The sequence below is a fragment of the Rhineura floridana genome, chromosome 13, assembly GCF_030035675.1.
Source record: "Rhineura floridana isolate rRhiFlo1 chromosome 13, rRhiFlo1.hap2, whole genome shotgun sequence".
Classification (NCBI taxonomy): Eukaryota; Metazoa; Chordata; class Lepidosauria; order Squamata; family Rhineuridae; genus Rhineura; species Rhineura floridana.
The window spans coordinates 22,874,087-22,946,175 of NC_084492.1; the positions used below are offsets into that span (position 1 = coordinate 22,874,087).

Consider the following 72,089-nt stretch of genomic DNA (forward strand, 5'->3'; position numbering starts at 1 on the left):
CTTTCATTCCTAAGGATGCAGTTCCCACTTTCATTGATTAAATCAGGTGTGCAGAACCTTTGGTCCTCCAAATGTTGCTGAACTACAACTTTCATCATCCCAGGCCATTGGCAATGCTTGCTGGGGTTGATGGGAGTTGCAGTTCAGCAAGAAATGGGGCCTCCACCCCTGGATTAAATCAATCAGTTCATCTTTGCTGATGCAGTGTAATCTACATCACCATCATTCTCAATGTTCTGTTAGTGCCGTATGAGATAAGGACATTTCCCTCAATTTTTAATAATTAAAACAATGTTGCTACAGACCCACAATTACACTGGAGTTTCAACAAGCTCCTGCTCATTTAAATGCCAGGTTGGCCACCAACGATTCGCCAAATTAAATTGTGGCAACTGTAGTTGAATGCAAAGCTGTAAGGATTAAAATAATGTTGCTTTTTCCACATTGGTTATGGGACAATTTGGGGGGAGAGACTGCATGGTCAGACCACTTGGGGAGCGCATTTATGAAGTGCAAGTATTGTTACTACATTTTTGTGTGGAACAGGCAGAAACCAATAATTGCATCCGTCTTGAATTCTTGCCTTGTCATTCTGCAGCTCATAAAGATACAGGAGCCCTGCTACAAAATGGAGGCAACCCTAACACGGCAGGAAAAGCTGCAGTATCAAGGATCACTTAAGTGGTTGGCCAGCTACAGGCATGCCTGGAGGAAGCAGATTATCTAGATCCATTCCAGTCTGGTTTCTGGGTTAGTTTCAGCACAGAGACAGCTTTGATGACCCTGATTGATGACCTTTGTCGGGAGAGAGATGGAGGCAATGCGACCGTTTGTTGTCTTTGATCTTTCAGTGGCTTTTGACAACATTGAGCATGGTGCCCTTCTGCAGGGACTGAAGAAGTTGGAGGTATTGTATTGCTGTGGTTCTGCACCTACCTGCAAGGCCACTATCAGAAAATAGTACAGTACTATAAGATGGTTGTTTGGCTCCATGGCTCTTGGGTCCATTCTGTCTCCTATGCTATTTAACATCTATATGTCACCTGAGGATTTGGCGCATGGTGTCATTGGTAACTGATGACATGCAGCTTTATCTCTCCATTTCATCTGAATCAGGAGAGGCTGTGAAGGTGTTGGACAAGTGTCTGGAGGCAGTGGTGGGCTGGATGGGGGCCAGCAAACAGACTGAATCCTGATAAGACAGATGTGCTGTGGGTAGGTGGTTCCCTTGTCTGGGAATTAGGTTTCCAACCTATTCTGAGAGGGGTTGTACTCCCCCTGAAAGAACAGGACTGTAGTCTTGGAGTACTCCTGGAGTCCAACTTGTCATTAAAGTCCCAAGTGGCTTCTGTAGCTGGGAGTGCTTATGCCCAGCTCAGGCTGATTTGCTAGCTATGGCCATTCCTGGACTGGGATAGCCTGGCTTCAGTTGTCCATGCTCTGGCGACTTTCTGTCTGGGCTACTGTAATGTGCTATATGTGGGGCTGCCTTTGAAGACGATCCAGAGGCTGCAGCTAGTGCAGAATGAGGCTGCTAGGCTGGTAAGTGGGGCAGCCTGATGGGACTATGCGTCACCAGCCCTGAAAGCTCTGCACTGGCTGCCAGTAAACTATTGGGCCCAATTCAAGGTGTTTTTACTAGCATACAAAGCCCTAAATGGCTTGGAACCCAAGTATCTTAAAAAGCACCTTCCCCAGTATCAACCATCTTGGACCCTACTATCAGCAGGTGAGGTCTTGCTGGTAGTGCTGCCCTTACCCCTTATATACCCAGTCAATCACTGCACTCTGCAGGTGAGGGCCTCCTGCAGATACCATCTCATCATAGGAAGCGGACCTTTAGTGTTGTGGCACCTACCCTTTGGAATTCCCTGTACTTAAACATTAGACAGGCATCATCTCTGTTATCTTTTTGGCATCTACTGAAGACCTTCCTCTTGCAATAAGCCTTTCAAGTAGATAACAATATCCCAGTCTACATTTATGTTGGAATTGCTTTTAGGCTTTTAAAAAAATGTTTTAAAGATGTATTTTTGAAGATGTTTTAATGTTTTTGTTTGCCACCCTAGGCTCCTTCTGGGAAGGGTGGGATATAAATGCAATAAATAAGTAAATGAATAAAAAAGTGCTGTCCCATTGGCACTGACCTGTGACAGGGCCTTTTCAGTAACGACTCCCATTTTGTGGGATGACCTCTCCAGTGAGGTGCATCTCTCTCTCATCACTATTCACTTTCAGGAGGAATTTGAAAGATTCTCGTTTATCCAGGCATTTGATGGCAACCTGAAGAATGTTTTTAACTCTGCTTTAGAATGTTTTTCATTGTTATTGTGTGTTGGAATGTTTTTAACTGCTTTTAGTATGCTTTTCTTTTTAAATTTGTTTTCCACCCTGGGCTTCTTTGGGAGAAAGGGCAGGATATAAATGTAGAACTATTAGATCAGAATTAGGCCTGTAAATGTATAGTGGTAAGTAGCAGAGTATTGCTAGGACTTAAAAACTTAATTGCCTGAAATTCTCCTATGTTTTACTACCATTCTTTATTCATTGGATTTCTAATATTCTTCAGAGATTAGCTTGGTGGCTACCAGAGGATTGTCTCCAAGAGGTATCCTGGCTCTGGAATTTGCTGCCAAGGAGATTAGCCTGGCTCTGCCATTAATAGCTTTTGGATGCCAGGTCAAGTTTATTTCATTCGTCCAGGTTCCTTAAAATAGGAATTCACATAAACCATTTTGATTGTTTTAGACTGCTTATTTTGTTTTGTTATAGTTTTTAATTTGTGTGTGTGTATGGGGGGGGGAGAGGCAGGATATACCTTTTCCAATGAAATAGAACTGTATCACACCAGTTTTTGCCAAATGTTCTATTTGTCAGAGCTTGACCCAAGACACGGAAATACTGATCAGAGGATCCGGCTTGCTTGGTATTCTCATTCTCCGTGACCAATCTAGTTTTTCTTGGTAGACTGCCTTATATGTAGGGAAAAACTGAAAAGTTAGTATGGTAGGTAGACAGTAGTGATGTGTTCTTATAAATATTGCAAAGCTTTTATACATGCCCCAATTAAGGTTTTTTTTTTTAAAAAAAGTTAGCTAAACAAATCCTGTAATAGGACAACTATAATTCAGCTCATAGGCTGTTAAAAGTTGACTATTTTACATGAAAGTAAAGCATTAAATTAGATTAGAATCACTAGAGAAACATATCCTTTAGCTTAGGCAACGTAATGACCCATAGCTGAACACAGCTCACAAAACCCATACTATCTTCAATATGTTCCTTGGCTTTTGTTGTCCCATGCAGGCAAATAAAAACAGGTGGTTTATTAAAGATGTGTGTGTGGGGGGGACACCATACATGGGTAGTATATGGCTTTTAGGAGAGGGTGCAAGTTATGCAAGACTATCATACTGATGAGAAGGTCGGTAACGTAGCATTTATATAGTGCTTTGGTGTTTAAAATTTTTATTATGTATTATCTCAGCTATACTTTAGAACCACCTTCTAAAATTGGTTACTCGTATTGGGAAGATGGTGGGGGGAGCGTTAGGGAAATATAGACAAGCAATTCAGACCACTTAGGGAGTTTATACACTAAGATTTATAAATTCCCTGATTTACAACTCAGGTTTTTATCCAATACATTAGGTCTGAGAGAGAGAAAACAATCTTTAGATACTATGGGTGCATTTTTAAACACATAGCAAAGCTACACTGACAAGCAAGCTAACATTGTTGTGTTCAGTTCTGCAATTTATACAATCAAGAGCATAGTATTGATGTGTTTAACAAAGGAGTTTATTACCAAAATACAATTAGTCAATACATGACAAAAACTTCTGTAAAGCAAAATAAATTATTCCAACAATGTACAGTATTTCAAAAGGTAGTCAAAGTAGTACTACAAAGTTTCCAAACAAGACAATCCTAGAGAGAACTTAAGGCATGCAGCTTAATGTGCGGGAAAAGGTCTTATAAAATAAGTCACCCTGTCAATAAGAGACAGCAAGAGAGATATCTGCAGTATTTTACATGTCAGTTTTCTAAAAGTTTTATACTTTGGCTATAAAAAGCAGTGCCACAGTATTACTATTCCTTTTCTTAAAAAAATATATGTACCCATGCCCATGAATATCAAATGCCATTTTCTATTAAATATATTTTAACATTACTTTGAGCACCAACTGTACATTTTTGTTTTAAATGATTAAATAAGTGCTTTAAAATGCAATAACTGGCTGAATCTCAGTCTGTCTTTCTAGCCTAGAACTGCAAGAAAGCCAGCTTCTACTGGCGAAGCTGTAGAAGCCACACTTAATTAGAAGCAATTCCCATTGATTCCAATAGCACGGTTCCAACTAAGTTGCTTATGTTATAGTCAAAGGGCTGGTTAAGACAAATGAAATATGGTTTAGTCTACCAGGATGGAGGACAAGAATGGGGAGATCACCTCGTCCCACATACCATAAGTGCTTACTTTACCTCTAAAGCTGCTGAGATGTCCATCCACTGGACACAATGTTTGCATACAGCCCAAATACATAAAAGCCCAAACCACACAGGTTGACATTTCCTAGATTAACACGCTCATAATTTGGACCTGCATTCATTGAATTGTGTGTTTGCAAGTCCTATGTAAGTATTATCTTTTAATGTTTCGATGCTCAGTCGATCCCAAAAGTGGGATGGGTCTAATCCCATTGCCCTTGTGCCTTCCCACCTACTAGCCTGTATCACATTAATCTAAACCAGCCCAAAGAAGTGAATGCTGATCCATTAGTTTCCCCACTAAGTACAACTGTATGAACACTGCATTGTAAGGATGTAATTTGCAGCACATCTCTTTGGGAATTATTTTAGCTGATCTCAATGCAATCTGCTCCCAAGCAAGGGTATATTGGAATTATATCCAGAAGTATAAATGGAAGCTTTATGCCCATAAATGGAACCATAAGAGCCAAAAGAAAAGACTGAATTGAAATTCAAATAACTGAATCCGCTTCTACATAAATTAAATGGCTATATACAGCCACTATAGCCAGCAGTATGTGTCCTAGCATTTATCTTACTAAAGTCCTAAAACAGAGAGGGAAGACTTGCTATGTCTGAAAAAGTGCTCTTATACAAAAAGCAAAATATCCTGAAATCCAAACAGATCACATCCCAGCACTTTCCAAGATAGATAACATGATCAATAAACTGGTTTCTGCCTTAAGTCTTCAACCTGACAAGTGTTTAAATTTGAGGAGTGAACTGATGAGAACTCGTGGACTCTAAAATGAAAAAAGTGTCAGTATGAAGGATGTTTTTCCTGTGCAAATGAAGATATCGGACTTTTAGTATTGAGGCTATAGTTAGGTTTTGTTTTTTAAAAAATACTCCACTTTAACAGTAATGGAAAATTACATGTACAAAACGGTAGGAAAAGAACGTGCTGAATACACATATCTTGTCTAGCCTTGCCAATTCATTTTAATTGTTCTTCACATATTTTATTCTTACAAAAAGCTTTACATGCCTAAAAACCGATGGTTAACTTCGATAAGATATCTTTAGTTTTATAAGCATGTAGTTTCACAATTTTCTTGTAGTGTAACAGACAGGCATGATCCATCATGGGAAAAAAACAAAATAAAGGTTCATGGCAAAGAGCCATCACTGGTTTTGAAATGATAAATTAGAAATGAATGGAGTAATTTGGTAATTTTCACCAAGCTTTCAACTAATTGCAGGAAATAGATAGGAGGTGGAATGCTGATATACTTTGTATAATCTCAGCTATTAAATAGTTGCCCAATAATTTCCTATTCCTAGCACATCAGAAGTCCATGCTGACGATACAATACCGATCCAGGGACTGAATACAAAAGGTAATAGTAGCCAGAAGATCATGACTGATTTAATTCTAATCAAATCTTAAAAGAGTTAATAGCAAGAAAGTGAATTATAATACCTTGAATATTAAACATTCCCTCTCATTTCCCCCCTATACGTTCTATTCTTAAGGAACATAAAAACATCCACATTTTCAATCCCATATTTGAAATATTCTTGTAAACGATAGGTTATACAGTGAATTTATACACTCACTTCTAAAAAAGAATGTACTGATGCATCTAACTTCGAAACAAATAATAAAATAATCCAAGATGGAGAAAAAATCTAGTTTGGGTTGTTTACAACATGCCTTGAAATATTTCTGCATTTCACAGCATTTAAAGTTTCTTGAAAGATGAAACACAATTTTCCCCATTTGTCCAGCTTCACAGTCCAGAAAGGTTGGGAGGGGGGAGGGAGATACCCAAACTCAAGTAGCACCATGAAAACGGTGAGCTTCTAAGCTTATTTCTGCTTTTTAATATATATCTATATCTATATCTATATATATATCTATATATATATGTATGTATATATGTATGTATATATGTATGTATGTATAAATAGATAATAAATACATAAGCTCTCAGAAAATAATTCCTACTTGCATACAATCTATTTGTAAGCCATGAACTACTAGAGTAAAGGGAAATGCAATGACATGGCAGGAACTAGGAGAGGGTTCCACCCAAATGAAACATAACACTAATTTCAAGACCAAAAATAACATTGGAGACTGCAGTTCTGAAGAGAGGCTTCTTTAACTTCCATGGAAGTCAATGGTAATTAAGCAGCCTCTCTTCAGAATTGCAACCAAAAGAGAAAAAAAGCTTAAGATGTTTTATCAAGGTGTGAAAAGAGCTCCTTTTGGTGAGCAAGTACATCAAGCAAATGCAGCACTTTTAGCCGCCAGTTTATAACAATGTCACAACAAGAGTAGCTTGTTTATGGTAACTTCCATCAGATTTCAGTGCACCTAAGTAATTGGATTTTGAAATGTTAAATGTTATTTGATGAAGGAGACAGGCCTTTCTTTTCATTGGTCCAAAGTTTATCAAAGACCATTTGTTCCTACCCTCTCTGCTACTCTCAGTTATGGCACTTGTAGCATACTGAAATGAAATACCATTAGTTAAATGACTGCTTTTATATATAAAGTTTTGGTGAATGATTCGGGTCTAACAAGACAAATTTAGACATCTCTTTATTGTAGCATCTCATACTGAAAGGGGGAAAAATCCAGCCAAATAATTAGCAACTTATATTATGCTGCATGTAGCAGCAGAACAGACAGAACCTGTGATCTTCGCTAAAAAGAAAAAGCAGCAATTGAACTAGGAACTATAAGACCTAAGAAGGTGCTCAATCTCCCCCTCTCTGGAAATTGTTGCTTTGTAAACTAGATGCTCATATGTAGAAGTCAGTCATGCAATTTGTTTTATTTTAGTTTACCTGAAATGAATCTGACACCCTAGTTTCAAGGCAGGAAGATTGAACCCCTTAAAGTAATGCCTTAGTGTGAATTTCCTATTATATGACCAGGCTTTGGATTAGTAATAGGCATTGAAAACGGCTGTGTTGGCAGGGGATAATGGTTTCAGTGGACCTTTACCCTAAATGGAGCATTTACTGTTTAGTTACTCCAAGAGCTTGTGAAATAATTCATTTTCTTATGGATACAAAGATTTCAACATCTAGACATTTCACTGTATTTTTTACTTACGGTTTTTCGCTCTTTAGCAAGTAGTTCAGGTAATGTTTAGAGAGCACAAGAAAATAGCACTTTAAGAAATCCTTCAAAGCAGCAGCGTCATCTATCTTACACTCTGAGCTGCTGTGTGGTCCTTGTTTAGAATTATGTTTATGATTTCACCTTCATGTTCCTTCATATGGTCCAACAAGTTCTCTTTGTTGGTGGACTCAAATCCACAGATACAACAACAGAAGAGCAGGACGCAGTATTCTGTGCCAGGATGGTGCAGGCTAACCGTTTTGTCTGAATTGCATGAGGTATTAGTTGTGGAAGTAGGATTCTGATTTTCATCAGAACTCGCAGTTCTGTTAGCAGCTTGGTTAGAGGAGTCTGAAAAGGACAAGCCCTCTGAGTTGCTTGACAAAGGAAATGAATTGTCTTCAGAGCTTTCGGTTATCACCTTCCCAGATAGCTGACCTGGGAACCTAAGGAAGGAAGAAAGTGGTTTACCTTTTTATATATACTTATTCTGAGTAAACGGCAATTCTACTGTGCCAAGCTGTAATACTACACAAAATTTAAACATTATTTTGAAGGATATGTTTGCAGAGGTCAATATATGCAAACATTAGTATTTGCATTTCCCTCACAAAATCTCTCACTTGGACGCCACCCTTTCCCTCCCCTTCACCACTGCAGCAAAGCTCTAAGTCCTCTCAACTGTAAAGAGAAGGTTGGAGGTTTGGCACAAGAGCTTCCAGCTGGGAAACTACATTCAGTGTCCCTGGCATCAACCTTCTGTATCAGTACATTGGTTCACCAAACTATCTGGGGAGCTGCCAATAGGGAAACATTCGAAAGTAATTATATTTTGTGAAATAACTGATATGTTGTGCAAATTGATGGATTGTGCCCTGTATTACAGATGTGAATAATCAGTCTAAAATACACACACACCTGCCACTTTGTGAAATTGCATCATTAATAGCCTTGTTCACTTGTTCATAGTTATAGTTTTGGTCACTTGCGTGCTTCCACATATGAGACTTTAGAGAAGGAGGATGGCTACACACATATCCACAAAGGGAACATCTGTGGGGGAAAAAGAGGACGAGGCAGCAGAAGTGATTACAAGTGAAAAACAATATGTCTTGCCCAAAATCTTGTCAAGTTATAAATGTTCAAAACAACCTCCAGTTCCTATCCCCATTTGGTTTAGCTGGTACTACATTTTTAGGTGATATGTTTAAGTACTAGACCTCTATCCCAAAAAGTATCTAAAGCTAAAAAATAAATTTTGTCAAACATGGAGAACTAATCCAAGTTTTATTAGGCAACATTAATGTAATATTAGCAATTAAAATGAACACCGAAGGAATAAAGAGAGAAGTTGTACATGTGAAAGAAATGTATGTCAAAACATTCTCAGGATCTAACATATGGTTAGAAGCACTAGAACAACAGCCACCTCCAGACTGGATTTAGAATTCAGCAGAATGGGTACACTCATCTTCCAGCTTATCTAGATTCTAGATGAGTTGGAAGAGTATACCATTCTGCTGAATTACTAGATATCTAAATGTATACACATTTATCCTTAGCCCTTCCTAATTAGATTTCTCAGAGGAGCTGAGAAAGGGACCATAGCTCAGCACATGATTTGCATGCAGAAGGCCTCAGGTTCAATCTGTAGCATCTCCAGTTAAAAAGGATCTGGTAGCAGGTGCTTGGAAGGACCTCTGCTGGATATCCTGGGAGACATTGCTAGTCAAAGAGTAGACAGTACTAGGATAGATGGGCATATTTGACCTGATATGAGGGTGGTCTCTATGTTCAATAACAGCTTAGTTCTACAAAATAATCAAGTTGTCCAAAAATAATAATTAAGTACAGATCAACTTCCAACTTTTCTTCTCTAAGCCCTACTTAGTTTGGAGTTAATTGGAACCACACCCAGAATGTTTAAAGTACATTTAAAGATTCAGCCTTGGAATGTACCAGTAAGAATGTGCACTAAGCTGGTACATAGCACACCTTCCTCACCACTTAGTGACTGCAGTCGCATACATTCAGGGAGACACCTATGGTTTTCAAAGCTCTAGAACATGTATTTAGGTTATCTGCTGCCTGGAGCCTCCAGAATACCAGGCTCAAATGGCAGTAAGGTACAAAGACATACTGTGTCTTGCAAAAGTAATCAGACCCCTGACCAATGCCCTCATATTACTGAATTACAAATGGTACATTGTAATTTCGTTCTGTATATTTTATTTTGAAACACTGAAACTCAAAATCAATTATCGTTAAGGTGACATTGGTTTTATGTTGGGTAATGTTTGTAAGAAACATAAAAAACTGAAACCTGTTGCTTGCTTAAGTATTCAACCCCTGTGCTGTAAAAGCTCCCAGTTTACACAGATGAAAGAAATTGCCCTGTTCATTGGCCTCCACCTGTGAACCATTAAAGTTGCTGTCACGTTGTCAGGATAAAAACCCCACTGTTAAAGGATCATTGGTCAGGTTGTGGATCTGAAGGAAAATAAAGAGCAAAGAGCATTCTACAGAAGTGAGGGATAATGTAATACAAATGCATAGATTAGGAAAAGGGTACAAAATAATATGCAAGTGTTTGGATATCCCAGTGAGCACAGTTGGATCAACCACCGAGGCACTGCCAAGAAAAGGCCGTCCCTCAGAACTCAGCGTTCGAACAAGGAGAGCTGTGAGAGAAGCCACAAAGAGGCCAACAATCACTTTGAAGGAGCTACAGAGTTCAGTGGCTGGGAGTGGAGTAATGGTGCACCAGTCAACCATATCAAGAGCTCTGCATAATGATGGCCTGTATGGGAGGGTGGTAAGAAAGAAGCCGTTACTCAAAAAGTACCATCTGAAAGCACATCTGGAGTTTGCCAGAAAGCATGAGAGTGCCCCAGCTGCGATGTATGAAAAGGTTTTGTGGTCAGATGAGACCAAGATAGCGCTTTAATTTTTTGCCAAAAAGCTCTATGTGTGGCGCAAACCTAACACTGCCCATTCCTCAAGACACCATCCCTACAGTGAAGTATGGTGGTGGCAGTATCGTGCTGTAGGGATGGTTCTCATCAGCAGGGACTGGCATCTTGTTAAAATCAAAGGAAGAATGGATGGAGCAAATACAGGGAAATACTGCAAGAGAACCTGCTTCACTCCACTAAAAAACTGAAGCTTGGGAGGACATTCACTTTTCAGCAGGACAATGATCCCAAGCACAAGGCCAAAGCAATATTGGAGTGGCTCAAGAACAAGAAGGTGAATGTCCTATAGTGGCCCAGTCAAAGTCCTGATCTCAATCCCATTGAGAATCTGTGGCACACTTTGAAAAGTGCAGTCCACAAGTGACATCCAGCCAACCTGAACGACTTGGAGCAAATCTGCTAAGAACAATGGGCCAAAATCCCTCTGACACTGTGTGCAGCTGGCACATACCTACCCCAAAAGACTTAAAGCTGTTATTGCAGCAAAAGGTGGCTCTACCAAATATTAATGTGTGGGGGTTAAGTAATTATGCAAGCAACAGGTTTCAGTTTTTTATGTTTCTTACAAACATTTCCCAACATAAAATCAATGTCACTTTACAGTAATTGATTTTGAGTTTCAGTGTTCCAGATAAAATATCGTACAGAATGAAATTACAATGTACCGTTTGTAATTCAGTAATATGAGAGCATTGGTCAGGGGACTTATGCAAGGCACTATAGACAGGCCCTCCCTTAGCCTGTGCGGGGCCCGGGCAAAAGCATAGTTGGGGCCCCCCACATTCTTTCTCTCTTTCAAACCTCCCACCCAGAATAAGCCGGCAAGCGCTGCCTGTAAATGCGCTGCACAGCTCATGAGCGGGCGGCAGGCAGCACAAGGAAGCAACTCAGGCAGGGGATTCAAACCTCCTGCCTAAAAGCCTCACGCACACCCGCTTCACAGCTGATGAGCGGAGAGGGGAAAAACTGCTCAGGCACGCAGTCGAAGAGCGGGAGATTCCCCAAGAGCGGGAGGTGGCTGGCGAGACTGCATGACTTAAAAGAAAAAGCCCCGCCGCATCCCAGCTTCTCATCGCCAAGTGCGGGGCCCCCTGGAGCGCGGGGCATGGGTCAACTGCCCCCCTTCCCAGTGCCTAGGGACGGTGCTGACTATAGATGATACCTTTACCGAGCAATTTGTGAGAGATCTATAGAGAAAGCTCAAGAACTCCCAACTATTCGTCCATGGAACAAGACCACAGCTGCTTCCGTGTTGCCAAGCTGTTAGTTACCTACTTGAACTGCTCCATTAGCTGCATTGCCTGATGCTCCTGTGGATGGCGTCTCATATGGCACTTCAAACTATTCATATTTGTTGTGGCAAAGTCACACACTCGACACCTGAAGAAAGACAAAGTAACATCCCCAGCAACCTTAGCTTCTTGCTAATACAATCTCTAAGATAGGCAGGATGCCGAGGAAGTTTGGCCAATTATAATCCATTCTGGAATCCTATTGGTGCAATTGTCAAGTAAATGGAAGTTGGCTGCTATTCAGGTGAAAATGCCAACAGTTTCAGCTGACTGCTTAAAAACATGTGTTTCCATCAATACAGCTCAATCCATATGAAAGTTCAGAACATGAAACTTTCACAAGTATCATGCAAACGTGGCATTTTCTGAAAAATCTGAGATTTTTTTAAAAAGTTATTGATTAAATAAATGGGTTTACTATTTATTTTGAAGATTTATACCTCGCTTTTCAGACAAATTCTCTAGGCTGCTTACAAAAAAAGATTTTTTTAAAAAAAAATCCCAACATTCTCATATCACAACACAGCAGCTGTTAGTTCTCTAGTTGATGGTTGAGGCCACAGCATGCTCTCCTTCAGTTCTGCTGTTACTTCTTTTAATAACTTTCCTACCAGGTATTTCAATAAAAATGGGTATGTATGACTTGTAGATGCTTATGTAATGATGTGCAGAAGGTCAGTGAATTCTAAAAAGACTGTCAGAGTGAACTGATAAATGATGCACTTCTTCAAAATTAGGTTATTTCAAATCACCCACAGTATTCTATCTTTAGAACTGACAACTGCAAGAAAACCCATTAAAAAAAAACACAAGAAAACTCTCAAGCAAAAAATCCCAACTGTGAGCAACTGGAAAAAGCTGATACTAACCTGTATGGCTTATCAGAGTTGTGAATCCGTCTATGATTCCGCACACCAACATACATTGTGCTTGTGTAATCACAAATGTCGCATCTGTAAAGTTTCTGGACTGAAATCCTATCCCCTATAAGATACACAATGTGATTTTTAGAAATAACTTCCTTCAACAGAGAGATTCTATTTCAGTATAATCTAGTTTATCCTGATTAAGTTGTAGCCTCTCAATACTAACAAAAACAGTTGTGGAGACTTTGGTTCATGCATTTTGAGCTAGTCTGCTGCTTTTATTTTGGAAGGGATTTAATTTAGGATTATTTTTTACATTTTCATATAAAGCACCAGATCCAGGCCATCCACACAAGCAACCGCTCCTTGGGGTGGTATTATTGTTAGGGGCACCTAATACAGCCTGCAATCTGAGAGGTGCTTCTCAAGATCCTAACAGCTGCATCCCAGCATCCTCTAGAACAGGGCTTTCCAAACTGTGTTCCGTGGACCACCAGTGGTCCACAGCATGTCTGTAAAAATACAGTTAAAAATCACACAGCACCTAACATAGGGCATTATAATTGCTAGAGTCAGAAAAATCATGAAGTGGTCTGCCAAGGCCTTCAGCAATTTTCAAGTGGTCTGTGGAAAAAATGTTTGTGGACCACTGCTCTAGAACATTACAAGGGATCCTGGGATTCGCTCCTGGATCACACAGGATCCAGGATGGCTTAGGATGCCAAGTTGGCTTGGACCAACCCGGCAAGTAATTAAGCCTTTTCTTAACTAAACTGAATAATTTGTGGGTAAATAAAAATATATTGTCTAGTGGTAAGTGTCTAGTCACTACCACCACATTTTACACACAATTGTATCACTAACTTAGATTTGTTCTTTTACAAAACACAATTCTCTATCTCCATTTCAGGACATTGGATTTAGGAACTGCTTTTATCTTTTGTGTGTTCTGCGTGTGTGCTCTTGCGGGGGCGGGTGAGGTAGTGAAGGAAGAGCAAACCCTGTGGTGTACAACAGATTTCAATCTAACAGCAAAAGCAGGTGTTCCTGCAATGCATGTTATGACAATCGTCCTACATTATTAGACATTTAGAATTCAATCACATGTGGCAAGATCCCTTTAACATTATAGCACAGCCGTGATGAACAGGGGCGCTGATCATTTCATAAACATGAAACAAATGTTTCCGCTCAGATTAACTCATATATAAACAGATGCTATGCCATAAACTTCTTGGGTTTGGGCTGTTTTATAGAGATGACATCTGTTTGACAAGAGGGCTTCCTTCTTGCAATCATGTCATAATTTGATTGCAAAGAGTTTCCAAAATACTTTAGAAAGCTTAAATTTTCATTTAATGAATGCTATTAAAAAGAGAACATTCTCAGTCAAGTCATACTTTTAATTCCAGGTTTTAAAATAAAAGCCCACATTAAGAGTTCAGGCAGGGCTTAGGTGTTCTATTTATTTTTTGTTGAGGAATGCATCATCAAGAAAAATTGGTATCATTTCCCTTTGATTCAGAGGTTCTTCAGGAAGAATACCAGCTTCTGTGTGAGCAGTAGCAACGGGAGGAACAAGCTTCTTTTCATACCTTATTTGCCTCATTTTAAAGCCTTACACCACCCTTCTCCAACCTTGTGCCCTCTGGATGTTTTGGACTACAATACCCATCTGCCCCAGCCAGCATGGCCAATGATGATGGAGGTTGTAGTAAAACAACAACAACAAACTAAAGGGCAATAGGGTGGGGAAGGCTGCCTTACACTATCAAGTGATCAAAAGCCCTACAGGGACACTACTGAAAAGCTTTCCCCTCTTGTGATTCTCCACGGAGTGGGTGCTACATGTAACAGCTCCTTACCATATCTGTTGCCTGAACTTTCTATATGATTATTTGCATACCAATGCTGCATATTCCTGGTGGTGCTGTTGCTCAAATACTAGATGCGATTGGGAAAATTTAAAAGCCGTTGCTATCTTCAAGTCACTGTATGGAGCACTATCACAGACTCCCGGTAACCTCCAGGATGCGGACTGCATCTTTTAAAATTACCCCAACGCTATCACTAAGTGAGTGAAAAAGACAGACAGTACCGACTCTTTCATCCACTTTGCTACACGTTATTAGGCTGTCAGATGAGGGTGTTGAGTACGGATCTGGAAGGCTGTGTTGCTCTCTCTCGTGGGTTCGCAGCTGACTCTGGAATACAAAAAAGCACACCATCTTAAAAAAGGTATAAAGATGGAGCAGTCAATTCTCCGTACCAAACTCTGTAGTTATTCTCCTGTCAAGCATTGTCTGTAATTACTTATGTGTCAAGAGGCCAAAACAAAATGACAATACAATCAAGACAGAGTTAAAAAGAGTTTAAGATATGTGATCTCTAACCCACCAGTGTAAGTCCCTCAGCCTGGCTCAGCTGGTCCAAGCTAGTTCAGCCCAGACTGGTGTGAGTGAAGCTGGCTTAAGTCCTGAAAATGGGGTGTTTCAGGAGCGGGAACTTAGTCTACATCCAACTAACGTTCAGAGTGCTGCTGCAGGTCCCAATTCAGGCAAAAGTTACACTGGGAAAACGGTCGCCTAAGAAAATAAATACAGTATCAGTCAATGGAGAGGGCTTACTCCCCGGCAGAGGTATTTGAGACAGCAGGCCTTTTCTTTCTGGTCCCTGCACATGGCTTCCAGCTGAGCTGATGTTTAGCCAACCCAGAAGCTCCTGAATGGCAACTGGATGCGGCAGAACTTTATGCCGGCTTCTCTTGTGCCGACACCATTTACGCCAGTTTCCCCTGAGCTGGATTGCTCCGCAAATCTCTGTGAGATCTGCAGAATCAGAGAAATGCAACAGACTAAATTTACAAGTTATTTGGTCTAATAGAGGCAAGTGTTGCACGGTTCCACCCACCAAAATCTGCGGCAAGACTTGTGTTTTGCATCCCCCACATGGCAGAACAGTTATATAAAGCAGTGAGGGGGAAGGACCTTTTCATTATGTCCATGATTTCCTCTCTGAAATAGTCACACCCAACCTTGTTCATATTTAGATGGCAAGTTGAAAAGTTTTTTCTCAAGAAAAAAATACCCATCTCACATATCCCTTGCACTACAAGAAGTGTTCATTTTTAGGCTTTAACCTGATTGTTAACTTTGTTATTGTATTTGGTATTGTTCTATTTATATGGTTTATTATACAGCACTTAAGCCATTATAAGAAAAAAGGTATAAAAATAAATATAATCATTACGTCCTTCAGACACAGGAATGATTAGATATGCAAGATGATTAGATGCTCAAATGTTAAAGGGCATGCCCCTTGGGTTAAGAGGGGGATTTCACTGAAGTGAAACACTGAACTGTTTTTATTTTTTGAATGCATGTGTCTATAGGCCAAAATCAAAGATCTACCTGTCTTATTGCCACAGGGCTAACTCTAGCTTTGAAGAGGCAGAAATAAAGTTCTGACCATGATGCTTCCTTGATCCATTTCTGGATTAATTTTATGGGTTTTGACAAACAATCCAGTCATGGATTCCAAGGCCATTGCAGGGGTACTGAGCATTATCAGAAGCTCCACTGCTGGCATTCTCAGTGGGGCCTCTCTGGCAACTGACCATAGACTGTTTGCAACGCCACCCCAGATAGTTTGTTATGACAAGTTACACCTCCTGGTTCACTTAAGCCATCCAGATTTCTATGTGCTTAGTCAGAATGGCAAACACAATGCCAAAATACGTCACCTTATAATGAAAGGATTCTTCACATTGTTTACACTGGTACATTCGGGTTTTGCAGTGGTTGATCATATGGCTTTCTAAATCCTTACTGTTTTCTGCTATATGATCACAGATTGGACACTGGTAGGGCTGTCTCTGGCGATGAACCCGCAAGTGTTGCTTGATGTACCCCTTGTTGCCACTGCTGTAGTGGCACAAGCGACACCGGAAAGGGCGATCCACATTAGGGATGTATTCCACCAGGTTACTCCCCAGCACACTGGCATCCATTGCAGGTTGGCATTGTACATTGTCTTGCAACTCCTTCAGAATGTCATCGTCGGAGGCATTCTGGTCTGTCCTCTCTTTCAGTTTTTCAATTACAGTGAGCAGCGACATGCTAATGCCCATTTTAATGGGACCTTCAGTTAACTCTGGTTTATCCTTCTGTATTTCCACAAAAGCACAGTCAGTTTGGTTTAAGCTTGTCAATTCCTCTGTTTTAAGGGAGGTTACCAGCTTAGAATGAGCTACATAGCTGCTATCAGTTTGCCTTTGCCCAGTGTTCTCCGAACCTATAGAATTTACTTCGGCAAAGGCTCTGAGGCTTGACCGGGTCAGCTCTGCAGCTCTGATAGGCATCGTAACAAGAGCTTCAGCTGCTAGCGAGTGCAGTCTCAAGGACTCAGAATTTGTTCTTCTTCTAGTTGGAGGTGCATTTTCATCGACGGCTTTGGCTCTGCCAGGATTTAAGTCGCCATCTTTCTTCTCCGTGCTGCTCCATCCAATTACTACTTCTTCAAGTTCAACAGAATTTTTATCCATATGATAAACGTCCCCTGGTCCATCATGTGCAATTCGACTCTGTTCAGAGATTATTTTCTTTTCAGCCTCGAGGTCAGTGTCTATCAAGTAAGGCTTCTGCAAGACAGGTTCTTCAGCACTTGGCAAACGTTCCACTATGACATTAACATGACCTTTTTTATTTGGACTGCAGTTAATGATTTTCTGGGCAGAGGAAAGCAAGCTATCAGTTATCAAATTATCTTGTTCCAGATCTGCATCCGACAGAGTCTCCTCTAACAGTTTGCCTGTGGGCAAAAGTGCAGTTGACTGATTTAAGATTGCCTCCTCTTTTATAGGTGTTTCTGCTGGCGAAGGTTTGTACATCATTTGGTCAGAGCTACAAATATGGAGTTGGACAGCCTGGTCACTACAGAGACCAAGTTCGCTATTTTCTAGCGAAAGGACAACAGCCTCCACATTGCGAGGAACACCCGATATAGCAGGATCCAGCAATGTAGCTTGCTCATTTTCTTCCTCAAATATGGGATATGAGCAATCGACTTCACCTGCATGCTTCCAGGCATGCGTTTTCAACATTCTTTGCTGACCACAAGTGTAGCTACAAATTAAGCATCGGTACATGCCATATTGCTCATAAGTGTACCATTTTTTCCTCCCCTTCTCAGTCAGACAGGGAGACTGGAGCTGTGCCACTTGATCAGTGCCTGCTTTGACAAAACTTTCCACTGGGTTATGCAAAGTGGTACTAGGAACACTTATGCACTGCGGCTCCTTTGACAGAGTTTGGGTTTTGTCACTGTTCGCTGGGTGATGCCTGACATGAGCTTCAAACTCTTCCAGGCGTCTACTGGCAAAATTACATACTGAACACATAAGTATTACTTCCTTCTGCTGGCCATGTTGTTTCACATGTTCTTTTAATAGAGGAAGAGTGGGAGACAGCGATTTACAGAGACTGCACTGGTAGCAAACTACCTTCCTTTTACTTTGCGGAGGACAGTCTGTCACATAATAATCATCTATATTTATTGTGCCCAGGGCAGGCAGTTCAATGGGTTTAGCTGGGCTCTCTGGGAGGTTTTGCGAGTCAAGTGACAGCAGAGACACATCAGGATGCAAGCGTTTTTTCCCTATTAAAAGGCACTTTTGTGACTTCTCACTCTCAACAATCTTGCTTAGCTTTTGGATAACCTGGATTAGTGGATCAGGATTACACTTTCTGTGGTCTTCACCATTTTCTGAGGTTGCTTCAGAGATCAATACAGTGGACTGTTCCCCAATATTTGAGACTACTGCTGCAATATTGCTTTCTTCCATAATATCTAAAATTTAAAATATATAAAATTGTTGTTACAACTATTAGGGAACATAAAGACATAAATGTGACAATCAAACAGATTTATGATGAAGAGTCATAACTTAGCCCTCTCAAGTACCTATGAAATTAATTCCAGGCTACGAATACAAAATGGATTGCCTCCTCAGTGATCACTAATAAGTACATGCACTTTTAACAATGATACATACGCAGAAGCTATCCATCCCCTTTTAAAAATTGCTATGCATCTTAACACATGAATAGGGCATTCCTATGCAATAAGGAAGTGATATTCCACATAAAGTACCTATCATTCTTACCAGACTTCTGTCTGTCCAAAGTGGTTGTTCAGGAGGAAAAAGGACCTGAACTAGTCCTCCCCCTTGCCAACCCCAACACTTGTCCCAGCAGTGCTTGTGCTCTGTTAGCAGAGGCTATTAGGGATGAAGTCATCCCTATGCACCGAAGCAAAGCTTCCTTGTTCTGAACATCTGTCTGTTGATCTCTTGCAAGTGCCCTGGGAATTCCCTCTCCATAGCTAATTGAAAATGTTCATGGCTGTAAACTGTGAAAAGAGAACATTAATTTGAGACAGACTGAAGTTATGAGAATGAGTCCACCATTGAGCAGACGACAGTTTAAAGCTCTGTACAAATGATTAACATCTATCAAATCTGCAAGAACATTACATATGCTACTTCATTTTAACTTTGACTGATTTTCAGACAGTTTTGTTTATGGTGAAAAGGTTGTTCTGTGTTCAAACCACATAATGCAAGTTTGCATTTTAGAAACAGAAGCTGATCAAAAACATGACTGCAAGACTGAAAAAGTTCTCTTGACTATTCCAAACTAAGCTAAATAAAATTTGCTGCGTATTTCACACTTTAAAAATCTCTAAGCAATTCAGTTTGGCACGGAATGCTTTTCATTTGCGCAATGATTTACTACCCAATCAAACAAGCTCAAATAATTACCCATACACACACCACCACCACCAATAGTGTGAAAACCATAAAGAAGTCTTCAGCTACATGTGCCTTCACTTAGTTAAAACTGCAATGACAACAGAATGGCAACCTGGGAATAAGATGACATTACAGTTGACAGATCTTTCTTGAGATTCAGGCAGATTTAAAATGACAAAGGTTTGGGTCTATAAAGGAAGAGAAAGCAGCATTTTTAAAAACAACAACACCACACTTCAGTAGAATATTTTAATAATAAAATCAACAAGTGCTGTGCTGATCAAATATTCTCTCATGTGTTAGAACAGTGTTCAAGTTTCAAAATGTGCATCCTTACGTAAGGCATTTATTGTTACATGATGACGCAGAGCTTTGCCAATAAAAGTGCAAGATACAGTAACCCCTAAAGTGTAATCCTTCACATACTTACAAGAGAGAAAATCTGCTGGGTTATATCCAATGTTAGTTCTACTCAGAGTAGACCCACTGAAATTAATGGACATGACCAGCATAGATACATCAATTTCAGTGGGACTACTCTAAGTAGAACTTAGTTGGATAAAAGCCATTGACCTCACTGGGACTTGTTTTAGAGTAAACATGCTCAGGGTAATGCTCTTAGGCTGCAATTCTATACCCAGTTGTTGGGAACTAAGCCCTGTTGAACTCAATGGGATTTAATTTTAAGTAGGCATATATAGTAGTGCATTTTTAGTCTCTTACAGTGCCACGCAATACTTTGGTCTCTAAAAGTGTTGCATTTTTTGGTCTCTAAAAATGCTGCATTTTTTTGCACAGAACAATCCCTTCTCTGGTGATTATCAACATTTGCCAAACTAGAAAGAGGTGATAAAACCAACATTGACAATCTCTTGTCTAACACAGGGTGCAATACTTTTTAAGTGAAGTTCTAAAAAATTTTTTTCGCCCTGACGGCTTTTTAAAAAAAATCAGGTAAAGTGACCAAGATGAGTAGAGGACTGGTGGTTGAGGGAGGGGGACCTTTCCTTTCCAGTCTTTCATGCACTCAAAATCAGAGCTCCCCCAAACTGCTTTTCTTCACAAGAGATGAAAGATACGAGGGTCTTATATCGTTTATGTGTTTGGGAGAAAAATGGGAGTGGGGATGGAAGGAAAGGAGGTAGGCAGAGTTATGGATAAATGTCTGGGAAATAAAGAGTTAAACAGCCTCTTCCCCATTGTCTGCTCAACCCAAATCTTCTTGTAGCCACTTTACCTGATAAAAGGAAGGGGGGGGGAAACTATTAGAGAACTACATATGATGTACTTATAATTGTTGTTATGTGCCTTCAAGTCGATCAAGATTTATGGCAACCTTATGAATCAGCGACCTCCAATAGCATCTGTCGTGAACCACCCTGTTCAGATCTTGTAAGTTCAGATCTGTGGCTTCCTTTATGGAATCAACCCATCTCTTGTTTGGCCTTCCTCTTTTTCTACTCCCTTCTGTTTTTCCCAGCATTATTGTCTTTTCTAGTGAATCATGTCTTCTCATTGTGTCCAAAATTTCAGAGGCAATTAAGAAAACTATGTGGTAGCTAATGGCCACTGTTAAAAAGGATCCAAGGAAAGGCCATGGTTCCGCAGCAGAGCATATGTTTAGCATGCAGAAGTTCCCAGGGTCAATTCCTGGGGACTCCAGTTAAAGGATTTCAGATAACACAGCTGGGAAAGACCTTTAGCCAAAGCACTGGAGAACTACTGCTAGTCAGGGCAAGGTGGATCTAAAGCCGGATTCCCTTCAAGGTAAATGCATGGGTTGCATATCCTGAAGACAGACCCATATATTTCACCACTATGCCTACAGTCACTATACCAGCAGTTCCCTCATCCAGCCTTAACAGCAAGAGCATCCTAAAAGAAATATCTTGCAAGTAAAAGCAGCTACAGTAGCAGATTAAAAAGCATTCCCTTCGAGCAATTTACCATATCTTTTATTTCAAAAAACATATCTAGCAGTAATCAGGCACACTTTTTCTGAATGCTTACAGCAGAAAAGAAAGCCATACAGTTTTATGACACTATGCTTGTAAAATGAATCTTTATCAGCAATATTTCACTTTCCACAAAAGAAAGAGAACTTTTTTGTTTAATCTAGAGATACATACTATTGATGCTGTAATGAAAAGGGCCGAGACTGATAAGATGTTCACTTGTTGCAACCTCTAGTGTCAAGAATACACTTGCAACCCTTTTGAAAGCAGAGCACCAGATATAGGGTTTCCAATTCTATTAGCATTTTATAGCTTCAATGAGATACACAAATCTTCACTGAGGTACAGCCCTGCGCATGTGACAGTTCAACTGAGGCTAACCATGGGGTTGTTTTTACCCTTAAGGTGGGCAGTGAACTGTAATGTTCAGCATGCCGGTTGTGGGGCGGAGATCAGAAAACTGACAGGAAAGCAGAATCATATTCTGAGCTTTATGACTCAGGAGGGCTGTGTGGGATGGGTGTGGGAAACAAATAGACTGAAATTAGAAGATTAGGGGAAAGAAGAGCAAATAAAATCTTCACCTTGACATTATGGCTCTGAAGGAACATGCTTGTGCACACTTCACAGCCATGGCCTTCAGTCTTTTCAGACATGGAATCCACCTTTAGCCTTAAAATGCACTTGAGGAAACACTTCTTGATTTTTTTTACCATACTTCTATATGATGTTAGCACTGCTGTCATAACTCACCTTAGGTCAGACTGTGAGCCAATAGAGGGTCCCAACCCATCAGGCGAAGACCGATGCTCTAAAGGGAGAGTGAAAAGAGATCAATGGAATGAACAGAGAGGACTGGAATAGGACAAGGGAATTCTAAAATTCCAGTTTAGCCAGGGAGCAGCCTTCGGCTACATCCCCTACATTGTAACCTGCTGTGAGAATCCAGTTAAGAACGACGAAACACTTATACTAAAAAGTACTACAGAAAGTATATTCTATAGCTGGTAATGATAATGAACAGTAGCTGAAGCTTGAAAGATCAAGGAACTTGGAGAGCCTCAGGGTGGCTTTCAACTCATTGGCTGAAAGGAAGGTTGAAGACAGTAACTACGCATATAAACAGCTGGATCTGAGAAGCAGAGAAAAGCAAAATCCTCTTCTGCATTTCAGGGGCAGTAATAGCACTAAAGAGGGACACTACGGATGCTCCAACACTCTTAAGGATGTGTGTAAAAATTCTAGACTGCAGAGCAGGGACCTGGCTCTTTGGGGAACCCATATAAAGCACACACACACTGAAGCAAGAAATGAATTCCCCAAAGAACGGCACAGGGAACTTGGGGACTGATATCCCAGTGGGACCAAGAGAAGAGGAACTTCACCTCTTCACACGATGCCACAATGTTGCCAAGGAAGCTTTCCCCAGCAAACCCTACAACCAGGGCAAATTCCAGAAGGGGGGCTAGTTGTGGGGAAGAGATCAGAAATCTGCTAGGAAAGCATAATCATCTTCCCAGCAGCAAAAAGGAGAGAGAAAAATCTAGTGGCACCTTCAGTACTACCAGATTCGCTGTGGCATAAGCTGTCATGCACTCCATGCATGAAACGTTATCCTTATATGGCAGATTTCATATTCCTTACCCATACCGGCACAAAGAGGGAGGGGAAGTCCCATTTGTAACGAGGGCGAAAGACCGCAAAATATTCTGTTCTTACCTTTTGGCCCACTGCCTACATATCCCCTCACCCCAGAGAACCCATGTGTGTGAAACAGATAGATGGATCCGCCAAGTGCAGATAAAGCTTCAAGCATCTGACAGGGGGGCTCCGACCCACACAAACGTCACTCGCCGAAAATCTGTAAGCCTCTTCTTCTTGATTGCTGCTAAGGAGGGGCTAAGAGAAAAGCCTTGGGAAGGGAGACCCCGATCAAGTAGATGCTCTCCTGCCCGGGGGACCCCTTGGAAAGCAGCGCCTTCCCCGCAGCGCCTCTCGCTCAAGCTCCAACCGAAGCCGCCGCCTCGTCTTTCATCCTCATCCCTGCCTACTTTTAACCCCCTCTCCCCCCCCAACGGGCCACACCTCACCGCGCTGCCCTCTCACCCACCTTTCCCAAAGGGATTTTAATGCATTTCTTTTTTTTCCCCACTCCCTCCTTTTCCACCTTCTCCTTCTCCTGCTTCTTTAGGGATCACCGCTTCAAAATGGCGACGCTGGAAACGGGATCACGTGGCCCGCAGAGCCTGGTCAGGTGACCAGAGAGTGAAAGTTCCGTCCTACTTTCTCCTCCTCTCGCCCTCCCTCTTGTTACCATGGAGACCAAGGATAACGGGACTCCGGCGCTGAGCGAGGAAAGCAGGAGTCTGAGCGAAGGCCTGGGCAAAAAATACACGTGGCCAGCCGGCCTCTTTCTCTCTCTCCTCTCTCATTCACACCAGACGTTTATTCAAATATTATTCTACTAAACAGGCATGGCTTTCCCCAGAGAATCCTGGGATGGGTAGTTTGTGAAGGGTGCTGAGGGTTATGAGGAGACACACACATATTTACCTCACAGAGACACAATTTTCAGAGTGGTTTAACAGGCAATCCTCCCCAGAGAACTTTGGCAACTTTAGAGGGGAATGGGGTTTTCTAACATTGGTTGGCCACCTGCATTGGAGAAGTCAAATAAGTGCAAATTTCGAAGGATGGACAAGTTTTGGTTCTCATTTTGTTTCGGAAAGTGTGGATTTGATAGATTTGTCTTGAAATGAAAACGCGCTGAATTTCTCCCCCATTCCTGCATGAGTCATCGTAAGTTTCATGATGGCTATCATGAAACCTTGCTGACTCCTACAACCAGAGAAGGGACAAAGAAGCCACAATGCCAGGTTCCTTCTTGTGTAGGTGATGACATCTAGCCAACAGTCGGAATTCTTGGAGCACTGATTTTGAAGTGGCTGAAGCATCTCAGCACCATGCACTCAACAGCTGCAGTCACATCATGACAGCATGCTATATAATATGCCATGCAGCAAATTTACGATTGTTGGGACCCCAATTAGGTGTTACATTTATAATAAAGTGCCGGTTATAAAGTATTTGAAGGAGTTCCGGTACACTCACGTTCCCAAGTGCAGAAAATGCATGTGCTAGGTAAATTTATGACCCCAAACCATACATAAAATATAATACATCCTCTAATCTTACGTTTGAGGAACTCACTGCTACTTAACTCATTAACAACATTAAGGCATCCCATTCATCTTAATGACTGAAAAATGCGTTGAACCTGGGACACAAAGAATAAGTAGATGTTTCAGAAGAAAGCTTGACTGCAATGAGGTCAAAAGCAGGACTACAATTGACTTAAATGGGTACGTGGGTGTCTCAGGATTTCACTGTTTATCACCAAAGCACTTTGCATAGTCTTCTGTTACGGAAAGATTTACAGAAGTCTTTATGTCAATGTATTCTTTCTGCATGAAAAAAAATCAGATGAATATTTTTTTTAAAAAAAGAGACAATTACTCCTTAATTCATTTTAAGATCTTTAAAATATACTTGGGACCCAGTTCAATTGATGGTTTTGCATTTAAACCAATTTACAGCTTAATATTTCCATAACAGTCTTATCTGCAATGGCTGCTCAAAATTTTTATGATGCTGATACAGGCCTATTCCAGACATTGTTTTTATTGTACTTTCATGATGATTTGTCCTCATGAAGCTACCGGGGTGGTCATGCGCAATCCCACTTTCAATACTATTTGTGCCTGCAAAAGTTTTGGGGTGTTGATACTGCTTCATTTCCAACCAGTCCTATAACTTCCTGCTGAAATCCTCTAACTTTTCATACCAAAAATGTTTTGTTCCCCCTCCCCTCTGCCCTGCTTTTGTTGTGCTATAACCACTCCAGACAGCGATAATGTGGTTTTATTGGGGAAGCATCACAGAACAAGTAATAAAGCAGAATAAATCCACAACTAACGCACTATTATTAGACCATGCTGCTGAATACACCCTATTATAACACCAGCCTGGAGGGTCCCGTAAGTAACATAGTTCTGTTGTGACAGTAACATCTTGTGGCCCTATTATCTGTAGGGTAACGGCAAATTATGAAGTGCAGGGTCCCTTCATGACTGTGCCCCCTCACAGTCATGCCCCCTTTCCACTTTCCCTCTGCACCCTTGCTCTCTGTGATGTCTCAGGAGTCCACACTCCACTACAACAGATGTCCCTAGGAGCAAATCAGCATGAAAGGGGAGGCTGTGTGTTAGCTACTGAGAAGAGTCTTCTCAGCAGCTCTCACTCCTTTCACTCTGATTGGCTCCAATCAGCATGAAAGGATAAGCACACTTCTTAGTTGCCAACACATGCCCCTTTTAAGATGATTGGCTCATACACAGGGACCTGGCTAAGACCCTGGAGGACTACGCCCCTGCCTATTAGTCATGTGATATTTCAGCACTGTAGGAACTAAGCTGATATGGACCTGTCCACTAGTACCACAAAACGTGCTTTGGTTGGGATACTGGTAGCAACAACAATTCCAAAATGGAGTGGCATAAATAAACAGACAACAACAAGCAACTGCAGTTGTTGATATGAGTTAACACAGCAGTTTGTTTAGCATGCCTCCAGACTGTCAATATTTTGCAGGAGGGATTAACGTGCATACTGGAAATGGAGATTTGCACTATTAAAGTGGGTTAAAGGTCTCTGTTGCCCTAGTGCAACAAATCCACTTTAAAAAAGAATCAGACCTTTTGCAGCTTGAAAGGTGATGAGGAAATGCACTGAAAAGTGTGGGATGCACGAATGATGAACAGGAAGATATGTAAACACTCCCCAGGCAAATCAAGACAAATGCTGGATGAATGCTTAATTGTCCTATAACTGCCCTGTAAACAAATCAGAATGAATGCTCAACAAAGACCAGACATAGTCTAGCCTACACATAAGCTTTGAGCAAGCAAATCGGGATGAATGCTCAACCAACAGGTCATCTGGAGGAGTCCCTAATCACTCCTTTAAGAAGGGACCATGGTTCAGTTCATTCCCTCGTTGCCAGCCCTCTAAGAGCCAGTTGTGGGCAGGGCCAAAAGGAGAGCGGAGGACCAAAGGTGGCAGTAGATGGGAAAACTTCTTTGCATAATACCTTCATATACAGATACATGCACCATACACACATGCTGGCATACAAGCAAACAGGAATGTGGACACATGCACACAGGCATTCATACAGACAGACAGACACGCACCAACCACATGCAGACTTTCACTTCCCCCTCCCCTCAGCAATTGCCTAATTCTGCTGCATTTTGTGTACTTTTTTGGGGGGGAGGGCTGTTTTTGTGCATAAATGCACAATCAGTCAGAGTTATAACAAAGAAGCAACACATTGTCATGCCCTTGTCAGTGTACACATTATCATCAGTGGTGTAGTGAAGGGGAGCACAGCTATGGGACTTTTTGCCGAGCAGGAGAGATGATGTCATCTGCTGGAGCACAAGGATGGATACCCCTTGCTTTGGCAAGTGAATGAGGTGATAATGAGGACTTTAGTTGTGAATTATTAGCATTGAGGAGTTGGGGGAATGAAGAAAATAATCAAGCAGGGGCTTGGCACGCATTTCCTTTTCTTTGATGGGGTTCTTACTCCACATTATCAATTTAAATGGTAGCACTTCTTTGTCAGATAGTTGTGCTCCTAACTAAAAGCCAAAGGCTGCATTTCAGCTGGCTGGAGATCTGTTGTTAAAGCTTAGTTGTATGCAAGTTGGAAGAATGCAGCATGATCCCAGAGACCTATGCATAGTATCGCACTTGTGTTCATCCTAATGAAATTGGGTATTATGTTACATACTGTTGCTCTTTGGTTGTGCATGCATAATAATCAATCAATACAGCAGCCTGCATTTTTCTGCTCTCCTTGGGGGACACAGCTATGGGGACTATCAAAATGAACTCCTGCACTTCAGAATTTACCATTGTACCACTGATCATCATATCAATAAAGCCACACAGGATAGAAGCAGACTGAAATGAACCATCACATTTTTCCTCTGAGACCTTGAGGTGGCAGCAACACTACGTTCAACTTCTGCTGTGTGGTCGAAATGTGAATTTTTTACACACGAAGAAGAAGAAATGCACTAAATCAAAATGATCCCGTTTGTTATCATTTTATGGCCCAAGCATTAAGTCAATAAAACTTATCTGGAATGTCATTTGCATTGTATACAATTTTTACTAGTTTATCAACTATGTTTTTAAAGCAGGTTTAAAATGGCTAAATGAAGAAATCAGTGATAAATGGCTGGGAAGCTGGGAACTTGTCTAATGCTATAGTAAGACTAAAAGTCTCATTTGGAGAGCCGCTCCTCTAAAATATGTTTTCTGAGAGGATTTGATAGCGCAAAAACGTTTCATGTCTTGACTAACTGTAGTTAATGTCCTAATGCCTGATTTAATATTTCCCTGTTTCTTGTCAGACTCTTTTTATTCATGATTATATGCGGGAAGGTCATCTAATTATATGACTTCCTTTCAGCAAAGGAAAATGTGTTTGTTTCTTTTAATAATGAGGAATAATGGAACTTATTTATGCAGAAGTCAGGGAAATTTATTGAAGAATTACCACATGACTAATATGAAAATTAATAATAAAAAACTTTTAATAGCATATTCATTACTATAAAGCTTGCTAGTAATGAAACAGCTGTAAGAAAACCTAAATCCAATGCGATGCAATAATGCTTATGTGGGGTTCAGTTCTTGATTAGTAGGCATTTCTTGCTTGTCAATTATTATTGGATTAGCAGATTATAATTAGATAATTATTTAAGATGGAGGGTACTATTAAAGAGTGTTAAAAGGCAGTTTTAAAAAAACTGTAGAGTTTTTGTGTGGGGAGGTGAGGTTATAATTTCTTGCTGACATGACATTAATATGTCAGGAAGACACACAATTAAATGTGCCCATCATGCTACTTTACAATTCAGTAATTTGGATCAAAGGACAAATCATGACAGTTTGGCTCAAGTCATTGCAGGCGTACCGAGGAGACTGAACAATAGATTATTACAAAGCGTGAAAAAATATTACTGCTTGCATACTGTTATTAACCTCTCTGAGGACTGAAAAGAGACCTGGCAGAGGAGATCCGTCATGATTGGGTTTCCTGATGTTTTAATTTTAATTTTATTTCAAAAGCAGCCATGTGTGCACCTAATTTGGATTAGAACAGTGGCAACGTGTGTGTATGTGTGAATCCGTTGCCCCATGCCATTTTCCAGATCAAAATTCCTCCAAAGCTTCTATGAGCCCCTGGCAGGAAAAAAAAAGCCTGCATTCTACTTCCACCTCTCATGGAGCTTATAGATCTGGGGTGGGGGGCAGAAGAAGGATTTAGGCTGGGAAAATGCACAGTGGGGGAGGTTACAACCCTCCTCTTCTAGTACAGCCGCACAAATCAAAACTATTATTAATTAATTAATTCATTTTATATCCCACTCTTTCTCCCAGTAGGAGCCCAGGGTGGCAAACTAGAGTCCACCATAGCAGCTTCCAAGGGACTGACTAGATGTCACACTAAGCCTGTGAGCACACTAGTCACCTACAGCAAAGCGTTTCCATTGGCCACACCTGGAAGGGCAACGGGTTGATCTGCTGATCAGCTGAGAAATCTCAGCGAATGAAAAAAACCAAAACACTTGAGCTGATCCCACCAGGTTTTAACAGTAAAAAGGGGTGAGATTAGACTAGCGTCACGTACCCCCATTTTCAGGAGAGGTGGAGATGCACTGGAAGCGGCAGAACAATGAGTGTGTCTCTACCTTAACATCGTGATTAGCAACACACATCTGTCATTTTTAAAAATTAAATACCAGGCATGCGGGGGGGGGAGTAGTATCAGGAGCACAATGTGGGGAGGGGAGGTTTAAGCCTCCCTTTCCCAGCCGTGACCTGAGGAAGAAATCCCACCTCCACCCCTCCCATGGCAATTAGCATTTTAACAACAATACCCTCCCAGTAGTGCCAATAGGAGTCCTCCTCCATGCTAATTGCTGCACGGAGAGGCATTTTTACTGAGATTGCGGCTGGGGAGGGAAAGCTTAAAGCCCCCCCCCCTCACCACGCACTGCAGAGCTGATGACTATCATCCCTCTGTGCCTGGTATTTAATTAAACAACAACAACAATGTGATTACTAATCATGTCATTAGCTTCGTATGTAATTAGCCCCTAAGTGAAACATCACAGGTCTGTTTCAGCCCTGAATCTGTAGGTTGCTTTCTTCTCACAACAAATATGCGGCTAGCTAGGGTGGCCATGGATTACAGAGGACAGTCCTCTGTTTGAAGGTGTCTTCTGCTTGAAGGGCTGTCCAGTCCAAGGCCTGATTAAAGATCAAGAACCAAAGGCAGGGAGATCCGGGGCCTTGAGGTTATTGGTCTTTGTCAACTATATAGTGGCAGCTGGTAGCTCCATGTCAGCGGGGCAGTAGAATCTGCTCCGGGTTTTAGTCTGAACTTTCAGGAAACTGGCCAAGAAGCTGAACCTATTTTGGGAATAAGTTCCAGCACCTTGAACAGCTCCTTGAAAGTTCAGACTAAAACTGGGAGTTGATCCCACTGCCCCACTGACATGGAGTCACCAGCTTCTACTGCAGCTATATCTATATCTAACCAATCTCTCTCTATAAAAACAGGGTTTTCATGGTAAGCGGTATTCAGAGGTGGTTTACCATTGCCTCCCTCTGAGGCTGAGAGGCAGTGCCTGGCCCGAGGTCACCCAGTGAGCTTCATGGTTGTGTGGGGATTCAAGCCCTGGTTTTTAGTTTTAGAAAGTTTGTTTTAGAAAACACTACAGAGAGCAAAGGTGCCTGCCTATTAATAGTCCTATTAATATTAACATTAATCTTAGAGGAGAGCCTATCAGAAAGTGAAGCCAACACAGTGTGGACTGTGCTTGTTGTCTTTTCAGGGCTGTAGTTGTCAGAGTCTCAGGGGCTCTTAGATCCCTTACATTTTTTGGGAGCCAGGTTCCAGCAGGGTCCCTTTGTCTCCAGTGTCCTAGGAGCCAATCAGCATGAAAGGGGCGTGTGTTAGCCACTGAGAAGAGTCTTCTCATTTGCTTCCTTGTCATTTCCTGCCAACCGGAGCCAATGTGAGTGAGAGGAGTTCCTACTAGATCCTACCTCAAAAAGCCAAGTTGTGGAGAGTAAGAATTCTGTAAGACAGTGAATCCTGATGATAGCATCCCACCTATATCATCAAGCAGTTTGGAAGCTGCAGGAGACAAACGTGCAGACACTGAATTGAGTAATTCGAGCAATCTCCCTGACAGTTAGAAAGGACAGACAAATGGTGACAGTGATAGAGAAGCAGAAAGCAGGAGTCAAACCTGGACAGATTATTCTGTAATCTTAGAAGGTTGTATAATTTTGGATGGGGGGTGGCTGTGAAGGGGCGTGACTATGACTATCATGAAGGGACCATGTACTTCTGAATTTGCCACTACAGTACTGCTTTTCCTTACCCCAGTCCTTCCATCAAAGCTTACCAAGCAGTCTAACAGGGAATCTATTTGGGCGGTAACAAGTGCAGGATTGCATGCACCATTAGAGCTGCATCTTTCCCCCTTTCCTTTTTGTAAATTGGGTGAAAGCCAACAACAATTTGCCATCACCATCAATGGCTATGTCTCCTGCTTACAATGCTGTGTTACGCTGAAATACGGGGAGCAAGCTTTCTGACACTGCAGTCATTCAAAAATATTCAGTGGAGAGGATTTGTATATTTGAGCTCAAGTTTGCTTATGATGTCGAAATACACATATTGCTTTATTTCTATTAACTTTTGCACAGATTCAAATGCATATAAAAATAAAATCCTAGTAATAACCCAAACCCGTAAAAAATGTCAGAGTGATACAATGTAATATAGAAGAGAACATTCAGGACAACTTTTCCTTTTTGTTTTTGAATAACATTGGGTAAATGAGCATGCGTACTGAGCTGCTAGTGCAGAGTGCTAAAGAGAATGTGCTGTGAACCAAGAAACCTGGTGGGATCAGCTTGAGTGCTCTTTTTTTTTTAATTGCTGCAAAGAGATTTTGCAACTGATGGGCAGGCCAACCTATTCCCCCTTCCATGTGGCCAATGGAAACACTTGTGGGAACACTGGTGTGCTCACAGCCTTGTTCTCCTAAACAGATCAGTAAGCTCATCTAATGGCAGCCCTCTTTTTTGGCTGCAGAGCAAGGTAAAATGCTTTAAATAAGTTAAATAAAGAAATAATATATTTGAAATGCTTTCAACTGAAGAATGTGAGTCAGGTGTAACCAGTAGTTCAGTTTCGTTGCTTACTTGAGACACACCTATTTATTTATTTATTACATTTATACCCCACCTTTCCTCCAAGGAAAAATGGTGTACCTGATTCTCCCCTCCCCATTTTATCTTCACAACAACCCAGTGAGGTAGCTTAGGCTGAGAGACAGTGAGTGGCCCAAGGTCACCCAGTGAGCTTTGTGGCTAAGTGGAGATTCAAACCCTAGTCTCCCAGGTCATAGTTCAGTACCTCAACCATTATACCACTTGGACCTTTGGGATGTCTTCACGCTCCATTAAGACATTTATAATAGTGCATCTGTTGCTGTAGAATGATTATGAAAGGTGTTGCTGTTTTGGAGATTATGGGTTGGTTGGGTTTGAATGAATTGTTTATGTTGTTTAGATTGTGTTTGTATTTTGTCATTTTATTTTGTAAACTGCTCTTTTTTAAATGAAGAGTGATATAAATAATAGTGATTATGCTAAGTTCAGCACTTTTGGTCCAACTTGCTTGATATTGTGTTCTCCAAACATTTGGATACCCAGGCGAGGCACAGTTGTATTTTCTCTGGATTAATACTGGATTAATATCATCATGATGCATTTAATTATGCTCTGCTCACAACAGCCAATTTTAGGAGCTGTTGACACCAGTGGCTTGGGGAGAAGCCAAGGTTCTGCTATGGATTTCAGACTGGAATCCTCAGAGTCTGAGGAAGACAATGTTAAAGTGGTATAAATGTGCTTTAAATTAAATTTAAATTAGGGATGGGCAAGAATTTCAATTCGGATTGCATATCGAATTCACACTTTCTGAAACAGCTTGAGAACCAAAACACAGCCATCCTTAAAAATTCACACTTGTGATGCAGTTTCCCAACCAAATAATGTTTACAAAAATGCATGTATTAGGGGAAAGAGTGCATAAAAATGAATATGAGTGAAAAACATGCAAAAATGCATTATATGACAATAAATGGCTTGCAGAAATGTGTACATTAGTCTAAAGTGTCTACAAAAATGTGTTTATTATAGGGATGGAATCCTCTTCTTTTTTACTTCTTGTTTTTAAATGTGGCCCCCTAGTGGTCATTAACAATCTGAATCCTTTTTCCTCTGATATCTTTTCATTTTTCCAATCTCCTCCGATATTTGTTTTTTGTTTCCTTGCCGAGAATAATTGATATTATAATCTCTATTTATTCATAAGTCTCTAGTGGTATTATCAATCTTTATTCTGAGGTCTGTAATTATTGCCTGTTTACATTCCTTTTCAAGTGCATTGCAGAGTAGATTAAGGCAGATAAGCAAGTCACTGTCTTTCCCCCTGCTGCTTACAATCAACACCTCATTCACCTTTGCTGCTTTCTGTCAGTTACAATTAACACCTCATTGACATCAGCACATTTGAAGAGCTCACATAGAAAGTACATAGATAAAAATATTGCTCATACTGTCAATGATTTCAAAGCGAATTTTAAAAAGCAAATCAGAATAGAAGAATCAATCGGCAACCAGGCACAGAGAGTTGCCACTTCAAAATTCTCTCTGCAAAGATAGAGAATATCAGAAATAATAATTAACCTGATGGGAAATCCGATTATTGCAGAGACAGAGCCCATCACTAGTTTATTAGAAGAAATTCGCTCTAAAATTGAAGAATTTTCATGAGGATTCCTTTTTTTAAAAAGAAATTGCAAATTGTTGCAGAAATGTGGAGAACTGATTTTAAGATTGGAAAAATGAGAAATGGAGAGAACCAAAACTGACAGATATTTCCACCCCTGCTTTAAATGTATGGTGTCGATGTGGCCCAAGTCTGGGTCTGGGCTGACCCTGACACCATTGGTACTTCCCTATTCAATGAGCCTCTCAAGAGACAAAACCTTAGAATCATAGAATAGTAGAGTTGGAAGGGGCTTACAAGGCCATCGAGTCTAACCCCCTGCTCAACCCCCTTAATGTAATGGCAGGGAAAAAATGCCAAACCTTTCCCTACCTGCCTCCTTATTTAACTACACGTAGACAAAGGCTAGAAGCGATTACCATATTTTTTGTATTAAGATTGTTTCTGTTTTCTATTCCATCTGTACCAAAACAGTGAAGTGATCCTCATCCAATGCCGCAATACTGGATGCTTGGCTTTTCTTTTCTTTTTTCTCTCCCTCCTTCTGAAAAGAAGAGCAGGGGGAGGAAAGTACAAAGCTCAGCATTTTGGGCTGTTGAGTTTTTGAAGCCCACACACATGCTGAGCATAAGGAGAAGAATGCATTATTACACGACATTCTTAATTGCACCTCTCTCTGTTGGGTTCCATCGGAAACTCCACATGTTGTGTCTTTATAAGAAATATTAGCTTGAGAGGAGGTTAAAAAAAAAGAAAGAAAAGCACATGGTATGCTGGTAAACAAATTGCCATTGTACAGACACTATCTGTTGTGATTTCTATAATCCATAACCTTTTCAGGAGATAGTCAGGGTTTATTCCCCCCCCCCCCAGTGTTAAGCAGTTGCTTTGCTCACATATGGTACATGGACGAGCAGACAGGGTGTGGGGAGTGCTATCATCTAAACCTTATATACACATAATGCTACAGAACATTGTCCAAACGGTGACACATTAGGCTTAGTTTTCCATGAGGTGGCAACCCTCTCTGTGAACTGTAACACTTCAGTTTGAATGTGGCGTGATGGTGGTTTCACATGACTGAATGCTCCTGCAGAAACAAACATTCCCTACTCACAGAAAACTAGCATATCAGAGAGAAGGGCTCTAGCCTCACTTTCCCCACTGACATGCTAGTTTTCTGTGTCCAAGACTTTTTTTTTTCATGGAACAGTGACACAGAAGGTGCTAATGGCATTGTGTAGGTGTACTTATCGGGGTCACTTTAAGCAGAAGTTCTGGGAGAATTACCCAGGGTTAACCACAGAGTCTTGTTGCTGTTGTTGCTTTTGGAGGGGGAGAACAATGAAAACAAGCCCACAGGAAACTGAAGTCTGGGACGAATGCAATTGGAGCTAGTAATCTCCTTTACTCAGTCCCAACCACCTAATACTCTCTACCACACCGAGGGACAGGGGAGAAATTCAGTTCAGTTTGCATTACAAGCCAAATCTATCAAATCTGCACTTTCCAAAATAATACGAGCACCAGAACACAACCATTCTTCAAAATGTGCACTTATTCAAATTTTGCAATGAAGTTTGCCAATCAATGTTTACAAAAATGCATATGTTAGGGGAAAGTGTACATCAAAATGAATTTATGCATGAAAATAACATACAAAATGCATTATATGGTGAGAAATTGCTTGCAAAAATGTGTGCATTCATCAAAATTGCTTACAAAATGTGTTTATTAGGAGAAATTCACACTAAAATGCTGGAGACGTTTCATGAGGATTTTTTTAAAAAAAATTGCAAATTAGTGCAGAAATGTGGAGAACCAAACTGAAGAGTGGAAAAAATAAGAAAAAGGCAAATTCCATGCTAGCAATAATTAGGAAAGGTATTGAAAATAAAACAGCCGATATCATAATGCCGTTGTATAAATCTATGGTGCAGCCGCATTTGGAATATTGTGTACAGTTCTGGTCGCCTCATCTCAAAAAGGATATTATAGAGTTGGAAAAGGTTCAGAAGAGGGCAACCAGAATGATCAAGGGGATGGAGCGACTCCCTTACGAGGAAAGGTTGCAGCATTTGGGGCTTTTTAGTTTAGAGAAAAGGCAGGTCAGAGGAGACATGATAGAAGTGTATAAAATTATGCATGGCATTGAGAAAGTGGATAGAGAAAAGTTCTTCTCCCTCTCTCATAATACTAGAACTCGTGGACATTCAAAGAAGCTGAATGTTGGAAGATTCAGGACAGACAAAGGAAGTACTTCTTTACTCAGCGCATAGTTAAACTGTGGAATTTGCTCCCACAAGATGCAGTAATGGCCACCAGCTTGGATGGCTTTAAAAGAAGATTAGACAAATTCATGGAGGACAAGGCTATCAATGGCTACTAGCCATGATGGCTGTGCTGTGCCACCCTAGTCAGAGGCAGCATGCTTCTGAAAACCAGTTGCCGGAAGCCTCAGGAGGGGAGAGTGTTCTTGCACTCGGGTCCTGCTTGCGGGCTTCCCCCAGGCACCTGGTTGGCCACTGTGAGAACAGGATGCTGGACTAGATGGGCCACTGGCCTGATCCAGCAGGCTCTTCTTATGTTCTTATGTTCTTATGGACAGATCTTTGCAACCCTAACCTAACCATGGGTAACCAGCTTGGTGCTTCCAGAGGTTGCTGCACTACAGCTCAAATCATCCCTGACCACTGACCATACTCCCAGGGACTGATGGGAGTTGTAGTCCAGCAGCATCTGAAGGACCCTGTATTGGCTACTCCTGTTATTTATTTATTTATTTATTTATTTATTTAACCAACCAGCCAACCAACCAACCAACCAACCAACCAACCAGCTTATATACCACTTCTTGTCACAAGTGACCTCACAGTAGTTGACATAAAAATAAATATATTGTGTTCATGCAAATTGCAGAACACAATTAGGATAACAGTAAAATATCAGCAACATTGATATCAATAATAAAACCACAAACTCTCCTCTGTCTCCATACTCATCCTGCCTGGATCAACACTCCATTAACGTCCTCTCCATTTTGCGCTACAACTGCTCACCCTTGGCTTGTGCTAAGGGGCTGTGTCCTTGCCAGGCACCAGCTTTATATAGTACTTGGGGAGGTACTATATACCTCCCCTCTCCTCACTCTCCCTCTTCTAAACCTCAATTGCTCAAAGTCCATATTCTATTCAACTGTCCCCTTCCACTTATCTCGGGACCCCGTATCCCAGGGCAATCTCCCAACAACATCTGGAGCATTACAAGTTCCCCAGCCCTGGCTTAAACCAAGTCAAAACACAAAATAAAATCAAGGTAACACTAGCCAGCAGAGGAAGTCTACCTTTCTGTTTGCAGTCCTCCACTCATCCCTTTCCGTCCTCCTCTATTCCAGATAGGCTAGCAGATCACAAAAACAAAAGTCTGAAATTGGAGAGAAAAGACTGAATCAAGCATGGATTAACAACTGCCCATCTAGGTCATACACAAATTTGTATACCCTCACCTTTTAAAAACAATTATTATATACATGCCTTGCACACGCACACACGCACACACACCAATTTTCCTATCAAAAGGATTGAATTGACCCCCCCATACTTTGTTAATGCCATTTCTGATTGGCTAGTCTTTTTCATGCACTGTATTTGTGCAGCAACTGTGATATTGATCCGAAGAACCACACAAACTCTGCACATGCACACACACACACACACACACACACACACACACACACATATTTCAGCAAAATGGGTCTTCTGAAATTACTCCTGCTATCAAGGAGAGATTAATTCCCCCTTTGATTCTCTCCTTTCAGCAACTCTCCCCTGATTCATTGATATCACAGGACAAATTAGTGCTGTACATAACCAAACAGTATGATCTTTCAGTTGGGCATCGTGCTGCCTCTGTTATCTGAAAACAGAGTAGCAGATGGCTTTTTAATTCCCCCCCTTTCTTTTCTTTTCTTTTCTTTTTATGAAATGCCTGTTTGGCTTGACTTGAAAGTCAACACAAATCCAAGTCATCTCTTTGCTGAAATAGTGCACTTAGTTTTATAGCCGGACCAAAGAAAAATATATTTGATGTAACATGATATCGCTACATGCAAGACAAGCTAAAGAATTTTTAGAGGGGAGAGGGAAATCCTGTTCTTTCTCACTAATAGAATTTGTGTTTTTCTTCAGGGCAATCATGCAAAGACCCACCACCTCATTGTGTGTATGTGGGGGACCCTTTGGCTCAGCATACAATGAAGCTGATAGTAGCTGGGGATGGAAGGATCTGTCATTTTCGGTTCTCTTCGTTTTTCATTTTTCCGGTTTTAAATTCGGGTCTCCACTTTTCTGCAGCAATCTGCAGATTATTATTGCTGTTAAGGCCTCATGAAAATTCCTCAGCATTTTAGTGCAGATTTTGCCCAATAAACACATTTTTGTATGCAGTTTTGACCACTGTACACATTTTCACATGCAGTGTTGACTAATGTATACAATTTGGCAAGCAATTTCTCCTAATATAACATCTTTTAAATTTTATTTTCACCCTAATGCATTTTTGTAAACATTGTTTGGTTGAAGAACTGCATCACAAAGTGTAGATAAGTGTGAATTTTGAAGGATGTCTGTGTTTCAGTTCTCATGCCATTTCAGAAAAGTGTGAATTTGAAAGTCAGCTTTAAATGCAAACTGAATTAAATGTCTTCCCCACTTGTCAGGCAGCTCACCCAGATGGATCACATATCTCAGGGGGTAGCCAATGCCATCTCCTCCAGATGCTGTTGGACTACAACTCCCAACCTTTGCCAGCATGGTTGATAGTTAGGAATAATGGACGTTGTCATCCAACAACATTTGGAAGACACCACTCTGGCTACCCCTGCCATAATCTGTTCATGGGGCCCTAATCCAATATTTAGGAATGTTAGGCAGTGAGGTGGCTGCCTCACATTGAAGGTGCTGGGGGCAGGGGGTGGTCAGTGAGGTGTTGGAGGATAAATCTGTGAGTGCCACATGGCCTGGCCTGTTTTCTCTAAGCCAGCCTGCTGCCCTCCAGTGTGGTGAAGGATGCTGTTCTATCAGCCGTGCTGAGGTCACATCCACACCATACCTTTAAAGCACATTTAAAGCACATGGCTTTCCTTCATGACTGGGAACTGCTGGGCATCGGAGCTCTGTGAGGGTAAACTACAGTTCCCAAGACATTTGGCGGAAGACATGTATTTTGAATGTATGGTGTGGATGTGATTTCACTGACAGTCTGGTCAGCTTCTGTACATGTGGGAGAGGGCACCATCTTGTTCTTTGCCTCAGGTACCAAAGTGTCTTAGGCCAGCATTAGCCTTTGACTCTAAGACGTTTATATTCGGTGCCATCCACTGGTAGCTGGCCAGAGAAATGTAGGCATTTTAATCCAGCAAAAAACAAAAAAACAAAACAAAACTGCTCAAGGATGGGTAACATATGGTAGACCAGATATTGTTGGGCTACAATGCATGGCTGTAGAGAGCATGCATTTGGGATGCTGAATATGTGATTTTGGCATCTTCAGCTTGGGTATGTGTGGGTGTGACAAGGCTACCCAAGAAGGCATCCACGCTCATGACAGTGTGCACCATGCTGCATAACACTGGCCTTGAGGCAAAGGTAGCCACTGTGCATGCAGGCTAGGAATGGATGCTCCCAAAATCTCACTAGTCATTTAGGAGGGACAAGCACTGCACAAGGGCCAGGATCTATGAGGCACCTTGGTCTGGGAGATTGAGGGTCAGCATGCAGTAACTGCTGGAGAGGTCAGAGGTAGAAATCACAGGCATGAGGTTACTGGGTCAAGGCAAGTGGCTTGGGTTGGGGGATCCTGTGCCATGCCAATTAGGAATGTGTGCCTGGAGTCATAGGCACCAGGAGATAGGCATCTGGCCATTCTGCCATGGGGCATTTCAGAGCTGTTGGGGACAGGAGCCACACCAAGCACTTGCTTCTGATGTCACCAGGTGAGGCTTGAATGGATGAATGATCACAGGGGGCAGTCCTAACCTCTCTCCATGTGTTTGCTGATCATGTGTAAATGGCCTATCAAACAAGTACCATCACTTTGGAAACAAGTATCATCACTTTGTCGAGACCACAAAATATATTTTCTACACTTTTAACATTTATTTTATTATTTATTTATTTTATTATTTGATTTATATCCCGCCCTTCCTACCAGCAGGAGCCCAACATGACTTTCTCCCTCTCATCTTCATGTTCTCCAGCTTTGCAATTAGAAAACTAGCACACCAAGGAAGGAAAGTTATACCCATGTCCTCCCCCTGGCATGCTAGTTTTTTAAAAAAATATGTATTTGGAATGAGTTTTCTTTTTTTTATTTAACACAGGGGAACATTAAAAAATGGCATTAACTACCTGCCATCTGAAGTGATACAAAACACTCTACCATCTCGGGTTGCTACCGCCTGATTATTCTGCATGGGAAGAGCAAGCCAGAGTCACACTCTGAGGGAGATCTGGAATCCTGTTGTCTCTGCGCCCTGCATCCTATATATACGTGCCTCTTTATTGTACTTTGTAACCAGAGTGTACAGTTGGATAAACAGTTTAACTATTCATGAGTCTTTTTATGGAATGGAGAACGGAACATAAGTGCATCCAAATGGATAATGCATCTTGCTCCTCCTGTGCTCAGGGGCTGGGGGGCTGGGTGGGCAAGGGGGCGCACGGAAGGAAGAGCTCTGACAGGGACTAGCCCTTCAAGGCTATCAGTGAGTCAGTGATGTTCTAGGGTGTGAAGGAGCGCATGAATCAAAAGTGTAGCATGCTTCACCTGCTTTGTTGCTAGCTTTATGATTTCATGCTGCCTTAAGCATTATGATTTTGTGATTGAACTGTCTGTTTTCTGCCTGTACACTGTAATAAGATGACAGTGGGAAAGGCCCTCCCCTCTTCTCTCTCTCTGGCCCCCCTGGCTAAGAGCAGATTTTGAACATATCAACATTTAGTCTAGAGCCTTGCAATGAAGGATGACATACCACCTCTGGCTCTTACGCAAACAATGGCCTCATCTCAGGAACAGAGGAAGCTGCCTTATGCCAAGTCCATCTAGCGTAATATCATCTGCACTGACTGGCAGCAGTTTTCCAGGATTTCAGACAGGAGAAATTCCCATCTGGAGATGCCCTCCAGGTGGAAGAATCCTATCTTGGTGGTAGGGCGTCTGTGTTGCATGCCAGTGGTCCCAGTTTCGAACCGTGGTGTCTCCTGGTGGAGGTAAAAAAACAACAACTCCTGCCTGAAATCCTGGGGAGCCACCACCAGTCTGTGTAGACCGTGCTGAGCAAGATGGACCAATGGTCTGACTTGATATAAGGCAGCTTCCCATGTTCCTAGATGCTAGTGGACTCCAACTCCCATCAGCCCCTGCTAGCACGGTCAATGGACAGAGAGTCGTCCAAAAACATATGGAGGGTACTACATTAGTAATCCCTGTCCCAGAGGCCTCCTCACCCAGCACCTCTGAGTAGAAGGCCATATGGAACTAGACCTGCTTTCCCCAACACAGTGCTCTCCAGATGTCCTGGACTACAATTCCCATCAGTCCCAGCATCATACTGAAGTGCTGGCTGGGGCTGATGGGAGTTGTAGGCCAGGTCATCTGGAGGGCACTAAGTTGAGGAAGGTTTGGTTAGATGGACCAATGGTCTGACAGTGGATAGCTGCTTATCAAACCAGCTTAATAGGTGTTTTGAGATAAGGAACGGAACAGGAAATGGGGATGAAAGATGACAAGCCTTTTTGTAAGGTCCACCATGGGATAATTACATTTCCTCCTCCTCCTCCTCCAATTCACTGCTTATATTTTGACCTGGTCTCGGACCAAGGCTTTATAGTCATTTAAGTCACCCAGATTCATGTGATGACGATGGCTTTCTCTAGAGTGCAAATCCTCGAGCAATAGAAGTACTGATGTAATAATTATACTTTGATCTAAGCAACTACCTCTATGCAGCTACTCTTCTGTATGATTGAAACAGAAATGGGGAAGTGAGGGTGGTGGAGATGGGGTGAGGGTGGGGGGATGACGGAGAGAAGAGAAAGAATGCAAGACAAAAGAAAGGAGCTGCTTACAGCAATCTGAAAGAAAGATGATCTCTTATCCATGCTGCTTTTCACGGAATAAAACTTGATGTGATCAGGTCACTGCATGGCAAGTGCTGTAAGAATGTGATGTGCTCTTCATCATCATGAAACTCAAACATTCTTGAACCTTTTTATTCCACCCTGTTCATATTTATCTTCTCGGCCCTCCCTTCAACGGGTACCACATTTGTATTGATAAATTGCAGGGATCAGGAGATGTATTGATGGGAAGGAGACAGTTCAAAATGTAGAAAGCTGTGGCTTTGCATATCATTACACCTAGCTTGCTCTTTTGCCTCTTGAATGCTGTCGATTCGGGCATTATTGCTATTCAGGCTGATAAATGACAGTAATTGTTCTTAAGTTGAAGAGCTGCCTTTAATGTGCTGATTTGCTTGGGAATTCTGAGCACCAGGGTTAAACTAGTGCTTGGCTGGTTCTAACAAAATGGTCTTTTCCAGCTCAGAATAGATACTTAATTAAATTACTTTTCATGCATTTCATAGCCAGGCACTTGAGGGGGAGGGGGAGGAAGGGTAAAAATCATAACAAGATCAGGGAATTCAAAGCGGTTCATGAGAAGGCTATGCTCAGCCTTCCCTCCCACATCTAAACTCCTCCCCAATATGGTGCAACCAGAATCTCTCTCTGTGTGTGTTGTGTGTATGTGTGTGCTTTAATTTAACAGCTTCATAGTGAAATAAACAAACACATAAAAATGATTGACAATAAATTCTTTGCTGCCATTTTCTTCTCAGAAGCTGCCTCTCTGTCTAAAGAGCTATTCCCACATTCAGAAATGCAGGCAAAAAGGACGTGCAGCAAAGTTGCGGGATCATACTCCCTCCCCGACTCTTTGAAGAGTTTGCCATAACAGCTACATGGATGCATGCATCTTGTGTAGCTGTTATGGATGCATGCATGCAGTGGTGGCTGGTGCCCCTGGGGACTGGTGGGGTGGAAAACAGGGAGCCCAATGCAAGGTGGAGCCAGAGCCAATGACAGGCAGAGCCAACTCATGCTAGTTTGCTCCCATCCTCTTTCCAGCTGACTTCAAAAAAGGAGGCCCGGACTAAGGAGGAGGAAGCTGACAGCCGGTAAGAAGGCAGGCAAGTAAGAAGGCAAGACTGAGCCTTCCTTCTTACTTCCATCCAGTCCAGAGGGTGGCACTGCTTGTCTGTTTCCTTCTTCTAAGTCTCATCGATAGAACCTGGAGGAGGATGGGGGCAAAATTAGAATGACTTTGCTTGTCATTGGCTCTGGCTCCACCTACTGTGGGCCTCTCTGCCTTCTGCCCTACCAACTCAATAGACACCAGCCACCATTGTGTTGTAGATCAAGCTGCTTTGCAAAGCTAAGTGAGCAGGCCAGGTTGTCCCCCCTGCCTTTCCCCTTCCTGAGTTTGCAGCCCCGGAGTCTACATACAAAGAAGGACGGCACTCCTGAGCTGTGGTTAGAAGTAGGAATTTCCGTAGGTACAGCTCCAAGTAAATATGCATGGGATCAGGCTGCAAGCATTAGGTGATGGGTCATGAAAAGTTTCCCTAACGCAAGGGTGGGCATCCTTTTTTCTGTTGAGGGCTGCATGCCCTTGAGCAAATCTGTCAATTCTACTCTCATTTTCTTATTTTTCCAGTCTTAAGTTCAGTTCTCCACATTTCCACAGTAGTCTGAGAATTTTTTAAAAAGCGCTCATGAAAACTTGTCATGATTTAAGTGCACAGTACTACAGACATTTTTGTATGCAATTCTGCCAAACATGCATTTTTGCAAGCACTTTCCCCTAATGTAATGCCTTTTATGTTATTGTCAAGCATACATGCATTTTATTGCACTCTTTCCCCCACTAGGTGCCTTTTTATACACTTTTGTTGGGTGGAGAGTTGCACCCCCAAATTCAGAGATGTGTGAACTTCAAAGTATAGCCTTGTTTTGGTTAGTGCATCGTTTCATGACATTACATGTGAACTGAACCAAATTTATCCCCCATTTCTCCTCAGGGATCACCCGTCAAGAGTTAAATGGTAGCAGTGGGCAGGGCCCGAGCCCCAAATAGTGGTGTCATCCCTTACCTCTCTCTTTCTAACACCCCTCTCTTTCTCTCATCCCCTCCCCCACCTAGCAGGCTGTTAAGAGAGGGAGAGGCAACTCTGTCAATTTTGGTTTCTCTCAATTTTTCATTTTTCCAGTCTTAAGTTCAGCTCTCCACATTCACCTCAAATGTCATCTCAAAATTCATCAGGATTTTAGTGCAAATTTCTCCGCATATATTCATTTTGTATGCAATTTTGCCTAAGGTAGACATTTTTGCAAAGCAATCAACCCTAATGCAATGCATTTTTGTAAGTTATTTTCACTGATATGTGTATATTTGTATATGTTATTTGGCTGGAGAACTGCATTGCAAAATTTGAAGAATTAAGAATTATGTAGCATGGCTGTATTTTGGTTTGCTTATTATTTTGGAAAGTGCAAGTTAGGTAAGTTCACATTTACTGAGTTTCACCCCCATCCCTAAAGAGGGATAGAGTGCTCTTGTCAGAGATCTGAACTGATCACTTGCTGAACACATTTCAAATTATGCCAAGAGCCACAGGCTGCCTACTCCTGCCTTAAAGAAAGATTTCTTTTGTTCCTCATTCCTGTTCCTGGTTCCCTCTTGGCAGACACCATGGTGTCAATGGGAACTGGTCCATTGCTTCCACCAATTCACCCTTAAAAAAGTTGCAAGCCTGCTTTGTTCCCATAGTGAAAAAAAGTGCTGGAGCTGATGATTTGGTTTCTGGATGGTTTGGTCTGGGTGTTTTAATGGTCCTAGGAGAATGGCTAGCTCTTGAAGGGGACAGGCGGCTCTAAATAATAAAGAGAAAACAGATGGAAGTTGCTGCCTCACAAAACTTTCTGGTAAGGAAGTGTGGAATAATGTCTGTATGTCACCTTTGGTGGGCCCTGTAGTGTGTCAAGAAAGATGCTGTAGTCTAGGCGATACATTTGCAAACCATCTAGTTCCCACCGCCCTTTCTTTTCAGGCTAAATTACCTAAATCAGCTTTCAGTTGGGGGCGACAAGCCCCCCTTTGCCTTTAGAAGTAAGGTTGCTGGCTCCTGACCACATATGGTACAGTCAAGATAAGAAGGAATTGCAGTGCTCAAGTAGCTCATCTGGTTGGGGAGGGACCTTAGCTTGTTGATAGGCTGCCTGTGTTGCACGCAGAAGGTCCCAGGTTCAGTCCTCTGCGTCTCCAGTTCAGAGCTTGGAAAAGTTACTTTTTTGAACTATAACTCCCATCAGCCCAATCCAGTGGCCATGCTGGCTGGGGCTGATGGAAGTTGTAGTTTAAAAAAGTAACTTTTCCAAGCTCTGCTCCAGTTGTAATGGGAATTCCCATTTGGGAATGGGAAAGATGAGATTTTTTTCCCCTGAGACCCTGGAAAATTGCTGACGCTCAGAGCAGATAATACTCAATATGTCCCAGAGGAATTGCTCCTACTCTCTGGAACTCCTTGCCCATTAATAAAAGGCAGGAGCCTTTGCATTATTATTATTATTATTATTGGCTTAAAAACTTGTTTTTGCCTAAGCAAACCTATATGTAATTTTAACACGTACTTTTATGGGATGGTATCCATTGTAGGGATGGTGGAGAAATTGGGATTCAGTTCGCCTTTAAAGCTGAATCTATCAAATTCATGCTTTCCAAAATAATGAGAATCAAAACAAAACTATCCTTTGAAATGCACACTTATTTGAATTTTGCAATACAAGTCTCCAATCAATGGTTACAAAAATGCACATAGGGGAAAGTGTGCAGAAAAATCAATGTATTAGTGACAATAACATTAAAAATGCATTATATTAGTTAACACTGCCTGCAAAAATGTGCTTAATAGGAGAAATTCACACTGAAATGCTGAGGATTTTTTTTTTAAATTGCAAATTGCTGCAGAATTGTGGCGAACTGAATTTAAGATTAGAAAATGAGAAACTGAGAGAATTGAAACTGACAGATCCTTCCATCTCTAATCCAGTGCTATTCCTACTCAGAGTAGACCCATTGAAGTTAATGGGACATGACTAAATTAGGATCATTAATTTTAATGGGTATACTTTGAGCAGGACTTAGCTGGATGCAACCTATTATGAATATTTTAAAGTTGCTGAAATTATTTATATTTTAATAAATTTTATCTCAACTTGTATTTTAACATTTGATGCTTTTTATCTGTATTTTTAAAATAAATACTTGATATTGTGTTATGTGAACTGCTTAGAGGTTTTTGCTCAATAACTGGTATATAAGTCTTGTTTAATAATAACAACAATAACAATAACAACTTGATCTTTATCTTTATATCATTACTAATGTTATACAGAGTTAAAAGCCCTGTTCCAAAATGATGTAAATATTCTAACTTTTGCTGTGTGCATCCAAATGTCAGCTCCAGGGGTTGGATTCAACTGAGTCCTACTTAAAGTAGACCCATTAAAATTAATGAACCTAAGTTAGTCATACATATTAATGCTAATGGGTTAACTCTGAGTAGCACTAGGATTGAATACTGCCTTCTGGATTCCAGCTCTTACTACTCTTGACTAGGGATGGGGGAGAAATTAGATTCAGTTTGCGTTTAAAGGCAAATTTACCAAATCCATGCTTTCTGAAACAATCAGAAACACAGCCATCCTTTGAAATTTGCACACTTCCAAATTTTGTCATGCAGTTCTCCAGCCAAGTCATGTGTACAACAACGCATATACTAGGGTAAAGTGTTCATAGAAAAGTATTTGTTGTTGTTATGTGCGTTCAAGTCGATTACGACTTATGGCGACCCTATGAATCAGTGACCTCCAATAGCATCTGTCATGACCCATCCTGTTCAAATCTTGTAAGTTCAGGTCTGTGGCTTCCTTGATGGAATCAATCCATCTCTTGTTTGCTCTTCCTCTTTTTCTACTCCCTTCTGTTTTCCCAGCATTATTGTCTTTTCTAGTGAATCATGTCTTCTCATTATATGTCCAAAGTATGATAACCTCAATTTCATCATTTTAGCTTCTAGTGATAGTTCTGATGCTTAAGTACACCTGTATGTGAGTTACTGCTTTGAGCTGCTCCTCACTTGACCATCAGACTCTTCCACCTGTGGCCACCTTCCATAGAGGGAGATAGGGCACAAGCCTTGACCTCTGCTTGGATTTCAGAAGTCCAGATCCTTTATTTAAAATGGGCATGGCCTGCTTCACGTTTTCTGGTGACAAGCTGGAGCCTCCGGGGCGAAAAGAGAACACTCAGCACTCCACAAAAGGTGGAAGGGGGAAGGGACGATGGTATTTGGTGCAACTGACAGCATTAACTAGAGTCATTTATGTATAACCAAACCTGGGAACAGAAGTTAATAACTTTTGCACAAAGCTGTAAAAATGTAATAGTAATGCTAAATGGACACCTTGGGCAATATCAAGTTAGCAGCATGCATTTTGATTGGAGTCTGGTGTATAATCTCCACAAAACCTTTTCCTTTTGCTTAGGTTCATTTTTAATCAGCAGATATAGAGCAGGCATGGGAAACAGATGGTCTGTCAGCTGCATGTGGATCTTCACGCCACTATTGTGCTGACTCTGGGTTTTTGTTAGGCTGCTTGGAACATCGGTGCTCATATCCCCCCTTCCCTGCCTGTTTCTTATGACCACGAAAAGGTATGGGCGTCTCCCTTGGCCGCAGCTAAGGCTCATTGCCATTGTGGTTGGGTCAGTTGCCATGGTCCCATGCTTGGCATGACTTTAGATCTAGGGATGCAGGCATGTGGAAATGTCAGCGATGTCAACAATGCATTCTTTGTAGGGTTTTTTTTCTCATTCTGTCCCTTCCATGATGTGGAGCTCTGGTGGAAAACATGAAGCAATACTGAGCCTTCTCCAAAGCCCTTTAAGCAAGCTTGTTGGACTGACAAAAGCATGCATCTGGTACAATATCATCTGAATGGGACTGCTGATTAGACCACTGAGTTTTGCCATCTGACATCTGGGAAGCTGCTTCATACTGAGTCAAACCCTTGGTCCATCTCAAGCTCAGTATTGTCTGCACGGACTGACAGTGTATCTCCAGGGTTACAGATAGTGGTCTTTCCCAGTCCTACCTGTCGGGCTATTGAAACAGGGGCTGTTTGCAGGCAAAACATTTCTGTGCTTGCTTACTGATGTGTAGTCCCTCTCCATCTTCCAGAGGAGCTAGGAGGCGGAAGTTTCCCCAGTGACTTATAACAGTCAGCTATTCCACAAGGAATTTCTGGGAAAGTAGTAACCCTATTTGAAGTCGGGACTGATGAGCATCAGTGTAGTAATTGTATAGTGGCTCCTTCGTACGTTCCTTTGAGAGCTGTTTTAGCTGAAAAAAATGTGTGCCATTTTTCTGACATAGTTATCATTCCAAGCGGCTTCGACCCGCCCTCCCCAAACTTCAATAATAATAAAAATATAAAACAGCAGATGGAATTGAAGAGCATGCCAGGCTACATAAACAGCAACAAAAACAGACATTTGAGAACTTGACAGCTGACAGACCAACCAGAGACAAAAGAATAAATAAAAAATAAACAGCAAACACAAGATCCTGCGTAAACACAACATAATTTGCCTGGCACCCAAAGGATAATAATGAAAGTGCCAGGCAGATCTGTCCTGAGAGGGAGTTCCACAATTGGTATGTGGCCACCGAAAAATATCCTCTCTGGGGAAGGGCCGTAGCTCAGAGGTGGAGCAACTGCTTTGCATGTTGGAGGTCCCACATCCAGGGGAATGTCCCCTGTTTGAAACCCTGGAGAGGTGATGCCACTCAGTGTGGACAATACTGAGCTGGATGGACCAATGGTCTGACTTGGTATAAGGCAGCTTTCTACGTTCCTTTGCCTAATCTGTGCAGGCAAGAGTACCCAGGGAAGGGCCTCCAATGACTGTTTCATACAGGTTCATTTAGGTGTAGATGGTAAGTCAGTAAATAAAGATATTGTTGCGTGCCTCCCCCAATCTCCGAGCGGTGAGATTTCAGGGGTCCCTGTGCTCCTCCAGGGTTTGGTTTCCTTTGGGAAGAAGGTCAGCGGAAACTGCGGTGTCTTTATGAAATATGGTTTATTTATTTACACATATTCCAACCTGACCTCAAGGATGGAGGGGTTCAATGCATCAGCAGGCCAATATCCAGCTTTTCCATCTGGGTTGCAGGAGGCACCCCAAATTCCATGGTGCAGATAGCCAGTCTCTCTCTGCCTGCCTTCAGTTTTCCAGCAAATCTCTAGACAACTCAAACTACCAGCCTTTGCTGGGCTCCAGGAAGGGGGGGATCCTCTCCTGAAGAGTTTCAATGACAAAAGGATCTCCCTGGCCCATTCACCATTGCTAGGCAACTGATCGGCCATTATCGTACCTGGCCAATCTATTTGGTTAACAAAAGACTCATTTGACCAGCAGAGAGTTCCTCATTCCAAGGCACAGGATTCCAAATCAGAGGCTGGAAAGGTGACCCACAGGAATCATCCATCCCAACCCCCATGCTCATAACAATATAAATAAATTCACCTATCCCTCATCAGTTCTCTCTTTAAAAAATTACAGAATTTTGTCCAAGAAGAAGAAGAAGAAGAAGAAGAAGAAGAAGAAGAAGAAACCACATTCTGATTAAATGGACAAGATTTCCCCAGGAACGTCCGATATTTCAGAAGATATCTGAGCTGTCTCTGAAAACTGTGAGGGGAACTTGATGGGTGTGGGCACTCTCCATCTGGCTACTCAACCAGCCTGATGCAGAGTGGGGGTGATGGATCTGGAAGTGAGGTTGGGCAGGGACACTGGATGCCAGGAGGACACAGAAAGTGTTCCAGAGCATATTAAAAGACAGCATCTGGGAATGTTTGCTCTCAGTCCCAGTAGGAAGTAGAAAGAGGAGGGGAACAGAAGCGAAAGAGAAGAAACACAGAGAAGACAAGAAGAAAATACGAACAAGGGGTGAGACACAAGGAGAGATGAAGGAGGAGGCAGAGGAGAAAGAGATGGACCACAGAGGGAATATGGGAGGTGGGAAAAGGGAACAATATGGAGCAAAATGTGGTCTGGAGCTGCTAACTCCAGTGGTGGGCCAGTAAGGGAGAGAGGAGAAAGAACTGACAGGAACTGGATGCCACACATTGAAGACAAACTAGAACAGGTTCAGAGGAGGGCAACAAGGATGATCAGGGAACTGGAAACAAAGCCCTATGAGGAGAGACTGAAAGAACTGGGCATGTTTAGCCTTGAGAAGAGAAGACTGAGGAGAGATACGATAGCACTCTTGAAGTCCTTGAAAGGTTGCCACACAGAGGAGGGCCAGGATCTCTTCTCAATCGTCCTGGAGTGCAGGACATGGAATAATGGGCTCAAGTTGCAGGAAGCCAGATTTCAACTGAACAGCAGCAAAAAAAATCCTAACTGTTAGAGTGGTACAACAATGGAACCAATTATCTATGGGGGTTGTGGGCTCTCTGACACTGGAGGCATTCAAGAGGCAGCTGGACAGCCACCTGTCAGGTATGCTTTAATTTGGATTCCTGCATGGAATTCTTGACGCAGTGTAGCGACAAGGGTATGGAAAGTTGCAAGTGGCAGAAATGCTAAATAATAACAAACAGGTGCCCAGTGATGAAAAGGGATAACCAAACTCTTAGAGTAAGCCACCATGAAGTTCTCTGCAAAGAGGACAGCAACTGGGGTTCTGAGGATTTCTGAGATTACAGGTAGGGAAAAACAGACAATGACATTAACAAAGCTTTCCTCTAAGACAGCCTTTTCCAACTTTTGGGTCTCTAGATGTTTCTGGACTACAATTCCAATCATTCCTGACCATTGGACATGTTGGCTGGGGCTCATGGGAGGTGTAGTTCAGCAACATCTGGGGACCCAAAGGTTGGGAAAGGCTGCTCTAAGATATGGCTCCCCATCTGTGGAATATGCTCCCCATCGTGATCTAGCTGGCATCTTCATGGACATATTTTCAGCACCAGGTAAAGCCATACCTTTTCCCTTGGGCATTTGATAGACTGGGATGAGATGATGTTGTCTGTTATTAGTATGCAGCCGAAGCTTCCTGTTGCTGCATGGGGGTGTTGTTGTTTTACAGTTTTATTTTTTATAGTATGATATATTTGTTTTTGTTTTAATGTTGTGCTAAGTTGCTTGGAGTCCTTTGGGTATCAAGCGACCAGTACATCGGACACACCTCTGAACAGGTTACATCAAATAAAATATTTATCAAAAAATACTGATAAAGCTAACAAACTTTAAAAACAAGTAGACACAAGAAATTATCAAAATATAGGCAAAATCCACATAATTTAAACAGTTTACACAATAAAATTACAAGTCAAGGCAAGTCTGCCGAAAACGTATTTCAAAAAGGAGACATGAAGAACAGTACAATGAAGTCATCTACCTGGTATGAATAGGCGGGGAGCTGCAGAGCATCGTGGGCTGCCACATTAAAAGATCGATTCCTTGCAACTACGAAATGTATCAGTCCTTTAAGTGCCTTTTGTTTTTCTCTCTCTCCATCAACAGAGCAGATGCATTTATTTATTTATTTATTTAAACGACTTTTAGGTCAAGTAAAATAATCAGGGCTGCATAGAAGAATATACAAATAAAAATAAATCACTATGAAACAAGCAATTAAAATAAACGCAAAGCAGAACAACAGCATGGAGAATTCAGCAGAAAAACCCAGGAAGTGGGAAAGTGGCAACTGGTGCCTCCACTTCAGTGGGGCAGTAGAATCTGGTCTGGGTTTTAGTCTGAACTTTCAAGGAACTGTCCAAGGTGCTGAAATCTATTCCCACAATAGGTTCAACACCTTGGGGAGCACCTTTAAAATTCAGATTAAAATCCGGAGTGGATTCCACTGCCCCACTGACGTGGAGCCACCACTGCCAGGTGAGATAAAATGTGTTCAGTCAGCAAGTTCATATTCCATCTGTTGTGACTCAAAGGCCTTCTCTATGGATACCACCCACTAGGATGGAAGGTCAGTTCTCTCAGATTCTCATTTTTCCAGTCTTAAATTCAATTCTCCACATTTCTGCAGAATTTTTTTTTATAAAAATCCTCATGAAAATTCTTCAGCATTTTAGTGCAAATTTCTCCTAATGAACATGTTTTTGTATGCAACTTTTTGACACATTTTTGCAAGCAATTTCTCCTAATATAATGCATTTTTATATGTTATTTTCACTGATACATCATCTCCACTGATACATCATTCTCATCTTTATGCACACTTTCCCGTAATATGTGCTTTTTTGTAAACATTGTTTTGGTTGGAAAATTGCATAGCAAAATTCGGATAAGTTCAAATTTTGAAAGATGGCTGTGTTTCAGTTCTCCTATTGTTTTTGGAAAGTGCACATTTGATGGATTCACCTTTAAATGCAAACTGAATCAAATCTCTCTTCCATCCTTACCGTCCGCCTAACTTTACATAGTAGGAGGGCCCAGAGGATAACTTCAGATGGTGAGCACCACATTCAGGCAGGCTTATGATGTAGAAGGTGACCCAGGTCCCAGACAGTCAGTGTATACCTAGCAAGATACATTCAGTATCACTCCCAGTCAGCAAACTAGTGACTGTATTCTGTACTAACTAAAATTTCCAAGAAGGCTTCAAAGGCAGCCTCAAAGTTCAGTCAATTTCAGCACCTAACCAAGAGATTATCAGTGAATGGAGAAAAATGGCCATAGCTGTTGGGAGGGATTCTATCTAGCATACCAGCCTAATCTTGGGTGGCTTTAAAAGAGGATTAGACAAATTCATGGAGAATAAGGCTATCAATGGCTAGTAACCCTGATGGCTATATTCTACCTCCATTGTTGGAGGCAGTATGCTTCTGAATAACAGTTACTGGAAACTACAGGAGGGGAGAGTGCTGTTGCTCTCAGGTCCTGCTTTCTGGCTACCCATTGACATCTGGTTGGCCACTGTGAGAACAGGATGCTGGACTAGATGGGCCACTGGCCTGATCCAGCAGGCTCCTCTTATGTTCTTAACTTGGTGAAAGGCAATGCATGCCACAGAAGCCTTCAGGGCCAATGCTGGATCCCACAGCACCCGCAAAGATAGGAACTCCTTTTACTGTAGAACCTGCCACTAGACAGTCTCAGTATCACTGTCTTTTAAGTTGCCCTATACATCTCTAAAGGCTCAGGCTGACCAAATTGCATTGAGAAGTTCATTATCGTTCTCTAATTATTTCCATTACTCTTTCCACCCCCCCTTTTTTCCCTATGCATTGGCTATGAATTACCTTTGTGCCCATCTTCTCAAATACCTGGTCTTCACCCCCTTAGGAGGTACACAGAAGGCAAAGACTTGATGTAAAGTCCGTAGTTTTTACTCCATAACCAGATTGTAAAATATGAACTGAATTAATCATAACTGCAAAAGAGTAATGGCACATTTTCTCTTATTTTATCTTTAGTGCCTTTCAGATCATGTTTTAAAACCGTCTACATCTGGCACAGGGAATGAGGCAGCGGCTTTGGTGGTGGATAGCAAGAGGCAAAGGTCAAACCAGAGGCTGCACAAATATTGCGGGCTGGATTTATTGTTTTAATTAAGAGTGTGGCAGTTCATCATAAACTGTTTATGGTGTTTTTGCACAGTGCAGCATTTTGAAATCAGCTGTTTTAATGAAAACATAATGCCATATATGTCAAAGTTCTAAATATTTTTGAGAGTGAAATATGGAAACATGAACTTTAATTCTGGGTTTACTAGGATTAGCTCATTGAATTATTATTTTTTAAAATCCCTAAAGAGTGTTATGGTATAGGTACAACATAGTTCCATATTGGTGCAGTATGTGGGTGTACACATATGGGGAAGATCTGGAGGTAATGCGGCTTATTGTTAAAGGTGGAAATGCAAGCTGGTGGTGGGATGCATAATGTATGGAAAAACAAAACTATTGCTTGTTGTTTAAAATGTTAGATTAAAGAACCAATCAGAGATAAGACACTCCATCTATAATATGCAGTATAAGGCTGTTCTCTGGTAGAAGAAAAATGAATGGGAATTGTAAACTGAAGGAGCAGGGGGGATATTGAAGAGAAGAATTCTGCTGAAGAAAATATGACAATGTGGTGTTTTGGCATCAGAGGCTTTGTAGCTAATTATTTATAATAACCTCAAAGATTATGGGTTTGAGTGAACCTATAGCACTGAGCAGTTTTCAGTTCTGCTCTTGTTGTGTGCTTTCTATAGTTATGTCAACCCGTTTGGCTTGCCTTTACGATGTAGCGTGATAAAATATTTGGATAATCTCAAAATTGTGTGTGTGTGTGTTTATTTTTTTTTGTAGTGCGCTCTTTAGAAAATAGAAATTAAGTCAGTTGTTAGATGCTGGGCCACAGTAACTGACTGAACAGGGTAATGTATGTTCTGTTTCTTGCAATACTTGGTCAAGTTTCATATATATTGTATTCCACATTATTTTATTAACTTTAATATCTGCACTTCCTATTACCAAGCATGCCTCTCATTCAAAGCACAGAGGCACAGTTCTCTAATCAGAAGTGACAAGCTATATACTTTCTTTCAGCCATTATTTGGTAGCCTAGAGCAAAGAGCTGTGTTTCCACGAAAATGTTTTGAATTGGGTTATTTTTATTGAAGTATTAAAGTAATTCTTCAGATTTTAGGCTATTATTTAAGCACTTTTGGGGGGAATGCAATAACCTCTGGATTGTAGAGTCTTTGTTATGTTTAACCATTACAATAGGGGCAATGTTAGTGCCCCAAACTGAATGATATTTAGGTAATTAAACAACTTTTTTACACCGTGGTGGCTGAATTACAGAAGAGTGATACAGAAAAGGTTGCAGTGTTCTAATATGAACCTGGTTGTTACAGGTCTACTGAAATACTTTGAATCTTAACTAGATTATTTTGGAGTGAATGTAGTTTGTTAATGACATAAGGAATGAGAAAGCCAGCCTGGTCATTTTCTTTGGTCTGATGATGTCCCAAATCAAGGAGCTCCTTCGGAAACTTGTTTTGTGGCTCAGAAGTCGACTATGCTCCAGACCAAAAGTCAGTTATACTCCAAGGGCCGCACTCTCTTCTGGATAATCGTCTGGGGCCCACATGCCAATAGTGGGCGGATCCACAGTCCAAAGTGGGTGGAGCAATGATGTAAAATTTACCTTTATACAGTAGGCTAGTTTCTACACACATCCATACATCCATCTCTGTCCTCCACCCAGGTGAGCAAGAAGTGTGACCAGAGTTCAAGGACACATGCCAGCCATGGAAGGGGGGGAACTCAAGAGGGGTGCAAAGCAGGGCTGGTGAGGGGTGCGAACTGGAAAGAGGGTGCCTGGGAAGATAGAGAGGCCCAGAGGGCTACATTTGGGCCCCAAGCTTGAGGTTTCTCATCCCTGCTCTAGGCCTTTTGTCCCTAAATTATACTACCTGCAAACCACTCTTTGAATTCTGGCTCACCATTCAGGGTTGGGTGGGGAACCTGATTTCTCTCGAGGGCTGCATTCTCTCAGGGGCAATATGGCAGAGGCTGCGTGATGGTGGTGGGTGGGACCACCCTAGGAATGGGTGAGAATTTTGATTCAGTTCGCATTTCAAGCAGAATTTATCAAATTCGCAATTTCCCAACCAATATGAGAACGGAAACACAGCCATCCTTCAAAATTTGCATTTATTAGAATTGTGAGATGCAGTTCGCCAATTCAATAATATTTACAAAAATGCATACATAGAAAGTGTGCATAAAAATGAGTATATGAGTGAACATAGCATGTAAAAAGGCATGATGTGATGAGAAATGGCTTGCAATAATGTGTACCTTTGTGAAAACTGCCTACAAAAATGTGTGTATTTGGAGAAATTCGCACTAAAATGGTGGAGAATTTTCATGAGGATTTAAAAAAAATCCTCTTGAAAATTCATTGGTATTTTCATGCGAATTTCTTCCCATAAACACATTTTATATGCAGTTTTGACTGAAGTGCACATTTGTCCAAGCAATTTCTCCTAATGTAATGCAATGTGCATGGTATTTTCTCTAATATATTCATTTTCGTGCACGCTTGCCCCTAAACATATGCATTTTTATAAACATTGGTTGGTTGGAGAACTGCATCACAAAATTTAGAGAAGTGTGACTTTCAAAGGATGGCTGTGTTTCCCTTTTCATATTGTTTGAGAAAGTGAAGATTTGGTAGATTCTCCTTTAAATGCAAGCTGAACTGGATTTCTCCCTCATCCAAATGAAACAGGAATGCAAACTTATTTATTATTTTTTCTTACATGTGCTCTGTTGGCACAAGAATTATTTATTGGATGTGTAACATAGCCCTCTAAAGGTAATGGACAAATTCCCCATTATTTTTGGACTGGGGAAACAAGGCTAATGAGAACCCATGGGTTAACCTATTGGTCACTGAGCACATGGTCTGCATGTTATTTGGAAGCAAGTTTAAAAGCAACACTCATTCCTCAAATGAACACTGTGGAATGTTCAATGTGCAGCAGAGGGCAGACTATAGCTCAGTGGAAGAGCAGATGCTTTGCATGCAGAAGGTCCTAGGTTCAATTTTGGACATCTCTACTTAAAAGGATCAGATGATATGATCATCTGGGGATTGAACAATACTGGGCTAGATGGACAAATCTAGAGATATACTGGTAGAGGTGCCCTTCTAGTCATCACACCTCAAAATAGCACATTGAGCTTGGAAAAAGTGCATAAAAGGACAACCAAAATGGTCAAGGTGCTGGAGAAACTCCCTTATGAGGAATGGTGACAACATTTGGGCCTTTTTAATTTAGTTCACAGGTTTCTAGCAACTGGTATTCAGAAGGATATTGCCTCCGACAATGGAGGCAAAACATAGCCATCATGGCTAGTTGCCATTGATAGCCTTCTTCTCCATGAATTGGTCTAATCCTCTTGTAAAGCCATCCAAGTTGGTGGCCATCACTGTCCCCTGTGCTATGTGCTGTGTGGAGGAGTACTTCAACATCCGGCTTCATTCAGTGTCTTCAACTTCTAGTGTTATGAGAGGGGAGAAGGGCTTTTCTCTAGCCACTTTCTCCATGGTAGCCAATGGACATCAGAAGGTTCTCAGTCTTATCATTTGGAAGTTTGGATACTACTTAGCATGAGTTCCTGGGCTGCAGCAGCTCTCTGTCCTTCCAAGATATTAACATAGCTGATTCAGATGCCTCTGGAATTTTAGCACCCCAGGTAGCTGTCTAGTTTGTATTGATGGTTGTGCTGACCCTCCATGTGCTTAACCTCTCTATTGAAATCGCTAGGCCTTAAAAGGGCTTAAGCTTACTGGATCACTCCATTACATTTTTTTTAAAGTCCTGCATTTGATGGGCAGCTTTAGGTGACCCCATGCCACTCTTTAATCAACAGCCCATGAAAAGCTACAGTAAAACAGTAGAGAGAGGAAACCCAGCTCTAGAAATATATTAAGATCTATGTGCATATGGGACATTAGCACTGTCGACAAGGTATACTGGGAATATGTTTCCAAATGTTTCAGGCATTGTTGACCTTTGTTATATAATACCAAGCTCAGAGAAATAGATTTGCATAGATTTAGTATTATACTGTAAATAACTACATAGGACAGTGCATATTTTCCCTTAAGATGCAGCATTATGAGCAAGACACTAAATTATGCCTATCAGACAAAGCAAGAGAATCTCAGCCATACAAATATATGTAGCACATTCTGTTGGGAAGACATCTCTGCTTCTGAAAAGCGCATGCATTAGTTGCCTGATTCATGCGGTGACATGTGGCATATCCAAATGTGTTATGGATCTCCCAGGAATAAAAACAACATAGCAAAATCATCACCTTGGGATCCTCATTGAGTGAATATTTTACAGACATACTCCTTTTATATTTATATAATAATTTAGTGTTATGACAATTTTTTAGCAGTGTTGGCAGTTTTTCTTTTTTATAATGGTATTATATTTGTGAGCCTATTAAGCGTACATGGGCTAAACTACAGAAAAAAGTATTTTTCATAATTCCTCAGGGTGCATGTAGCAAAAGAAACCATATTGGTTGAGAGAAAAAATGTTAATAAAAGGTCAAGGAGAACTTTCCTGTGTTTATCATGCTATCTGTAGCTATTTGGAGCTTTCCGGAATAGTGTGTTGAAAGGATATTTATGGAGATAGGTAGATGGGAAACTGTGCCTTGTTGCACTTTGTTGGCACATGGAGGAGACAAATTTGCTTGGACCCATTAGAGGAAAAACCCAGAAAGGGTGCAATTCATCTTTACTTTAGGAATGTTTGGCAACCTGCAGTCAGATAACAGCAAATTCTCACATGTATGTATAGCAACCCTGTGACTCATCGCTTGATCACTCAATGATTTGTGGGAACTGGTGCCACTGAAACACATTGCTATTTTTGAGATGAAGTGGTGATGAAAGGTCTCTCCACGATGTCCTGGGATGGCCACTTCACAGTGCATATCATAATCTGAGATGGGAATGTGTTGTGTGGTCGAACTTATAAAGGCAAGCTTCATAACAGACTGTTCTGCTATCTATGCTGACATCTGCTATAGAATCCTAGTGTGATGCAAAAGTTCTGGGAGATTCTCAGGGGTTCGGATGGGGAACCAGCAATCCTATAGAAGTTGTTGGACTCCATCTCCCAGCAGCCCCAGCCAGCATGGCCAATGCTGAGGGATGATGGGAGTGATCACACAACAGCATCTGGAGGGCCAGAAATTTCCCATCTCTGTTCTAAGGTGCATGGGCCAAGATTATTGAGCCCCACTGCCTCCCCACATGAACTGAAAGTGCATCCTAAAACAGGTGCGGGGAACCTTTGTCCCTTCAGATGCTGCTGAACAACAATTCCCATCAGCCCCAGTAAGCATGGCCAATGGCAAGGGATGATGGTAGTTGTAGTTCAGCCCTGGGCTCGTGCTGGGAGGAAGGGTGGGATATAAATAAAATGATAAATAAATAAATAAAAGCATCTGGAGGGCCCAAAGTTCCCCACACCTCTCCTAGAACATCCCCAACACTCACCTACGGCTGTGCACTGGAGGGGAAGATGAGAATCAGTACTGGTGGGAAGCTGTCATTCAGAGAAGTAAGTCTACCATTTGTGATCTTCTTATTAAAGAACTCCTGATAAGCTTCAGAGGAACTTCGGGCTCTCCAGAATTCAGTTTTGGAAGCCGCTGCTATATATTTTTCATATGGTGACATTTATGTTGCCATTAGGGATGGGATCTGTAGGTTGGTGCCTCTTTTTATCAGTTCCCTGGGGCAGAAGAAGGCAAAGGAGGAGCCAGCAGCAACAGAGGCAGATTGAAGATTGGGGGAACCATGTTCCTCATTCATCTGCTTACCGCAGCAGGCTCCACTCAGTCCTGATCCTACTCCTGAGTGAACAATCCGGGGCTTTTGTGTTTGTGAACACCTGATTTTGTAACATCCCTTGACTACTGCAGGGTGGCCCTCTGGATATGGACTCCATCATCCCTAACCATTGAACTTTCTTGCTGGGTCTGATGAGGGACTCCAACAACATCTGGAAGGCCACAAATTCTCCACCCCTGGATTAGAAGATGTGCCGGGTTCCTTTCCTTTATTCCTTGTTTCATGGGTTTGCTCAGCCCTGGGTTCCACTCCTCAGTTTTGGATTAACAAGGGGAACTTCCAAAATGTTTAAACAAACAAACAAACAAACAAGACCAGGTAATTTGAAACTCAAATATTCAGGAAGAAATTTGGATGAGGAGAGTTTTAGAAACATCCCTAATTAATGCACACTGATTACTTAGACAGTTAAGCTGCATTATACCAGAAAAGACAGTGGTCGATTTAGCCACATTCATCCAAATTACTGCCTGAGCATCATCTCCTTTTAACTGGAGAAGCCAGGGGTTGAAGCTGGGACCTGCTGCATGAAAAGTATGTGCTTTATCCGTGACACTACAGGCTTTCCCCTAGCTGTGCCAGCTGAATATGTGATTTGATTCCTGACAATCGATGTGTGTGAGACAATATGAAAGTTTGGTCTGGGACAAGAATGGGAGGACATTTTCAGCTGAAGGGCCACATTCCCTCATTGGCAACCTACTAGGGGCTGCCTGCTGGTGGTGGGTGGGACCAGAGGCAAAAGTAGGTGACTCAACAGATGTGATCCTAAGTTTATACAGTAGGCTACACACACAAAAAGTTTCTTCATGTACTCGCACAAACATTTCCCTCTAGCCTTCATCTCGGCAAGAGAGAGACATCACTGTTCAATGACACATTGCAGCCAGACAAAAGTACTTGAGGGGGCTTGTGAGGGGTGTGATCTGGGAAGAGTCTTGGGGCCACATTGAGAGGCCTTGAGAGCCAAATTTTACCTCCCCTCTGGCCCAAGTCTTCCCTCCCTTGATCTATGGTGTTATGTATCTGAGATAGCTTTGTCCACACCTACAAGTCACCATTTGATGCTGCAGTCGTCAAATTGGCATGCAAGTGAGAGCTAGACCTATGTCCACAATCATGAATGAGATGGAAAGTGGCATATCTCCAGAAATATGTTGTGTCTCATAGCATTTGCATCTCTGCAGTGTGGAAGGTTCTGAAGCTTTCGATTAGACTGTATACCAACCATCCAGATACATACACACACACACGCACGTACAGCCTCTAAATAGAAATGTGTTTTTTCCCCCTTGTGCAGAAGTGTAGATAAAGGCTATTTTCTTGAAATTGATCCAACCTGGCACCACAGCAGCAGAAGCATGAGCATCCAAAGTAGCTGCAACAGCAGGAAATTCACTTTTCATTGCCATTTTGCAGCATCCCATGTGAGAAGAGTGGAAAATAGTTCAGGAAAACTACAGGAAATCTATACCAAATTTTCTCAGGGATCCATCTTATTGTTTAGCAATTTTTCTGTTATATCGTATTTGTGCTCTATTTAACCTTCCTTTTTTGCCAGAACAGCATAAGCAAAATGCAAATGAATAATAATCATTACAGTGGCACTGTTGGGGAGGGGTGGGAGGGAAAGGTTTATTTATTTAGTTATTGAATTTATATCCCGCCCTTCCTCCCAAGGGAGCTCAGGGCAGCAAACATCAAAACCAAACAATTTAGTGATGTGCTAAAAAAGAGCAAATCTAACATGGTTAAAATGACCTCAGCAAGTAGGTTAGATTAGAAATAATTGGCTAGCTGGTTAACTGTGACTTTTTAAAAAACACTTTGTGAATTGGCCAATGTAGTTATGCATTCTTTTTAAAAAAGTAATTAATTGCTGCCAATGATTAACGATATTTATTATAAATTCCAGCTGATGTCTCTTCGCTGCCTCACCTTATGACTATAGCTTTGTACATCTTAAGGTGTGTGTCTCATGCTGTTAATTTCACCTGCTCCTGAGTTGGAGCTTGAATTTCGGACTGAAATATGCGTGACCATCATTTGATTTCTCAGAGTGTAGACTATTCTGTATGCTGACAAGTAGCTGAATCTGTGATGAACAGACAAGCATTGGTTTTAGGTAGGGATGGGCAAGAATTTTGATTCAGTTCATGTTTCAAGCTGAATCTTTCAAATTTGCAATTTTGTGAAACAACATGAGAACCAAAACACAGCTATCCTTCAAAATCTGCACTTATTTGAATTTTGCGATGCAGTTTGCCAACCAAACGACATTTACAAAGATGCATATGTTAGGGGAAAGTGTGCATAAAAATGAATATATGAGTGAAAATAACATACAAAATGAATTAGATGAGAAATGGCGTGCAAAAATGTGTACATTAGTCAAAACTGCATAAAATGTGTTTATTAGGAGAAATAGATAATTTTCTTGAGGTGTTTTTTTAAAAAAACAAATTGCAGATTGCTGCAGAAATGTGGAGAACTGAATTTAAGATTACAAAAATGAGAAACTGAGAGAACCAAAATTGACAGATATTTCCATCCCTAGTTTAAGGGGATGTGAACTTGGTGATGTTAAAGTTGTAATGGTCCATTTATACAAAGGAAAGTCTGATGATTCCCTCCCATGAGTGGAAAGAATGCAGGCTAGATCCACAACCAATGTGAGTAGTGCCGCCCCCTTTTCTCTGTGCTATTTGACAGTGCAAAGGGCCCTATGCATGTACTGCTCCTTCATGTGAGCTGGGACTCTGCTTGGCCCAAGGTCCCTCCTCACACACTCATCAATGTATCTGTGGAGCCCTTCACATGCTGGATGAAGGCACACACAGTAAGAGGGGGTAGAGCATGGCCACTGCATACATCAAACAGGGGCATTTGCCCACAGGGCCTTGTGACCTCCTCCCAAATTCTTTCAACCTCTGAGGTTGTTGTCTGAAGCCCCCTACCCTTGCAATTCATCACTTGATAGATGTTGCAGAACAACAAATGATGGATGTGGATACACAAAGCAGCCTATTATGAACAGACCTTGGACTTGCATTCTTCCCCTTTCTTCTCTCTTTTCACGTCCCAATTCTGTCCCTACCTTTCCAGTTTGCAAGTAGCTATAGTTTGCCATGATGCCTATGGTCGAGTTGCCAGGTACCCTACTATACAGAGGCCAATCCTCTATTGGAAGAGCTGTCCAGTTTAAAGATATGGAATCATAAGAAGGCAACCCACCAGCAGTTACCATCTGGACAGTAGGCTGAGCAGGCACATGGGACACCTGGTTACAGCGTTTGGCGCTAAGGCGAGATGCGTTCTATTGTTCCTTAAGTTACAGGAATTATTTCTGCATGTGCACCTTTACATAATAAATTGGTATGTGCACATTTTGTGCAGATCTGTAGCTTCTGTCTGTCTGTCTCTGTCTCTTTTGGCGATGCATAATTGGCTACCCTAACCCATACTTACTGTAAAGCATAGGTTGCTTCTGAATCAGAATTAGATGCCCATTGCAAACAGCATTGCACTATTTTGGTTTGCAAGTTGACTGTGGCTTTGTTCCCTCCAGTAAAGGAGGGAATCTGATCATATAAAAAATGGGAGAGGAGGAGAGGGAGTGCATGTTTCAGGGTCTATTTATTACAACCAAACCATGATTTGGCCATGACATCTGAACCAGGAAGTTGTGACAAGGAATGACCTAATATGCAGAGCTTGGAAAAGTTACTTTTTTGAACTACAACTCCCATCAGCCCAATCCAGTGGCCATGCTGGCTGGGGCTGATGGGAGTTGTAGTTCAAAAAAGTAACTTTTCCAAGCTCTGCTAATATGGATATAATATATAAAATATGGAGATCGATATAGACATAGGTTAGGGAGGGAAGGATCTGTCCTTCTCATTTTTGCAATCTCACATTCAGTTGTCCACATTTCTGCAGCAATTTGCGATTTAAACAAAATTATCATGAAAATTCTTCAGCATTTTACTGCAAATTTCTCCTAATAAACACATTTTTGTATGTGTTTTTGACTAATATATACATTTTTATAAGCGCTTTCCCCTGATGCATTTTTGTATGTTATTTTCATCAATATATTCATTTTTATGCACATTTTCTCTAATATATGAATTTTTGTAAACTTTGGTTGGTTGGAGAACTGCATTGCAAAATTTGGATAAGTGTGAATTTTGAAATGGCTGTGTTTCGGTTCTTGTATTTTTCCAGAAAGCTCACATTTGATAACTTCACCTTTTAATGCAAACCAAATCAAATTTCTCCCCCATCCCTGATCTAGATCTAGATCTAAATCTAAATCTAGATCTAAATCTAAATCTAAATCTAAATCTAGATCTAGATCTAGATCTAGATCTAGATGTAGAACCTACTTTTCTGAGTTATATTAATACAACTGTTTAAAATGGCTCTGTCTTTCAAGCTATGTAAGGAGCTAAAGAGAAACCTTGCACCTGATTTGCATTATGGTTTAGATTATTGGCTCCTTTCTGTCATCATTCTTTGGTTCTGGATATATTTGAAATGCACACGCATCGAACCTCAGACAGTGCTCCTATTTAAGGGAATGGAATTTATTCATGTAAGAAGGACAGCAGGATAAGGACCCTTCTTTCATGGTGACATAAATAACATACCACCCCCCCTTTTGGTATTTATACCAGGGGACAATCTAAGAATGATGTGAAGCTATTTCACAAGTTTATTGCTTTTCAGTGATTGCACATTGATTCTTACTGTATACTGCTATTTGCAACCGAGTAGAGTTTGGCAACTAAGCTTCTAGCTTAGCAGGTGGTCAGAGCTAAGAGAAGTGACTGTAGCATCAAGGAGGCCTTGTAGTATTGTAACAGTGTAAGTGTGCGTGTGTGTGTGTTTGTATGTGGAATTAGAATAGGGAAGGACAGGGAGAAAAACACAAGACGGGGAAAATTGTTCAGTTGAATTTTCTTTTAGACTGCAGTTGGAACAACTCACTTCTATTGTGGCATGTATGTGACATCAGGAGTTTCCCTTCAAGTCATTCCTTCATCTCATATCTCCTGAAGGTTGGTTCATACATGCATGCATACCATGTAGGAATGGAGAAAATATTTGGTTTGGTTCGCATTGGAACACAAAACTAATTAATTTGCACCTTTTGGAACAATATGGGAACATCAAGGCAGGTATCCTTCAAATTTTGCACTCCTCCAAATTTTGCAATGCAGTTCTCCAACCAAGGAATATGTACAAAAATGTGAATATTAGGGGAAAGCCTGTGCATACAAATGCATGCGTTAGTGAAAATAGCATACACAAATACATTATGTTAGGGAAAACTGCTTGCCAAATATATATGTTAGGAAAAACGGGGACTAAGATGCTGATGAAATTTTGTAAGGACTTTAAAAAAAAATCACTAACTGATGCAGAAATGTGAAGAACTTAATTTAAGACTGGAAAAATGAGACACTGAGAGAAACAGAAATGGACAAATCCAACAAACCCTGGTAATACCATGTGATTTTTTTTGCACTTTATCCACATGGTTTTTCTTTCTAGAGGACTACTTGTACATGCAGGGCTGGCACCAGGCATGCTGGGGCCTTTGGGCACCAGCCTGCCTTGGGCCCTGGCACATGCACACACGCATGTCCCACCTACCTACCTAGCTACCGAGCGGGGGGGCGGGATGGCGGGTGAGCAAGCAAGCGGCCCAGGGGGCGGGATGGTGGGCGAGTGAAAGAGTGGGCGAGTGAGGACGGGCGAGCGAGTGGGCAGGGGGAGACCAAGCGAGTGAGTGGGTGGGGGGAGGGTGACCGAGTGGGCACAGGCGGGCCAGCGAGTGAGCAAGTGAGCAAGCGTGCTAGCTCCCCACCTGGGCCCCACCTGGCTGCCCTTTGGCACCAGCCCTGTGTACATGCACCCCACTTCTCTGAGTAGTGAGAAGTTTTGAGGGTTGGCTTGTTTTGGAGGAGAGAGCACTGAAGATTTATGCTGTTTTTGCAAATTTTCTTTTCTTTACAAATGTACATGTAGAACTCAAATGAAGGCCAGCAGCATACGTACTTTTAGCAGGTGGCAGATCAGCAATCTTGTGTCCGATCCCTAGAGGGAGGCACACTGCGCCCCATTATTCAAGCTTACAGCTCTTTTGTTGTCTTTTATCTGCTTCTTTTGTTCATTTAGCCCTCACACTTACCTGAAGAGCATCAGGTACACCTTCTTCAAGCTCTGATGGCTTTTCCATTCCAAATGTTCCAGTTCTCTCTCTCCCCTCCCCTGGCCATCCTCAGCCATTAAGAAATATTAGCATTCTTTTGTCTAATAATCCCAGACTGTGATCAGGCTTTGCTTTCAAGCAAAGCCACAGAGATAACCTCACCCACAGTAATCAGGTCTCAGTTTTGCAACATTACATTCTCAAGCCACTGCTTGCATGCCAGATTCCTATCAGCCCTCCCCACCCTTTGGATGTGGACTATAACTTGCATAGTTTCATTTATTTATAAATTTATTTGTATACCACTATTCATAAAAAAACCAAACCATACAACAACCATACATTAACAAACCATACAACAACCATACATATATCTAATAAAAACATTTCAACAACCATACATATATCTAATAAAAACCCATGTAAAAAACTAAATAAGAGATAATTAGCTGTTACAGAAAAGTATTTTCTTAATTGCCTGCATAAACTTGGTGGCATAGAAAAGTTTTCAGCAGACATTTAAAGGCTAGAACAGAAGTTGCCTGCTGACCACAGGCTCTGCTGACTTAGGCTGACTGGAGTTGTAGTGCAAAACATCTGGAGGGTACCACGTTGGTGAAGGGTGGTTCATATTTGATTTTAAAAGGAAAAAACCCCACACCTACATTATTATAAATTTTAAGCTAAAAAAGAAAATATCTCATAGAATACATAAAGGTTCTTGAGTTTCAAATGACATTACTGAGTTCCAGGAAATGCAATTAGATCAAAGCCAATATTAAGTTCTTGTCAGTGTTCTGGTTGGCATTGTCCTCTTCCAGTAATGAATAAATAGGCTCAATTGCCTTCAAAGCCTGTCACTTAAATTAGTTTTCCCATCCCACAGATATTTAAAGTTAATTCATTAGCATGGAGTTCCAGGTTGTGTGTTTCCAAAGTTCCTCAGACGGTCACTAAACTTGCTTCCAGAGTTTTGCTATCAAAATGCTATTTGTGACTTAGCAAGTCAATCGCAAATTGCCTGTCAGGCTTTTTCATGGGTCTTCCGCTATCCTAGTAATACAATCATTGGATTCAATGGAAGCACATAATCTCTGGCAATATCTAGCCCATTTATATCATCTCGCATTATTTCGTATGTATTGCTTTACAACTGACGCATCATTCCTCTGCCAATGAAACTGGGTGCAAAGTTCACCCATACATGCGCATCACATGTTCTCTGCATTTCATTATGCCCCTGATGATTTGCAGTTTAACGTGTGACAAATCAGCTCTGCTGAACACTGCTGTGGCTGAGGTGTTGTCAGGATTTTTTAAAAAATTAAAATCGTATCTGTGTTGGCCCTTTTCACACATGCAAGTAATCATCTGATGTTGCAGTCCTCAAGTGATGGGTACATACATGGGAAGCAGCCCCAAGGACAGAGAAATCAAGTGATATACAACAATATGTGAGCTAGGACTCTTGAAAAGCATTCTCTTTAAAATGACATTGGCTGATGTGAAAGCTGATATATTAGACCTGCCCTTACTCATTTAAATACAAATGCAAGCATACAAATGCAAGCCATTAAGGGGTGATGGAGTTGCATGCGTGAACCAGAAATCATTCAAAGAAAGTTGGGGCGGGGAACAGAGAGCGAGCGAGCGAGCGAGTTTCTACTTGCTATGTTAGCTACAGGTAGAATTAGAGGATATATTATTGGCTGATCTAGGAGATGATATAGTCAGGTTGCCACTCCCCTTTCCCCCAGCATGGCTTTTGTGCCTCCCACACAAGCTTAAGGCAGAAATTCAACAGATGGAGTAATCTCTCTATCCCTGCAACTTCAAGTGGGGAAAAAGCTGCTTCAGTTGATTTTCTGCCTAGCATGCAGCTAATATAAGATTGGGAGCCCTGCTTGAAAAATAGGAGCAGCCATACTATTAGGACATATTTGTGTCCACAAGTAGCTGTTGGGCAGAGCTTGTCCAAGTAGTGAATGGGCTTTTGTCATGTGGCCAAGAGACCTTTGCTCTGACACCCTCAGAGGCCTGGTATAACAACTTTGCAAGGCACTTTAGGGACAAAATTGGTCAGATTTGGACAGAGTTGGATGCCACAGCTAGAACACGTCCAGTGGAGGTATCCAGAGCACTGTATGTTCCATCTGTGCTGGATCAGGTTCAATTATTGCAGCCTGAGAATGTGGACAAGCTGCTTGAAGAAGTGCAGCCAGCCACCTGGCTCCTTGACCTTTGCCCATCTTAGCTTCTTCGAACTTGCAATAGGGGGTTGACTGTGTGAGTCCAGGGAATGATTAATGCTTCACTGGAGGAAAGAGGTGTAGTCATCCAGGGTCTCAGGGGGTCTTAGACCCCTTACCTTTTTAGGAGCATGGTCCCAGCAGGGTGTCTATGTCTCCAGCATCCTAGGAGCCAATCAGCATGAAAGGGGGGGTGTTAGCTACTGAGAAGAGTCTTCTAACAGGCTTCCTTGTCCTTTCCTCCTCTTTGGAGCCAATCAATGTGAAAGGAGGTGAGTCAGCCACTGAGAAGACTTTTCTCAGTAGCTAACACACTCCTCTTTCATGCTCATTGGTTCCTAGGAACATCTGTTGCGGTGGGTGAAGGCATTAACAAGAATCTCATTCTCAACCCAGCAGGGAAAAAAGGAGGAGGAGGGGAGGGGGGTGTAGCTGTGACTATCATGAAGGGACCCTGCACTTCTGAATCTGCCACTACGCTACTGCTGGAGGAGGGGGAAGTACCATCTGCCTTGAAGGAGGTGGTGGTGCATCCCTTCCTTAAGAAGACCTTCCTGGACCCAGAAGTGTAAAACAACAATTGCCCAGTGGCAAATATCCCCTTTTTGGGCAAAGAGCTTGAAAAGGTGGTAGCAGTTCAGCTTCAAGCATGCTTGGGGAAAGCTGATTGCTTGGCTCTATTCTAGTCTGGTTTCAGTTCTGAAACTGCCTGGGTTGCCCTGGTTGATGACAACTGTCGGGAGAGAGATAGAGGGAGCGCGACCTTGCTTGTTCTCTTTGGTTTCTCTGCAGCTTTTGATACTGCTGACCACAGTATCCTTTTGGAGTGTCTCAAGGAGATGGGAGCTGGGGGCACTGTGCTTTAGTGGTTCTGCTCATACCCCTAGAGACACTTCAAAAAAAAAGCAGTTATGGGAGGCTGCTGTTCGGCACCATGGGAGCTGTCCTGTGGTGTTCTGCAGGGTTCCATCTTGTCCCCCCATGCTATTTAACATCTATATGAAGCTGTCGGGAGCAGTCATCAGGAGATTTGGTGCCAGCCACATGCAGATGACACTGAGCTCTCTCTCTCAGTTTCATCTGACAGGCATTTGAGGTGCTGGACCAGTGCTTGGAGGCAGGTTGGATGTGGGCCAATAAATGGAGGCTGAATCCTGAAAATATGGAGGTGTTATTTGTCCAGAGTTCTCAGGTCCGGGAGGCCTGTTCTGGATGGGGTTGCACTCCCCTGGAAGGAATATGTCCGCAGCTTGGGGATACTCCTGGATCCAACATTGTCTCTGGAGGCTCAAGTGGCCTCAGTGGCTAGGAATGCCTTTTTCCAGCTCTGGCTTCGGCCACTTTTGGACAGAGATGACTTGGCCACAGTACTCCATGCTCTGGTAACTTCCAGACTGGACTACTGCAATGCACTCTATGTGGGGCTGCCTTTGAAGACGACTCGAAAACTTCAGCTGGTCCAAAATGCAGCAGTGGGGGTTCCCTTTAGAACTCATATAACCCCTGTTTTAAAAAAGCGGCATTGGTTGCCAGTTTGTTTCCAGGCCCAATTCAAGACCTAAGTTAGTGTTTAAAGCCCTAAATGACTTAGGTCCCAAATATCTGAAAAGCCACCTCCTCTCCTATAGAACCTCTCAGGTGTTGAGATCAGCAGAGGAGGCCCTTTTGGTAGTTCCATTACCCTCAGAAGCTTGAGGTGACTGGGTTTGGGAGAGGGCGTTCTCTGTGGCTGCCCCTTCCCCACCAAGGTGAATCCGGCAACCTCACTGTACAGTTTTAGGTGAATGCTGAAGATGCACCTCTTCATCTTGGCCTTTGACACCCGAGGTGTATATTTTTAGGACCCACCTTATTTTGAGATTCTGGTGGTTTTAAATTATTTTTAACACTGTATTTTAAGGCTGTTATAACCCACCCTGGGACCTCTGGGTGAAAGATGAGCAATACATGCTGCTGCTGCTGCTGCTGATAAATAGTGAAACAACCCTGTCTTCACTGAATATTCTCGGTGGGGGGAGGGAATTCTCCAATAGGGCTGAAAAAAGAAAATTTTCTTCTTTTGCCTTTGTTTTTGTATGTTTATTTATAAAAATATTCGTATACTGCTAGTCATAGCAAATATTAAAGTGGTTTATAACAATCATTGTTTTTCCCTGCTAAGGCCATTTTTACTTGTGATCTGTGCTGTCGCTGCTTTTAACTAGATTTTTTAATATTGTGCATTTCTTTTTGCATTTTATGTATTCTCACTTTTGTATTTTGAATTTTAATATATTTTATTGAATATATGTTTGTATAGTATAGTGATTTTAAACTGTTGTAAGCTGTGCTGAGTGGGCAATACAAAGATGGGATAGAGATTGTAAAATAAATAAATAATTGTTAAATACACTAAATGAAAATGAAAATGAAATGTTGGCACGGTTAACAGTGAAGGAATGCATGTTGTTAGTTCATATTGAGGGCAGAAGCCATACACTAGGATAGGAAGACCGGCAGGAGTAGGGGGCTGAACCTGTTGCTACCTTCAACAACATTAAAATAATATTAAAATAATATTTTTAAATTATTAATAATTAATAGTTGAAATAACAACAAAAGATCCACAACTCTTACTGTATTAATGACCAAAGAAGCTGGGGAGGATTTTTACCAAATATTCTCAGTGTGAGGGGAGGGTATAAGGCTCAGAGTTTGGAGGGAGCCAGGAAAAAATAAAAAAAATTGACACTCACTCACACACTCTTTCTCTCACACACCCTTTTAGGAGGTGAAGTCTAGAACTCAAAGTCAACTCTCAAGGTTCTGTCCTGTAAATTCCATCTTGTAAGCAGAGGTAGTCAATGGATGCCCTCTAGCTGTTGTTGGACTACAACTCCCATCACGCTTGACCATTTGCCATGGTGGCTTTGGACTGATGGGAACTGGAAGCCAACAACCTCTAGACTCCCTGTTGACAATCCTTACTGTAAGGCCTAAAAACCAGCAGCCCTCCCATAATAATGAGGAGCAGAATTTTGCTCTCATCCTAGAAGACATTGGCTTGGACCCAAAGAACCCAGTGTGGCATTTCTCAGGTGCAATGGGCCTTTTCCACCCTTTTCTGCAACCCATAACTCTCCCTTAAATGCCAGTCCTAAGAGTTAGGACACCCTTTGGAGTGTAATAAGGAGTGGGATGCTGTAGTCAGCTAGGGAGAAATGGCAGAAATGATGCCACCCACCTCCAGGGTGGGAGTGGACTCAACCTATTGGCAACTTTTTTTCCCTCTCTCTTTGATATTTGTGATGAGCACAGTGAGAACAGGATAGGGGTGGCATTTTAACGAGAGAGAGAGAGAGAGAGAGGGGGGGGTTTCCCCTCAAAGATGTTTGATTTGAGTTTTGATTGTGTCCTTAGGGTCTAACTCAGGAGTGAGGAACTTCAGTTCTGGAGGCTGAATATAGCCTTCTAAGCCTCTCTATCTAGCCTCTGGGATGCTCCCTAGGCCGTGCCCCTCTTCTGAGGCCACACCCCTCACCTGCCTAGCTCTGCATTCTCTTTGAGTGCTTTTTATATGCCTGGCATGTGTCCCTGAACCAGAGCTTGGAAAAGTTACTTTTTTGAACTACAACTCCCATCAGCCCCAGCCAGCATGGCCACTGGATTGCACTGATGGGAGTTGTAGTTCAAAAAAGTAACTTTTCCAAGCCCTGCCCTGAACTCTTGCTCCCCTGGATGGAAAACAGAGAAATGATTGTGTGTGTGTGTGTAGAAATCTCTGCCTTTTGTGAGGGTGGAATGTAATGTACTACGCAAAGGTAAAAGTCACATTCATTGCTCTGCCCACTTTTGCCTGTGATGCCACCCACCACTGGCAGGAAGGTTCTCCATGATGTGGCCCTTGGGCTGCAAGGCGATGTCCCATTCTTGGTCTAAGTAATCACTGGCCACGTTCTCACCAGACATTTATTCCACTATTATTCCACTTTAAATGCTCATGGCTTCCCCCAAAGAATCTTGGGAAGTGTGATTTGTGAAGAGGGCTGAGAATTGTTAGGAGGCTCCTGTTTTCCTCAGAGAGCTACAACTCCCTGAGTGGTTTAACATTCAATCCCTCTTCCCAGGGTACTCTGGGAATTGTAGCTCTGTGAGGGGATTAGGGATCTCCTAACAACGCTCAGCATCCTTCACAAACTACACTTCCCAGGATTCTTTGGGGGAAGTTATGACTGTTTAAAGTGGAATAACAGTGGAATAATTGTATAGTGTGAATGTAGCCACTGTACTGCTGAGCTTTTCCTGTCAACTCTCAATGGACACTGGAGGCTTATTTTTGGTCTTCTCTGTAACACGTAATGCAGTTTCCTCGCTCAGACCATCTGAGTTATCTCTATATTGTTAACATCAAGGTTTTGACTGGGTATCAGGGAATGCTTTCAACTGCAAGAATATTAGATTGGTGGTATTTCCCTCTTTGGTCATTTGAGAGAGGAAACTGAAAAGACGTTATAAATATGGTTTAAGCAGTAGAAACCATCTCAGGAAGTTCTTTCTCCCTCTGATTCTAAG

At 41.7% G+C, this 72,089-nt stretch overlaps 1 protein-coding gene across 9 annotated transcripts; it reads right to left on the reverse strand.

The window, feature by feature from the left end:
* Window positions 1-3,809: 3,809 nt before the first annotated feature.
* On the reverse strand, window positions 3,810-23,743 carry ZNF507 (zinc finger protein 507). 9 transcript variants are annotated; one of them, XM_061593878.1, is made up of 10 exons: window positions 23,622-23,742; window positions 22,265-22,322; window positions 19,669-19,744; window positions 18,909-19,153; window positions 16,488-18,592; window positions 14,844-14,949; window positions 12,749-12,863; window positions 11,863-11,967; window positions 8,531-8,665; window positions 3,810-8,058 (listed from the first exon to the last, which is right to left on the reverse strand). In XM_061593878.1, exons 5-10 carry the CDS (start codon window positions 18,585-18,587, stop codon window positions 7,695-7,697), a joined length of 2,925 nt encoding a protein of 974 aa, XP_061449862.1. In that variant the 5' UTR covers window positions 18,588-18,592; window positions 18,909-19,153; window positions 19,669-19,744; window positions 22,265-22,322; window positions 23,622-23,742; the 3' UTR covers window positions 3,810-7,694. The 9 variants fall into 9 exon arrangements, with proteins under 9 accessions (XP_061449862.1, XP_061449868.1, XP_061449864.1 ...); XM_061593884.1 differs by having other exon boundaries at window positions 23,679-23,710; XM_061593880.1 differs by lacking the exon at window positions 19,669-19,744.
* Window positions 23,744-72,089: the final 48,346 nt, after the last annotated feature.

Excerpts from the sequence above, each read along its gene's own strand:
- ZNF507 (XM_061593877.1), bottom strand. The coding sequence starts at position 18,587 with ATGGAAGAAAGCAATATTGCAGCAGTAGTCTCAAATATTGGGGAACAG. Across the intron at positions 12,864-14,843 it reads CAAAGTGGATGAAAGAGTCG|GGGATAGGATTTCAGTCCAG; the intron begins GTACTGTCTGTC and ends TGTATCTTATAG. Across the intron at positions 11,968-12,748 it reads AACTCTGATAAGCCATACAG|GTGTCGAGTGTGTGACTTTG; the intron begins GTTAGTATCAGC and ends GTCTTTCTTCAG.